This window comes from Podarcis filfolensis (genome assembly GCF_964270895.1).
Source record: "Podarcis filfolensis genome assembly, chromosome: 2".
In the NCBI taxonomy this organism is placed as follows: domain Eukaryota; kingdom Metazoa; phylum Chordata; class Lepidosauria; order Squamata; family Lacertidae; genus Podarcis; species Podarcis filfolensis.
In genome coordinates this window covers 50,073,517-50,145,605 of record NC_139605.1, presented here as the reverse complement: position 1 = coordinate 50,145,605, position 72,089 = coordinate 50,073,517, and the positions used below count along the sequence as shown (strand labels likewise).

Here is a 72,089-nt window from a genome sequence, read left to right as displayed (position 1 = left end):
ACAGCCCACTGCCTATTGAAAGGGCTTGAAGGTTGAGCCAAAATCAGAGTCTGGGAACCATTTCAAGTGCAACATTCTGCATTCACTGGATGGCTTTTGGAATAATTCCCTTGGATGCACACACGCGGCAATGTTACACCAGAAAGAGTCTTTCATGTGACTTGTTCAGAGGCAGTACCATGAGTTGGGTCCAGCAAGAATCCAAAATCCCATTCATGGGACCAGCTACTCTTGAACAAGAATAAATGACACTTTCCAATGAAATGTATGCAGAGCTTTTTATTCATGGGAGTAAGTGGGGAAAGTGGCCCATAGCTGCAAATAGATACATCGGAATTAGTCCTGGAGCAGATTGGAGGACTGTACCAAAGAGTGAGAAAGGGTTTATATAGCAGCAAACCAAGAATGCTGAACAGCAGTAGACACTGGGATGAAATTAGGCTGACAAAAACACTGGCTAGATATCCAGCCCTACTGACAATATACAATACAAATATCACTTAAGGCATTTTGGGTGTCTATCATACTGCTGAGATTAGATATGAGCCACCATGGTATCATAGAAAGCATGAGAAACTGTGGAGATCTAGTGGTGCTTCTGATGTCTCTTCATTAGCTTATGGATTTTTGACAGGTGTCTGCAATACCTGATACTTTAAGATCAAGATATGAGCACAGTGTTTGCAGGAGTCAAAACTTGTTTTTGCTGATGTCGGAGAAATCTCCATAGGACCCATGATGAATGTTAAAAGCAGCAAACAAGACCCCCCCCAAAAAAAAACCTGCACAGGGAGAAAATTGCTGGGCATGTGCCCAGCTGTACATGCATCGACTCTGAGAAAGAAAAACATATGTACCTGTGGAAGAGACTTCAGTGACAATACCCACAAACCTTCTACACATGGGTGCAGGTGTATCAACCCTAGAGAAAAAGCACATGCGCAGAACATCCCAGTGACCTGAAAAGCACCATCCACTTCTCATGAACCACCCACACTAAACATTGCTAAGTAGCATGAAATCACACCATTCCTGCAGGGGATACAGTGCAATATTGATTATTGTGGGAATAGAGAAAGAATCCCATTTCAAACAAATGCTGGTTCTTTGGAAAATCCAGTAGTTCCTGTGTAGATAGATCCAGAGATTCAGCATGGAAGCATCGATCGCAGCAGTTATTCTTTCTGAACATGCATCAGCTGCCAAAATGAACGTTAATGGGGGAAATTAGCCTTGGCAGTGTCACTGGCTCATCTCATAAAATGGTCCTAATCAAATGAAACACTCAAATGATTGTGGCATGTCCCTTGGCAATCCTATGAGACCTGCTTTTTTTTTTTTAAGGCACAGCAGATGAAACGCCACACTCTGGATCCAGAAAGGTGGTAAAAAAAGATTTTTCTCTAACAGGATAGGGGCCTGTAAACAACCATCATCATTTCAGACTAACCTGATCTCGTTTTTTGACAGAATTACAACCCTGGTAGATGAAGGGAACGCAGTGGATGTAGCCTACCTTGATTTCAGCAAGGCATTTGACAAGGTGCCCCATGATATTCTTGTAAAGAAGCTGGTAAAATGTGGTCTTGACTATGCTACCACTCAGTGGATTTGTAACTGGCTGACTGACCGAACCCAAAGGGTGCTCATCAATGGTTCCTCTTCATCCTGGAGAAGAGTGACTAGTGGGGTGCCACAGGGTTCTGTCTTGGGCCCAGTCTTATTCAACATCTTTATCAACGACTTGGATGATGGACTCAAGGGCATCCTGATCAAATTTGCAGATGACACCAAACTGGGAGGGGTGGCTAACACCCCAGAGGACAGGATCACACTTCAAAACGACCTTGACAGATTAGAGAACTGGGCCAAAACAAACAAGATGAATTTTAACAGGGAGAAATGTAAAGTATTGTACTTGGGCAAAAAAAAATGAGAGGCACAAATACAAGATGGGTGACACCTGGCTTGAGAGCAGTACATGTGAAAAGGATCTAGGAGTCTTGGTTGACCACAAACTTGACATGAGCCAACAGTGTGACGCGGCAGCTAAAAAAGCCAATGCAATTCTGGGCTGCATCAATAGGAGTATAGCATCTAGATCAAGGGAAGTAATAGTGCCACTGTATTCTGCTCTGGTCAGACCTCACCTGGAGTACTGTGTCCAGTTCTGGGCACCACAGTTCAAGAAGGACACTGACAAACTGGAACGTGTCCAGAGGAGGGCAACCAAAATGGTCAAAGGCCTGGAAACGATGCCTTATGAGGAACGGCTAAGGGAGCTGGGCATGTTTAGCCTGGAGAAGAGGAGGTTAAGGGGTGATATGATAGCCATGTTCAAATATATAAAAGGATGTCACATAGAGGAGGGAGAAAGGTTGTTTTCTGCTGCTCCAGAGAAGCGGACACGGAGCAATAGATCCAAACTACAAGAAAGAAGATTCCACCTAAACATTAGGAAGAATTTCCTGACAGTAAGAGCTGTTCGACAGTGGAATTTGCTGCCAAGAAGTGTGGTGGAGTCTCCTTCTTTGGAGGTCTTTAAGCAAATGCTTGACAACCATATGTCAGGAGTGCTCTGATGGTGTTTCCTGCTTGGCAGGGGGTTGGACTCGATGGCCCTTGTGGTCTCTTCCAACTCTATGATTCTATGATTCTATGATTCTATGATTTTATTATTTATACCCTGCCCATCTGGCTGGGTTTCCCCCAGCCACTCTGGGAGGCTTACAGAATAAAGAAAACATAATAAAGTATCAAACATTAAAAACTTCCTGATACAGAGCTTCCTTCAGATGTCTTCTAGAAGTTGTATAGTTCTTTATCTCCTTGTCATCTGAAGGGAGGGCGTTCCACAGGGAGGGTGACACTACTGAGAAGGCCCTCTGCCTGCTTCCCTGTAACTTAGCTTCTCGCAGTGAGGGAACAAGCAGAGGACCCTCGGTGGAGGACCCCAGTGTCTGGGCTGAATGATGGGGGTGGAGATGCTTCTTCGGGTATATTGGACCAAAGCCATTTATGGCTTTAAAGGTCAGCACCAACACTTTGAATTGTGCTCAGAAATGCTCTGGGAGCCAATGAAGATCATATAGGACTGGTGTTATATGATCCTGGTGGCCACTCCCAGTCACCAGTCTAGCTGCTGCATTCGGGATTAGTTGTAGTTTGCGAGTCACCTGCAAAGTTAGCCCCATATAGAACTCATTGCAGTAGTTCAAGCGGGAGATAACCAGAGCATGCACAACTGGTGAGACAGTCTGTGGGCAGGTAGGGTCTCAGCTGGCATACCAGGTGGAGCTGGTAGACCACTGCCCCGGGCACAGAATTGACCTGTGCCTCCATGGACAGCTGTGAGTCCAAAATGACTCCCAGGCTGCGCACCTGCTCCTTCAGGGCCACAGTTGCCCCATTCAGGACCAGGAAGTCCTCCACACCTGCCCACCCCTGGTACCCCAGAAACAGTACTTGTGCCTTGTCAGGATTCAGCCTCAATCTATTTGCCACCATCCATCCTCCAACTGCCTCCAGACACTCACACAGGACCTCCACTGCCTTCACTGGTTCCGATTTGATGGAGAGGTAGAGCTGGGTCTCATCTGCATACTAGTGAACACCCATTCTGAACCCCCTGATGATCTCTTCCAGTGACTTCATATAAATGTTGAAAAGCATTGGGGAGAGGACAGAGCCCTGAGGGTCTGAACACAAGTGAGAGCCCAGGGGTCTGAACACTCATCCCCCAACATTACTTTCTGGACACAGCCCAGGAGGAAGGAGCGGAACCACTGTATGACAGTGCCCCCAGCTCCCAACTCCTCTAGATGGTTCAGAAAAGGCTTCCTCAACCTCAGCCCTCCAGATGTTTTGAGACTACATCATCCCTGACCACTGGTCCTGCTAGCTAGGGATCATGGGAGTTGTAGGCCAAAAACATCTGGAGGACCAAGGTTGAGGAAGCCTGGTCCAGACGGATGTCATGATCAATGGTGTCAAATCCAGCAGGACCAGTTACAGCTTTCACCTTTCTCCCTAGCCTGCCGAAGATAATCAACCAGCATGACCAAGGTAGTTTCAGTCCCATGCTGAGGCCTGAATCCTGATTGGAAGGGATCCAAATGATCTGCATCCTCCAGGCATGCCTGGAGTTGTTCAGCAGCCACCCACTCAATCACCTTGCCCAAGATTGGAAGATTTGAGACTGGGTGATAGTTGGCTATATTGGCCAACTATCAGGTCCAAAGATGTTTTTTTAAGAAGCAGTTTAATAACCGCTCCTTTAAGCAGGTTTGGGGAGATTCCCTCAGAGAAGGAGGCATTCACCACCCCACAGAGCCCATCACCAGATCTTCCTGGCTTCCTTTTATGAGCCAGGATGGGCAAGGATCAAGGAGACAGGTGGTCAGTTTCACTCGTCCAAGCAGCCTGCCCACATCCTTGGAGGTAACAGATTGAAATTGATCCCACGCAACTTGACTAGGCAGGACTCTAGCACTCTCCCACCCCAGCCCTGCTCCCACGATGGAGTCTACCTCTTTCTGAATCTGAGTGACTTTATCTGCAAAAAAAATTCCAAAATCATTGCAGGAGATCTTGGGGTCCTCAACAGGCCCCAATGGTGACGGTGGTTCCATTAGATTGCGAACCATCTGAAAGAGTCTCCTGCTGTTATTTTCTGCAGATGCAATAGAGGCAGTGAAGAAGTTCCTCTTTGCCATCGCTTTCGCTATTTGGTAGGTTCGACATTGAGGTCTAACCCGTGGTTGGTCTGATTCAGAATAAATTTTCGTCTACTGGTGCTCTAGCCATCTCAGTGATTGTTTCATCAAAGGTTGTTTGATGTAAATGTACTGAGGTGAAGCACGGCCTTTCTTGACACCTTTATGTTTGACAGAAAGATATCACTGTTCCACTTTTTCAAATACCAATAAGGTGCTGCAGTTATTAAACAATCTCTGACATGTTTCACCCATCTTCCTCAGGAGAATTGGTAAGACACATCCTACATCTCTTTCTGATAAGACCCATCTAGAGGAGTTGTCTTTCCAAGCTTTGACTGTGTCAGCTCCTCTGTACATATTTTATCTGAAGAAGTAAATTTTAATGAAGAACATCAGCAAAATAAGCCCATCATTGTTTATGAAGTCATTGCTGCACTTGATTGCCTTTCTAGATTTTGGTATAACTTGGAAAAGTCCAACAAGCTCCCTCCTTTCCTGTTCTAAAACAGCTATTTATTTTTTATTCCAAAAGGCATTTTAACAGTGATTTCTGCTGCGTTTTCCATTATTTTGTTTTCCTTAGTGCTGCGGTATTTTATATTTTACACATTTTTGTATGTGTTTTTGAATTGGTCCTGGTAACTCACTAGTAGCTGGTGGAGTCTTTCAGGACTGGCAGATGAGTTATGCACTAACTAACTGCAGCTTTCAGGCTGTCTTCAAGGGCAGCCCCACATAGTGATCATTGCAGTAGTCCAGATGGAAGCTCATTAGAGCAAGTACCTTCAGCCTTTCCAGACTCAGAACCCACTTTTAACTCACACATGCATTTGGGGACCCATTTCTTGATCTTTTTACCAAATATTTGCATGGTGGTAGTGTTAATGTTGCAACCCAGCTTGGATCAGGCTGTGACCCACTAATGGGTCCCAATCCCCCAGTTGAAGACCAGTGCATCAGTAGGGCCAGGCTATCCTGGTGTAGGAACATCTGTAACTGGTGGACCAGCCTACGCTGAGCATAAGCACTCCTAGGCACAGATAGTGATAGGCAAATGCGCGAATTTTGATTTAGCGGTTTCCCCTTTTTTCCATTCTGAAGTTCAGTATTCCACATTTCCATGTAACTTTGTGTTGTTGGTTTTTAAAGTCCTCATCAAATTCCACTAGCATTTTAGTGCAATGTCTCCTAATTTACAGCTTTTAGTGTGCAGTTTTGCCTAATATAGCCATATCTGAACCCAAGTCCCCCTAATCTGAAGCATTTTTGTATGTTATTTTCACTAATATATCAATTTCTATGGACACTTTACCCCAATGTATGCATTTTTGTACTCCTTACTTGGCTGCAGAATTGCACTACAGGAGAAGTGTTCAAAACATGACTGTGACTAACCTTACTTCTCCATTATTTGTGAACTCTTCCATTTAAAAGGTTCTTGAAGTAAGATTGCAGTGCTAATATGAAATTACCTGTTACAAACCTCTGAAAACGTCATCAACAGCAAAATTGAGGTGACACTCCCATCTGCAAATTTAAGCCATCAATTGGCTAACAAAAGAGATCCCTCAGAAAATAATACAGTACTAGAAGTTAGTAAAAAAAAGCCTGAGTATTGAGAGTACCACTTCTGGAAAATGCCACCTAAATTAGAAACTAATTATATTGTTTTCTTAAGGTCTAAAATTCTTTGTTCAACCATCTTAGCATCAATGCAGATACTATTGTAGAATAAGGTTACCAGACATCCCTGTTTCCCGTGAACAGTCCCTGGATTTACAAATCAGTCCCCTGACAAAATCCATCTATTTAGTAGGAAGTTGAAAAGTGTCCCTGGATTCATTGAAAAAAATCTGGTAACCTTATTGTAGAACCTGGCTTATGCCCAAGGAAGAATTGCTCATAGGAGTGGTCTACTCATGTGAGCAGTGTAAAGTCTGCCTCGTGTAAGATTGCAGTGGCTGTTTCCATGATTAGAAGTAATTTTTCTAATCAAGGAAATGGCCACTGCAATCTTTTGTGAGTCCCCACTTCTGATGTTATTTGAAATATGAAGGGAAAGACAAGGAACATCTTTAGAAGGGCCTCCTACAGCTCCAAATTGTCACCGTATTCCAAAACCATTTTTTGACAGTAGTAGCAGTCAGGAAACGCAGTCAGTTCCAGTTTTGTAACCATAATGTGGGCTGCATCGCTACAATTTCTCTTACTCAGTTGGCTACACAGTGGGTAAAATAGGGGCTTGACTAAGATAGTCGCCTCCATTCTCATGAAAGATGAGGCATTGCTGGGATTTCCTGTTTGAAGACCCATCAGGCACCAAAGATGTCATTAAAACTGACAGAATAAATACACACCAGGGAATCAGAATGACTGGTAGCATCTGCTACACTAGAGCAGAGCAATTCAATGCCCATTTACTCCTGGAAGGGTTCCTATGTTTTGTTAGAGAGAACAGGGCCTCTCTAAATGTAGATTCCTCCATTAACAGCTGTGATATATCTGAAACAAATGTAGAATTTGGAGTGTGGTGCATATTTTGAATGTATTCGGGTCATATTATACATACAGGTGGAATCCACAAACATATTAAAAAATGTTCTGAAAACGCTTTTTCTTTTTAAGCTTTTTTTAAAAAAATAAATAAATTGAATTTTCCATAAGGCTCACCATCGCCATCTAGTGTCACATTGTATATTGCACTTAAAATACACTTGAAACATTTCATTTGCAGCTGCATAGCTGAGTCCGCAGTGGAGCATGAGCCCACACATGCCTGCCACGAAACATAGAGCATAATATGTGACATGCCAGTGTGTACTTACAGCTGCCAGGAGTGAAGCCTCAACGCCTTCCACATGCGCTGGATTAGGAGGATTTTGGGTATCACATGGCAAGACAGAATCTCAAACAAAGATGTGCTCTCCCAAATTCCCAGCATTTTCACACTCCTGTCTCAGCGAAGTCTATGCCGGCTTGTTCGTGTCCACAGAATGGAAGATGGCAGGATCCCCGAGGACGTGCTCTACAAGGAGCTGGCTTCAGGCACTAGGCCTGTTGGCAGACCAACTCTACCTTACAAAGATGTCTGCAAACATGGCATGAGGGCTGGCAACATTAACGTCGCTGTGTGGGAATCCTTTGGAGGTGACCACAGTGCCTGGAGACAGTCAGGTTGTGCATCCATAGCAGTGATCAGAGGAGGAATGACCGCTGGGAGGAGTGCAGAGAAAAGAAGAAACTGGACTGCATTAGTCTCTACAGCCACAGCAGGTGCTGCAATCTCCCAACAGTTTGACCTCACCCCCAAAGGCGCACTCCTCCATTGCCTCTAGAGACAGATGAATGCCAGCCATGCCCTAAGTCTACACTTTATGAAGTACGTGATGCATTTATATTCATTACCCATGATCTTTACAGTTCAAAAGCATGAAGATGGGCATATGCACATGCATGAATTCATTCAAATATTTAAATACATACATGCCAATCACATCACATACTACTCAGTGGGAACCAAGATAGGATCGCATACCACAACATGGCTAGGACTGCTGGAGTTTACTAACCCATGAGGTGGAGGAGAGGAATGAGAAAGGAATGAGGGACGCGGTGGCACTGTGGTCTAAACCACTGAGCCTCTTGGGCTTGCCGATCGTAAGGTTGGCAGTTTGAACCCCCGCGACAGAGTGAGCTCCCGTTGCTCTGTCCCAGCTCCTGTCAACCTAGCAGTTCAAAAGCACACCAGTGCAAGTAGATAAATAGGTACCACTGTGGCAGGAAGGTAAACGGTGTTTCTGTGTGCTCTGACTTGTCATGGTGTTCCATTGTGGCAGAAGAGGTTTACTTGACCCGGAAAGCTGTCTGTGGACAAATGCCAGCTCCCTCGGCCTGAAAATGAGATGAGCACCACAACCCCATAGTCACCTTTTACTGGACCATCCAGGGGTCCTTTACCTTTACCTGATGATGATTTGATATATTTATTCATTGCTTTCTACACCAAAGTGTCTCAAAGGAGCCTGCGAAATAAGACTAGAAATGACAAGAAACATCACAACCAAATACAAGGAACAGCAATAAAACAAGGACCTAAAATAGGCATCCATACAGAAATATAAGAAGGATGGTTCGAACCCATCTCACTAAAAGGATGAGCAATAAAAACAAAACACCAACCACAAACCTAACTAATTACCCTACAAATTAAGTGTCAAAGATCTAGGTAAATAGAAAAGATTTTAAAGAAAGAACACAAGGCTTTCCTTTGTCCTTGATGTGAGGGAGATGGCCTTCTCTTGGTGTCACCATTGGGAGAGATACATCTGGTGAGGACCATGAGAGAGAGCCTTCTATGCAGTGGAGCTCCAGTTATAGAATGATCCCTCCTGCCAACTCTGCTTATATTCTGGTGCTTGGTTAAGACCCTCCTATTTGCCCAGACCTTTTTGAGTTGCTAGCATTTGTTTCCGTTGTTGTAAGGAGCTGGGATGGCACCATAAGATGTTTTCATGATTGATCTTCAGTTGATTTTAGGTATGTTTCATCTGCTACGCCTGTTTCTTAGGCTGCGTTTGTTTTTTTAACTAATTTGCAACCAGCCTGAGGTTCCAAGATGAATGGTGGTATAAAAGTATACTGAGTCAATAAATAAATATTTTGTGACTGCAAACTGAATGTCTTTTCGAGCTTCGAATAAAAAAATAATGACTTGGGTCTGCACATTCAGGAGGATAAATAGTGCTATCTTGGGCAATATTTCTCTGAAGCAAATGCTGCTATATCAACCGGGGTTTGCTCCCAGGTATGCTAAGTGTGCACAGGATTGCAGTTTTTGTTCCAGAGCTTCAGTGCATACCTGCTGTTCATGCTTTTCAGTCTGATGGTAGTGGTCAGTAGCTCCAGAAAGCTACAGTGGACAGGTCAAATCCTAAAGCTCTAACTCAGCCTTTCCTCATGCATGAAACCTTGGTGAAGGCTTCACTAAATCATTCGGTAGAGCCAGGTGGTCTCTTTTTCTTCCAGGTATTATTATTTCCCCCTGAGACTCCATGAACCCACATGTTCCTGCTGATTCACACAGCTTGAATCACAAGAGCACATTCAGACTTGAAGAAGACCCCTTTCCGAGAAGGAGCTGCGGGATGTGACCCAGAGCCAGTTGCTCTCTTAGAACATGCTTCCGTTGACTGCCTACCTAATACTTCATGTCTAGAGCTGCTGTTTTGAGTCACACACTGCCACATGATGCCTCTGGATGGCAGCCATTCACACGCTGTACACCCAAACATACTTCCTCATTCATTTCATATCACAGCACAGCCATAGCACCATATGGAGTGGGTGGGTGTGCGCGCATGCCCACACACAGCAGACTTAGTAATATTTTTGTACGGTTTTGCTCAGGGTCCAACATTTCCTGATCTGTTCTCCGCTCTTGAGAGCTCTGATAACGACCATCTGCTTTTCTTTTGACGCCACCCAGAAGGGAGGTTCTGAAAGTTCTGAAAACCTTTGGAATCTGTTTCTAAATTCTCCTGTTATCTGCCACTTGCTGAGTCAGCTCTGAGTCATATCTGCCAGGGTTAAGTAATGTCAATATAATCCTGCCTCCGGCTTGTTCCATTTAGAATTCCCTGTTTGCTCAGTGGTTTTGAATTCCCTTTAAAAAAAAAATTTGAAAACTTAAACACATACACACACCATAATGTATGTTTATTCCTGTGACATCACATTACCGGGAAGAGAAAGGAGGGGGGAAATAATGTAAATGTTCAATAGCAAATGGCTGTTGGTTTTCTTCTCCTGTTACTCATCACCCCATGCAGGCACAGGATGAACAAAGCATTTTAAATATTGCATGTTGACCAGCTTGCATGGCAGAAGGATGGTACCCCAGGAGAGACAATTGCGGGCCACATGCAGCAGAATCTTATGCATGTTCGTTAGGAACATTGTCCCATTGAGCTTCATGTAGCTTACTCCCAGGTAAGATAAATCACATCCTAGGATGCCAGCTATCCTCCTTGAGCTCCCTCCTCAGCTACAAGAAGTAGCATAAATGGTCTTAAAGGATGGTATAACCAGATATTACAGTCTTCCTGGCTGTAGCATCTTCTTCAGTCTCCTTCCCTTCCTGCTTTCTTAACTTTGAAAATTAGAAAATATAGAGCTGTCGCAACCACGTGACCAAGCCTAGCAACTGCCATGTTTTACTTTTAATGTTTTTGGTTTTGAAGCAGTCCCTATATTTTGGTAAGCATTCTTTATTTTAGAATGCCATTTTTAATATTTTTTATCATTAATAAAGAAAAGTTATAAATAAAAAGGGTGTCTAGCTGAACTTTTAACAGCTTATCAGTTTATTTTATTTTAATTCATATAGTGCTTACAACGTGGATAGTGTCTGAGGCGCTGAGTGCTTGGTAACATTGCCTCAAATTAAAGATGTATTCCACCAATTTTTACCTCACACAAATGGCATCAAAGTGGAAATTGAAAAAGAAACATACTTTAAAGCTAATAGAAGGAATATCATTTCTGTAGTTAGTGCCCGAACAGACTGTAGAACATTGGGGGGGGGGAACCAACTTACACTTGCCTTTTGCCACCCTAGATCACTGCAGACAGTACAGTGGTACCTCTGGTTATGTACTTACTTCGTTACGGAGGTCCGTTCTTAACCTGAAACTGTTCTTAACCTGAAGCACCACTTTAGCTAATGGGCCTCCTGCTGCTGCCGCTGCGCGATTTCTGTTCTTATCCTGAAGCAAAGTTCTTAACCCGAGGTACTACAGTGGTACCTCGGGTTAAGTACTTAATTCGTTCCGGAGGTTCGTACTTAACCTGAAACTGTTCTTAACCTGAAGCACCACTTTAGCTAATGGGGACTCCTGCTGCCGCCGCGCTGCCAGAACATGATTTCTGTTCTCATCCTGAAGCAAAGTTCTTAACCCAAGGTAATATTTCTGGGTTAGTGGAGTCTGTAACCTGAAGTGTATGTAACCCAAGGTACTATTGTATTTCTGGGTTAGCGGAGTCTGTAACCTGAAGCGTATGTAACCCGAGGTACCTACCACTGTACTTTAAAAAAAGCAGAGTTTCCCTATACAGTGGTACCCTGGGATGCAAACGGGATCTGCGTGCGTCTGCGTGTCTGCGGTTCATGTTTCGCCGCTTCCGCGCATGCATGTGACGTTATTTTGAGCTTCTGCGCATGTGCGAGCGGCGAAACCCGGAAGTAACGCACCCCGTTACTTCCGGGTTGCCGTGGAGCACAACCCGAAAGCACTCAACCTGAAGCACATTCAACTCAAGGTATGACTGTAATTCCTTCCTTTCTTCCTTTCCTCTTGGGAATTATAGGGGTAGAACTACCTAAACAGTACAGAAAGCTATTTATGTATGCAGCCACAAGTGTAAGAATGTTACTTGCCCAGACATGGAAAGAAGAAGAGGTCCTGATGAGAGAAGAATGGATATAAAAACTTTTGGAATATGCAGAAATGACGGAACTTACCGGAACTATAAGAAATCAAGATAACTTTTTAAAATAAAAGAATGGGCATGGTTTATTGACTATTTACAAACAAATTGTAAACAGATAAAGACATGGGCAGGATTATTGTAATAACCTGCAGTTTTAAAAAGAATAGAGAATTAAAATTAATAAATAAAAGCCTAAGTTAAATCAATTTAGAAAATGCAGGAAGTGATAAAACAAATTTAAGGAACCACTGACAGAGGAGGAAGGAAGTCGAATTATTTGAAATGTTATAAGTTTTGTAAAATCATTGAAATGTATACAAATGAAAACTATAAATAAAATTATATATTAAAAAAGCAGAGCAACTGAATTGAGCTTGGCGCCCCCTCTCAGCTCTGTGCCCCAGGGCCCTAGCTTTCCCACCCTTTAGACTGGCCCTTCCCAGGTAAGTGTGGTGAGGACTGCAGCCTGACAATGAAGTCAGTAGGACTTACAACTGAGTAGAAATGGTTAGGATTGTGCTGTTGAGTGTGTTTAGGAAAGCAGCCTTAACCTCTAGTAGCAACATTAACTTCTATTGCATTACACAAATCTTAGAGAGTCAAGAGTAGCCCTGAGGGGAGCTTCTGGGCCTGCAAACATTATTGTACTCCAACACCCATTAGCCCTGGGCAGCATGGTCAGGAATGATGGGAGTTGTAGCCCAACAAAATCTGGAAGTAAAATCTAGGTTACCTGAAAATCATGGGTGACAAAACCCAAAGCATGAAACTTACAAAATTTATAAAAAGCAATGCATGCAATTTATATTTTAGAGTTACGTTTTGTACATTTTATAGTATGTTTTGTGCTGCTGGTGATTATTGATCATTTTCTCATCTGGAAGGTGAGTGTTAGTGTTTTAAGGTAAAATGAATAACCTTTGGTGGGAATGTCCAACAATGTTTGAACATGTGTGATGATTACTGCTAGGAATTTGTCCACATTAGACCATAAAGGTAAAAGTAAAGGGACCCCTGACCATTAGGTCCAGTCGTGGCCGACTCTGGGGTTGCGGCGCTCATCTCGCTTTATTGGCCGAGGGAGCCAGCGTACAGCATGACTAAGCCACTTCTTGCGAACCAGAGCAGCGCACGGAAACGCTGTTTACCTTCCCGCCGGAGCAGTACCTATTTATCTACTTGCACTCTGACGTGCTTTCGAACTGCTAGGTTGGCAGGAGCAGGGACTGAGCAACGGGAGCTCACCCCGTTGCAGGGATTCGAACTGCCGACCTTCTGATCGGCAAGTCCTAGGCTCTGTGGTTTAAGCCACAGCGCCACCCGCGTCCCACATTAGACCATAGATAAGAATATAAGAAGTGCCGGCTGGATCAGGCAATGGTCCATCTAGTCCAGCATTCTGTTCTCAGAGGGAAGAACTAGGACTTGAGTGCAGCAACTGCTTTTCAGAAGCATTTCTGTCTCAAACATGCATGCCATTTCCTAATGAAGATTGCCAGTGACAGAAACAGAGGGCATCTTCTCCTTTCTTGCCATTTCTTCTCCCTCACATTGTTATTTTTTATTGTACTATTGTACATTCATTGTTTTACCTTTTGGGGGGATCGTTGCCAAAAACTGGTTGGACAACAACAACAACCAACCAATCATCCAGTTTATGGTACCTGTGGTATATTCATTTTTTCACCAGCTCATATGCATAAAATCTACTTTATCCTACTACAACTACCACTACTATGACTGTTGTTACTTCAGCCTACTATTACTCTTGGGGAATGAAAACCAGTGAATGCCCATGTTTAGTGATGCCAGGTAGAGACGCCTGAAGTGGTGACTCACCTTTAGTTAAGGGTGTTGCTAGTGACCAATTGTGTGAATGCCCTGATAAATCACAGGGAAGAAATTAGATGACAGCTCACCTCTCCCTAGAAAACTAATGAAATTCTAGCTGATCTGTGAGATGATGTATTCCAGCCACATGCCAGGACATTCACCAAAGCAGTTGACACAATGAACAGAGCAAAAACTGATTTCACCACTGCAGCTGTTTCTCTGCACCACACTGAGAGAAAGTATTTTTGGAGGAAATTATTCCAGCATATATAGATGGTGTGTCAAAATAATCTGATATCATGACCATAAAAGGTGTTAGGTTGCCATCTGCATACACTGGGAATAAGCACACCAAACTGCATACATAACTGCTGCAGTAATGATTTCCCGAAGAGAAAAACAAAATAGATGGGAACTGCACTTCCAGAGGCCACACAAGGCTGTTTTATTGTGTCACTAGCAAAATGGTTAGTTTGTCTGGCTCACATCCCAGAATATATGAACCAAGGGTCAAATTGAGGCTCTAAAGATGACCAAAACCATTTGATTCCAAAACATAGACAACAGGGTCAGTCGGTGTTGCAGGAAGCGCCGACATCTGCCCAGATGTTTGCTTTGGGGAATCCTGGTCCTGACTCTGAGGCAACACAAAAGATCCGCAAGGAATGTTGATGGGGATTCTGTAACATAATTAAGAGACCACAAATGAAAACTCTTGCAGAAAAATGTAAATAGAGGAAAGACCAATAGAAGGAAATTGGACTTTAAAAGGAGAGCGGGGAAAATTCCTTCAAGCAAAGTTAGGCAACATTTCCGCCCATAGATATTAACAGGCTGGCTCATCAAGGTAGATCTGTGAAAGTCGTTTTATAGAAAATGAGACATGGCCATCAGAAGTAAATTTAAAACAGCTTGCCTTTTCCTGTTAATTCTCTTAACAATGCATGCTGTCTACTTTTTGTCTACTTAACTATGTTTCATACGTCAACTCTGTTAAAGTGCGCTAAGTAGACCTGTACTCACTTGTCACGGCCTGAATGGGGTTTTTCCCCCTATGTCTTGGAAATTTCATGAGCTGTTTAAAGAAGGAATGGTTTAAAAAAGCAATTCTCTCATTAAATATAGGGTCCAGTGCAGTGCTGCTATAGAGTTATCCACAACATTTCCCATTCTCTGATAAATCTGCATGGCTCACCTCTCTGTAAACTGTCTTTCATGCTTTACCACAATGTTATCCTCCTGTGTGTGACTTTGTAATTTTGTAATTTTGAATTTAACACATGGAGAAAACAATAAATGCTGATGGTACAAAGTCATGTCAAGAGCATGGTTATTTTGTTAGAACATAGGAAGATGCCTTGAACAGAGTCAGGCCATTGGTCCATCTATTGTCTAAACCAGGGTTTCCCAAATTTGGGTCTCCAGCTGTTTTTGGACTACAGTCCCCATCATCCCTGACCACTGGTCCTTCTAGCTAGGGAAGATGGGAATTGTAATAAAAAAACAGCTGGAGACCCAAGTTTGGGAAACCCTGGTCTAAACTGACTGGTACTTCTTTTCCAGGATTCCAGACACGAAATGTCTCCCAGCTATACCTGGAGATGCTCTACAATTAGAACAACAAGCTTGGGCTACTCTGGCCACCCAAAGGACTTCAGAGTAGATGGACATTCTCACCAGCTGTCATTGCTAGGGATGTGTCTCCTCAAGAATTTGCCATAGGATGACCATATTTTCAGCTTGATGGCAACAGATAATAGTCAGGTACCCTATAACGAAGATGAAATAGCAGGAACTGCCGTTCTCTCCCCCCCCCTTTTTCACCTTTCCCCTCCCTGCTTTGGCTGGGAATAATGTTATCAAGCAAAGAAATGGCAGTTTTGGATAAAAGCTGAAAAGAGTCTGAGACACAGCTGTCAACTTTTCCCTTTTCTTGCGAGGAATCCTATTTGGAAAAAGGGAATTTCCCTTTAAAAATGGGAAACGTTGACAGCTATGGTCTGAGAGCAGACGTCTGATGTCAGAACAGTGGGTGTTGGTGGTGTGTCAGTGTGTTAAAGTGATACCTCCACTTATGCTCAACCTGTATACAGTGGTACCTCGGGTTACATACGCTTCAGGTTACATACACTTCAGGTTACAGACTCCGCTAACCCAGAAATAGTGCTCCAGGTTAAGAACTTTGCTTCAGGTTGAGAACAGAAATCGTTATCTGGTAGCGCAGCGGCAGCGGGAGGCCCCATTAGCTAAAGTGGTGCTTCAGGTTAAGAACAGTTTCAGGTTAAGTACAGACCTCCGGAACAAATTAAGTACTTAACCCGAGGTATCACTGTATTTGAAAATAAACTCAAAAAAAACCATGTCACTTACTTCCATAAAAAACTGAACCCTGGCCAGGCTGAACACCTGAAATTTCTCACTGCTTAGAGAATTGCAGGAGGGATGTATAAGTCGAGTCCTGTTGGGGTGAGGGGGGGATGCTCTCAGTACATAAGTGATGACAAGTTTCAGTTAAAGCCTAGGCCCTAGAGATGGACATACTAAAAAAGAAAAAAAAAAGAAAAGAGAAAGTGTGTTTGCTTTTCTGTGGCCATCTTATTTGCAGGTAAGACTGTTTAGGTTTGTTTCAAAGACATTTGCCTACCCTTAATTGCTTCAGTAGAACACTGTGTCCATGAGACACAGAGAAGTCTTATTTATAAAGAGGCAGTGAAGTGCTGCCATGGCTTTTTGCGGTATGTACTGGGAGACAGCAAAACATTTACTTGTTTCCAGTGTACCATGCATACATTTATTTACAAAAAGCCCGTTATAAGCTGGTTTTGTAAACAGACAAAATCAGCCGGGGTTATTAATGGATTGTTACACACTCCACCGGCCTGCTGTAAATTAAGCCCCTACTTCCTTTTTCCTGTACAAGTGGGCTAGGCTAGTCTGCCTTTGCCTTTGCTTCTTCAGGGCTATTCATGACTACTAGCCATAATGGTTGAACTCTCTCTGCATAGTCAAAGGCTGTGTCCTTCTAGATTCCAGCTGCTGGAAACCACAGGAAGGGAAGGTGCAATTGTGCTTGCGTCCTGTTTGTGGGCTATGTGGTGGGTCTGACTATATTTTTTTGGGGGGGGAAATGAACAAATTCCTATGCCCCACAATTAACCCAGAGATGCATTTTAAATAAAAGTACACATTCTACTCATGTAAAAACACCAGGCAGGCCCCACAAATAACCCAGACATGCATTTTAAATAAAAGCACACATTCTACTCATGTAAAAACACACTGATTCCTGGACCGTCTGTGGGCCAGATTGAGAAGGCGATTGGGCTGCATCTGCCCCCCGGCCCTTAGGTTGCCTACCCCTGGTCTATTTGTTTCACTAATAGGGCTTAAGTTCTCTCAACGGCAGCTCAAAATTTAAGACACCAATGATGTGATCCTAAAATGAGGCAGTGGTGAAATCCAAAATGAGTTCTACTGCCTCATCCAAAACCCCACCAGGCTCAAAATAGCAGAATGGAAGTGAAGGTAGAGGGACACTTTTGTATTTGTCCATCTGTTTTCTGGTGATTTTTTTTAAAGAGATTTAGAATTCCTCAGAAGTGTGTTTAAACCCACCCAGCCCTCACCTCCAGTTTGTGGGCATGTTGTGGGACCAGAGGGGTTTGGGGTCCTTTGGATTCAAGCCACGGACCAGAATGCCCACAGCACACACCCTTTTTGTCCCTATGAATATCAGACCTTCAATGTCTGCAGGGCCAAGGCTTCAGAGGAGCTGGCAGACGTGGATAAGAGGCTCAGGCATCGACTCTCCCTCTCTGGTACTGAAAAACTAAATGGTCTAGTGGACTAAATTGGTATGAGGCCACTTCCTATGTTCCTAGGTCAAAACGTATGTCAAAGCTATCAAAATATCAAAACAAAAAAAATTAAATGCTACACCATACTCTCAAAGTGTTCTGTTTTAACAGTGTTAACCGTCATGGCTCCATGACGTTGTTCTGAATGTCATGAATTCCACCCTTCCAGTCAGTGAGCAGGATTCAGTCTCAACCTCTGAGGCTTGAAACCAGTGAGTGACCTTACCTCCCTGATTGGTCCAAGGACCGCTTCTCACCCTGCCCCAGCCATTCTCCAAAAGGTCATAAGTTTATGTAGTTACATAGTTACGTAGTTTACATAGTTATGTAGGACCCTCCTCCCCTTGCTGCCATTCGAGAAACCCTCTGACACTCAAGCCACAGAGCCCCAACTTGTGCTCCACAGAGCTAAATTACACACACTTTAGAAACACAAACTGTAGTTGTTGGTTGAGGCAGTAGTAGTGTGTGTGCTATGTATGCGGAAGGTCCAAGGTTCAGGGCTGTGAATCTCTCTTGTCTGAAACCTTGGAAATCCACTGCCAATCAGTGTTGACAATATGAAGCTAGATGGACCAATGGCCTGACTCAGTATAAACAAGGCAGTTTCCTATGTTCCATCACTAGGTAAATAATGTTTCTGAAGTAAAATCAGCTACTCTCCTAATAATCAACAACACCAAAGCAACAGGACCTTTCCTCTTTTTGCCTTGCTGTAAGGAATAATCTGCATATCTGCATATCAACAACCTCAGATATGCAGATGACGCAACCTTGATGGCAGAAAGTGAGGAGGAGTTAAAGAACCTTTTAATAAGGGTGAAAGAGGAGAGCGCAAAATATGGTCTGAAGCTCAACATCAAAAAAACGAAGATAATGGCCACTGGTCCCATCACCTCCTGGCAAATAGAAGGGGAAGAAATGGAGGCAGTGAGAGATTTTACTTTCTTGGGCTCCATGATCACTGCAGATGGTGACAGCGGTCACAAAATTAAAAGACGCCTGCTCCTTGGAGAAAGGCGATGGCAAACCTAGACAGCATCTTAAAAAGCAGAGACATCACCTTACCAACAAAGGTCCGTATAGTTAAAACCATGGTTTTCCCAGTAGTGATGTATGGAAGTGAGAGCTGGACCATAAAGAAGGCTGATCGCCGAAGAATTGATGCTTTTGAATTATGGTGCTGGAGGAGACTCTTGAGAGTCCCATGGACTGCAAGAAGATCAAACGTATCCATTCTTAAGGAAATCAGCCCTGAGTGCTCACTGGAAGGACAGATCGTGAAGCTGAGGCTCCAATACTTTGGCCACCTCATGAGAAGAGAAGACTCCCTGGAAAAGACCCTGATGTTGGGAAAGATGGAGGGCACAAGAAGAAGGAGACGACAGAGGATGAGATGGTTGGACAGTGTTCTCGAAGCTACAAACATGAGTCTGACCAAACTGCGGGAGGCAGTGGAAGACAAGAGTGCCTGGCGTGCTCTGGTCCATGGGGTCACGAAGAGTTGGACACAACTAAACGACTAAACAACAACAACAAGAAATAATCTACTGAATTTCACAGATGTGCTAGATTTGGGATTACTGGACACAGTACTTTTAAGTATTTTGTTTAATGAGAAATAATAATGGACAATGAAGAATTGGTTGAAGCTTTCCCAAATGTTCCCTTAGCTTTGTGCCTTTATCTAACTCTGCCCATTTCAAATTGTGAAGGGAGAAAGAACGTTCTCCAAATTATCCGTCATTAAAAATGAATTATGGTCAACAATGCTGTAGTCAAGACTCTTTGCCATTATCTGTTCTCTCTCTGGAATAAATTACTTTTGATACTCTCATAACCTAATCTGCTTCCAAGAACAGCGGGGGGGGGGGGGGAAGAGAAGACAATATGACAACTTTCACAATAACCTGAATACAGTTAGTCATTAATGGGTAAACATTTTATTTCACTTTGTATTCGATATTTATATTAGTTGTTGAAACATGAAAAAAGGGTCCTAATTCAGAAGGACTGCAGGAGTGCTACACATTGCAGATTATTTCAACATACTACTGAAAAGGGTTTCTTGAGGCTGGAGAGTTGGCATTTTGATTGTAGACATATAAAACCTTAACATGCTGCTTCTGATGTCAAATAAAGATGGTAGTTAAGTTCTGAAGGGTATGGCAGACCCTGAGGATTTTTTTAGAGTTTGGGCTTTCACGCTACGTGAAAGCGTGGGCTTTCATGCTACGGTATATATGAATAAGCAAACACTAAGGGGCCTCGTGTCATCTATGAATTTCTGTGGAGAAACTGTAAGACCTTTCTCTCGTGATCTCATGGATCCATTGTACCCTTTTTTTACGTCAGCCTGCTCCATGAGACTCCACCTTCATTAGGATATTATAAGTAACCCCCTTTCTGAGGTTACTTATATCTTTTATCACTGCATATCCAATTCAAATCTATTTACTGGTTGTCCTATATATTCTATTTAGGTTACGTTTTTATGTCAATCCTGCTAATGATATAAGCTGTTTACATACATTCCTTCTTTTTGCCAGATTCCAGTGCCACTTCCACAACAGGAACACCTGCAGCACCCCTGTAGTGAGATTATATGGGTTTCGCTACATACCTGTTCTGCATACATACCTGTTCTGCAAAAAGGGCATGCAGTTGACTTGAACTTCCTCTTCTCTACCTTTTCCCAAAGTGTGCTCCAGCCATTTTATGGATTCATAACTGCACATAACTGTAGACATTATTTAATTGTCTTTAACTTATGGAGCTGTTCCTTTTTTGTATTTTCCGTTTTATCGTCTTTCATTTTATTGCACACTGCTTCGGCAACTTTTTGCAGTGACACTACAAATGAAAGTCATGGCAGCACAAAGTCCGACGTGTGAGAATTGTACAACAGTGATCTTACTGCTGTAGTAGAATAAATGTGTAAACAGCCCCACTTTTGCTGTTCTCGGTGGGCTTCTATCGAAATCTATATTACAGGAGAAATTGAACAAATGCTTATATGTATGAGCAATGCAATTCATTTGGCATTGTTAATGAGGGGATGCAATGTTTAAATTAGAGAGTTAAAAATATTGATTTGACCAAATAGTGTCACAGTTATTCAGACAGGATTTTTTTTTAATACAGACTGCAGACAGCAAGAACCATCTTAAACAGAGCAACCCACATAGTTTTTCTCTGCCACATCAGGTGATTACTGCCATGACCTTTTTTGTGTCACCGAAAAACAGGAGAATGATACTGTTGAATCCAGAAACATTGTTCTTACATGCATATTCATTTGCTTGATCCATTAATCAACTAAAACCTCATACAAATAATCAACTGAAATGTCCAGCTGGAACCTTTTCAAATTAGGAAGCCGTGTGAACTGGAATAACCAATCGCCTCCTTTGAGGCTGTTTTTCACTCTGAGCAATAGGTTAACAGGGAAGCTCTCAGGCAGCTCCATCCCTTCTTCCCATGGGCGTAAGTATTGCCTGAACCAAATTTAGGGCCTGCAGATGTTTGGAACTGTCTCTGCAAAGTGTTTATATCAATGCTAGATTTGAGCCAATTGGGATTCACCAAGAGTCTAGAGATGGGTAACTGAAGAGGGAATATAAACTTCCTGAGACAGAGATCAGCTGCGACAGCAAAGTGCTCAGCTTTCTCTAACATGTTTCTACTCTTATGTAGTTGTGTTGAAACTTAAAGGTAGCTTCATCTCCATCTCCATCCAGACTTTAACTGTCTCATCTCACCCTGTATGCTACAATTACAGTTGTTCCTTTAGGATGCGAGATGTGCAATTCCTGTGTCCACTATGCTCCCCCCCCTTTCTTTGCCAGCCTCTCCAGCGTTCCTGCTCCTGCTCCTGTTTATGTTCCATCTCTTTGGTAACATCAAATTGATGTAACTGACAAAATACCATTTTTGTCTGTATGCATTGATCTGATCTTGCTGTCTATGTGGTCTTTATAAAACAACAACAACAAGAGCTCTTTGCAAAGGCACTGCATTGCACTCTGTAATTATCGTTTTCTTTAAAGGAACCAAAGTACCTTTCATAGAAGTAGGTCAGAGTAATATCTTGCTTATCTAACATGCCATGTTGATTTCTGAGCAGGCAAAGCAGCACTTCCAGTGGCAATAGCCCAAGTTGCCCTTGGCAAGGTCCACTTTGGTGTGATGAACAAAACGGCCAGTCTTCATGCAGACTTTGGCATCTAATGATAGAAAAAGCTAGGGGATAATGAGAAACTTTATGGACTGCCACATAGAACTGTTTTGTTGTTTTTTTTATTTGCTTTTTTAATAAACCCCTAATAATTTTGAGTCTTTGAAGACTGGAGGTATATTTTGTAATGGGAATGAAGCATAATGATCTAAAAGCATTCGCACAGTGTGGGATAGTGCATCATAGTTTATTCAGCCGCACTGCAAAGTTCAGATACTACAGCCATGGACAATAGCAAGGGTCATAATATTAAAAGAGCCAAAGTTGACTTAATACATGCAGTTTCTGCATAACCGTACTATATTTACTACCACAGAGATTAGAAAATTTAACAAATATGTTCTGACTTTTCAACTAAGCATCCCCTCAGTGCTTGTTTGACTGGTACATCTTCAGATTAAACCCAGAAGCCATTTGAACAGGAAAAGGCTATTGTGCTGGAGATTGTATGCAGCCACATACTACATCGGCCATAGATTTGTCTAATTCCGCTTTAAAGTCGTTTAAGTTCATGGGAGTTACCAGATCAGGAAGAAACCAATTCCACATGTGAAATTTTAGAGATGGGGGAGAAATTTGGTGTAGTTCACATTTAAAGGATAACCAACCTAATTTGCGCTCCCTGAAACAGCCTTTCCCAACCTTGGGTCCCCAGATGTTGTTGGGCTACCACTCCCATCATCGTAAGCAGCAGGGGCTGCAGTCAGGGATGATGGGAGTGGTAGTCCAACAACATCTGGGGACCCAAGGTTGGGAAAAGCTGCCTTGAAGCAATATGTGAACTGAAATGGCCATTCTTCAAAATTCAAACTTCTCCAAATTTTGAAGTGCAGTTCTTCACTCAAGTAATGTGTGCAAAAATGCAAATACAGTGGTACCTCAGAACTCGAATGGCTCTGTTCTCAAATGCTTCAGCTCCTGAATGCCGAAAACCCGGAAGTAAGTGCTCTGGTTTTCGAATGTTCCTCAGAACATGAATGTCCAGCGCGGCTTGTGCTGTGCAAAATCCTAGTTGTCGGCCAATTGGAAGCCACGCCTTAGAACTCAAACGTTTCAGAAGTCAAACGGTCTTGCAGAACAGATTACGTTCGAGTTCTGAGGTACCACTGTACTGGGGTATATTAGTGAAAATAGCATACAAAAATGCATTATATTAAGAAAAATTGCTTGCAAACATGTCTGTTGAGAGAAATTTGCACTGAAAGGCTGATGAATTTTCATGAATGCTCTTTGTTTCATGCAAACTGATATAGAAATGTGAAGTGAACTTATGGTTGGAAAACGGAGAAATGGAGAGAAACCAAAACTGATAGATTCATCCATCTCTAGTCATTATGTACTGTGTGTAGAAGAATGCTTGAGAAAGTTACATGAACCAGATACACACTGATCTCTCCCTTCCTACCTCTGAGTAAACATGTGTAGGACTGTGCTGCTAATGTTTTTAAATCTCACTATGAGTGTGCCAGCCCAATGACACAGAGTCTCTATAATAAATTTTAAAAAATTAAAAAATTGTCCAGTAGCAGCTTAGAGAACAACTAAGTTTGTTCTGGGTATAAGCTTTTGTGTGCATGGATACTTCTTCAGATACACACTGCATCAGACCAACATGGCTACCTACCTGAACAGAGACTCTCTATAAGAGCACCCACTTCCAAGAATGTGAGAAACTGCATAGAGGTTCTGTTTTCAAATTCTTCTGATGAAATTTACCCTAAGAGCTCTAGGGAATGGTCATTCACTTGCACACTCACTTATGACAAACACACACATTCATGTAACACCAATGACCTGCTCTGCTCCAGAGGAAGAACTGAGGGGAGAGCGACTGTCTGCAGGCAATGGCTTCCACCTGCCTTGCCCCACCCCTGGGAGCCTTTCCCAGACCATGACTTTGAGAACAGCAGAGGAGAGTTCAGGGATAGTTTCTTGTTTTGTTTTGTTTAAAATAATTTTATAAGTTGTGTGTCCTTGTTTCTTAATCTAATCCTTTTACATCGTTTTGTATTTGTATTTGTGGCATTTTATGTATTGTGATTTGCTGCTATTTTTATCGATTATAGATAAGTAATACTTTATTGTAATTGAAAAGTGTAAACTGTTTAATTATTACTTGTTGATGTTTAATTTTAGTGTTTACTATTGGGTTCTAATGCATTATTGCATATTGCTTTATTTGGTATAAGTTGTTTATTTTAAAGTTATTGTGACTTTTTGTAAAGGATCTGATTGTTAGTGTCAGGGACTCAGGAGCAGGAGCACTGGGGAGAGAGGAAATGGAGAGCGAAGGGGAAGAATCCGAGGGCAGCGGAGGGGAGTATGACAGTGGCCCGAGAGATTCCATGAGCTTCTCCAGCGAATCAGAAGATTCCCAGAAGGGGGCGCCGATGGTCAGGGCAAGGGGGGTCCCAGGGGGGACGCACCAGAAACAAGGAGCCAGAGGGGAACCCCAAAGCAGCAGTGGGGGATCGGGACCAGTTTCCCCACCAGAGCGTAGTGGGGGGGAAGAGTCACATGTGTCAGGGCCAGCGTCTCCTCCAGCGGGGAGAGAGAGTGAGTCAGGGCTGACCACACCTCCAACGGAGGGGAGGTCAGTTGCAGCCAGCCCCCCCAGAGGGGGAAGCAGTGACAGCAGCAGCAGTGAAACGGTCAGGAGAAAAGTTACCGGCTGGGCGCGCGCGCCAAGTTCAAATGTACAGGCGCGGGGAACAGCAGGAGACCCGGATGGGGAACCAGCTCCTAAAGCCCGCCGGAGGGAGGGAGAAGGCTCAGGGGAATCAGCGGGAGAAGAGGCTAGAAAGGGCGGAACCCCGGCGGGCAGGCGGACCCAGAGGAGAAAGGAGCAGCGGAGAAGGTGGAGCAAGGCTAGAATCTTAAATTGGTGTCAAGGGGGAGGAGACTCAGACGGAGCATCAGCGGTCTGACAGTTGAGACGTAGAGCTGCACGCTGCGGCTCTGGAAGTGAAACTGAACTTCAATAAAGACTTTTGTACTTAACAACGAAGCAGCGTTGGTCCTTTGTGAGCTGGGACCTTGGGCAGCTCTGACAGTTAGTATTAATGTTTGATGTATTATTATTAATTTTGTGTGTGTTGGAAGTCGCCCAGAGTGGCTGGGGCAACCCAGCCAGATGGGCAGGGTATAAATAAAATAATAATGGTAATGATGATAAACAAATGTCTGTAGTCTCCTGCGCAGTTAGCAGTGGAATATGCTAATCTTGGAGGGGGGGGATATGTTAGGAATTAAAACACACTTTCTCTAAATTCTGGAAAAGACAGCTTGGGGGGGAAATATTGCAGGAAATTAAGCACCCCTTCCCCCAACAGAGCAAATGTCACCTCACCTATGGTGGCTGCTGTGCTACAATTCAAAGAGAAATGGGTGGCCTCCATTTGCTCAAGAATAATGGCTCTCATGAGCAAGTCAATGCTGTTGTTCGAGCTGTAAAAAAGTTACTGAGGCTTTCTCACCTTTGCGACATATTCCTCAATTGTTCGCCCTTCTAAACAAATCACTGCCGTTGTTGCAAAGGCTGGGTGGAACATCCCTGCTATGCACCTGAATGCACCTGTCGCTGTCTATCATAACAGCTCGCTGATTTCCACAAAGTGTTCACGTAATGGCAAGTGGCAGACTAGTGGGTATTGTGCAAATCAGCAAGGTGAGGGTTAAAATACAGGCCCTGGCCCTGTGAGTTGGCTTTTAGTTGGTAGTGCAAATTGCACATGCTTGACCTCTTCTAGGCTGTTCTCTGCTGGTTGACGGCACACCCCATTTGGTCATGCTCTGCAAACAAAGCACAACAGCAATGCAAACAAAGCGAGGAGCAGAGCGGGATCCTCATTCCTCCAGTAGTGACTGTAAGCAGTTGTCATTTCCTTTTTGTGCACTGGTATGCAAGCCAAAGTTCAAGCCGTTTACGTGGGATTCTTCGGAGCCCGCCATCTCCTGAAATGGAGCTTTTGCAAGTACAAGCACAAAATCATCAATTTTCTTTAGACTTAGTGTGTTTTCCTGCTGCGAGATTGTGAAGCTGGCAGGACATCATTGTCTGCAAGGAATGGCTTCCATTTGGGCTCGAAGCCAGCTGAGACAGGAATCCAAAGTGCTTTGCTGCTTGGCAAGTATTGGGGCAGCAAATCTTAATTGTTTCCTTCTCTCTCTCTCCCCCTTTCTTGGGAGGGGAGGGCAGCATGTACAAATTTGTTCTAGGGGAAAGAATGGCAATCCAGAGAAAACAAATCACCGCATAATCCATCCTCACTGCACTTTCCCCATTTGTCATTCACAAGTTTAACTATTGTTTGTGTTACAGCAGCTCCTACAGGCAGGCACCCACCATGTTAGGTATGGGGTGGATATACAGGGAAGGATGCTGGCTGCGTTTTTTCAAGAAATTTATAGTAGACAGAGAATGGAACGGGATGGGGAATCAGGGAATAAAAGCAAAGTTAGGAAGCAGAATCAGTCTTCATTTATCAGGCTATGACCGTTTGCTGTCCTGAATAGGGTTCAATTTTGTTTTAAAGATTTTTCTCTTATGCAGAGTCCCAAAGCGCGGATTATTCTAACTTCAGTTCATTCAGGTATATTGTTTCTGTCCAAAGCAATCACAATAGTATCTTTTCAACAGCCTCTATATATTTGGGGCTGCTACCTTTTCCTTTCAAATAGCTCAGCTACCTCCAGACCTTCGTCCCCCACCCCACCCCATTTCCCTGTTGCTGGCGGTTCTCACCCCACCCACTAGATCAGCACTACGATCCAGGAATATCCCATGTTGCATTACACAGGAGGAAGGTAATGAGTGGACTAAATCAGGTTCAGCACATTCCTCACTACTGCGCATTCAGGTCAGTTGATAAAATGCCAGCCAGATAGAAAGCCTACCTCCATCCCTCTTAAACCTCACAGAACAAAAGGCATGAGATGTGTGCGTGCCCATACATGTGTGTAAGGCTTGCATTGCACATTCCCACTGGGGATGATCCCCACATTGCCATCTTGGATCTGCAGGAAGTCAGGAGGCAGGGGAGGAGAGCAAAGGAGAAGCTAGGTTTTTAAATGACAGCTTTAAACAACAGCAGAGGTTGGGGGCAGGGGGGAAAGCAGTACTGGAAGGATATGAAGGACCTGTGAGGATATGTAGGGTTTGAAGGCACTTTGAGGATATGGGGTGCTTGGAGCTGTGAGAGGATGGAGTAGTTTGGGGTTGTAAAAGTGTTGGGGGTTGGCCAGGGGTTGAGAAATCCATGGGGTTGGTGAGCACTGCTCCTTGTACATACATACTAAGCAGGTGTGTGTGTGTGTGTGTGTGTGTGTGTGAGAGAGAGAGAGAGAGAGAGAGAGAGAGAGAGAGAGAGAGAGATTTAACTGGTTTGCTATCTGGTCTCTGGTCTTTCCCCAAAAGCTTCTTGGGAACCATACACTGGTGATGGTGCCGAGAATTATGCTGAAAATTGTGAGCCGTCCAAGTAGAACTCCATTTCCCAGGATCCCTTGGGGAGAGTAAAGGGTTGTTAAACCAGTCTTAAGTCTGCAGAGTGGATACACCCTAAGTTCAAATGGTTAAGACAAATCCATTTCCAAGAAATCAGACCCCTGGAACCATGCCTGCTGTTTCTAGTAACATAGCAAATATTTGGTTGCTATTGTGATGAAAACCAAATTCCAATGGTTACGAGGTTTGCTCACTGCTAAGGATGAGTTGGACCATGTGCTCTTGGAATCTGATATTCTACAGCAGGAGTGAGAGGAGCCAGTGGCTCTCTGGATGTTGCTGAACTACAGCCCCCGTCATCCTTGGCCATTGGCCACACTGACCGAGGCTGATGGGAGTTGGAGTCTGTAGGGCCACAGGTTCTGCATCCCTCCACCACGTGAAAAGGACTCCTCAACTGCTATTGACATGCCAGCACATTGCTGAAAGACAGTTCAGCAACACATTCCAAGACAGACCTCCTCAGGGGAAGGACAGGAGACATGTGCCCTGTTCAAACAAAGCCACCCAAATATGATGCTGCTGCTAGAGATTGCATGAGCAAGAGGAAGTAAGCTTTCAAATGAGGTTAACTGTGCTGTCAGGACAGCTGATGCTTCTGTCTGGAATTTCTAGAGGAAGAAAGTATTAGTGCTGGGGTTACGGAGCAGGTTAAGCGGCAGCACCAGCTGTCATTCTGTGCCGACGGTTTATTGGATATGCCTATCAGCAAGGAAAGTGCTAAGATCTGGAAGACAAGGAAAAATTTAAGCAATTTAAGTAATTGGAGGAAGTCTCTGGAATGTAAACACCGCAGTAACAGGTCGTGCTTTGCAAACATTTTTTGTGTTGCACAAAATACGCTCCTCAAGAAAGAGGGAAACATGTCCTCATTGTGAACGCAGTGAAGATGACACTCCTTGACCCCAATTCAGTCACGTTTCATTGATTGGGGGGTGCAAAATGTGGATGGGGGTACACATTCGGATGTTCACCCTAGTGCACACCCCCATCCCCATTTTGTCCAAAGAACTAGCCGTGTGTGTGTGACTACGGTGAGATTGGGACAAAAATCTTATGCTGACAGACAATTAAACTGTTATTGTGTCATTTGATGTCAGGGACTGGGCAGAAGAGGAATGGTGGAGACCCCCTTCCCAGCCTGACCCCTCCAGAGAAGAAGAAGACAGTGCAGAATTACAACAAGGGTGTGAGGAAAGTCACAGCTCAGAGGCAGATGAGGGCGAAAGCTGGGAAATAATGGGAGAAGAGGAGGAGGAAGAACCAGGAAGGCAACAGCTGATGGACATAGTGTCCTTAGAAAGCATTCCAGAACCCCCTTCTCGCAGAACCCGGTGAGCACTGAAAGTAGTAGAGCAAAGGGCTCAGAATCAAAGGGCCCTCGGTGCCACCCGTAGGGGAGAAGGTGACGAATGAGGACATTGGAGAAAAGGGGATAGAGGGTCACTTGGAGCAACACCATTATTCCAAGAGGCTACATTCCCAAACGTCTTTCTGTAAATATTGAATAAAAGCAGATGGTAAGGACTTTTCCTGGTCTTATCCATTCCTGGCAACCTGTTGTAAGGGTTGGTTTCTCTGCCGCCTGACATTTGACAAGGCAGGGAGCACTGATAGCACCTGATTCCTTATATCCCTACCCTATCACTGAGGCCTTCAAGTGAGTCACTGTTAGTAATCCCTCATGGCCCAGATGCACAGCTCATAGCCAACAGGAGCTGTGTTTTCCATATTGTAGGCCCAATTCTGTGGAACTCTCTCCCAGACAAGCCCCCTCCCCATTGAACTTGCAGCCTTCTTCATTCAGCAGGCATTTTAAGCAAGTTTTCTAATTTTATAGTTAATTTTAACAAAAACCATAAAAGGAGCTTGCTGAATCAGGCCAATTGCCCTTCTAGTCTAGCATCCTGTTCTCACAGTGGCCAACCAGATGCCTGTGGAAACCCTTGAAGCAGAACCTGAGCATAACGGCACTCTCCCCATTTGTGATTCCCAGAACCTGCCATTCAGGTGCATACACCCTCTGATGTTGGGATAGAACATAACCATTGTGTCTAGTAGCTGCTGATAGCCTTATCCATCCTAAATTTATCTGCATTATAGCTTTTCTACCTTTATTGTAGCGGAAGGTCAACAGTTCAAATCCCTGCAACGGGGTGAGTTCTTGTTGCTCGGTCCCAGCTCCTGCCAACCTAGCAGTTTGAAAGCACGTCAAAGTGCAAGTAGATAAATAGGTACCACTCCAGCAGGAAGGTAAACGGTGTTTTCGTGCGCTGCTCTGCTTTCACCAGAAGCGGCTTAGTCGTGCTGGCCACATGACCTGGAAAAACTGTCTGCGGACAAACGTTGGCTCCCTCGGCCAGTAAAGCGAGATGAGCGCCGCAACTCCAGATTCGTTCGCGACTGGACTTAACTGTCAGGGGTCCTTTACCTTTACCTTTTTATCTTTATTGTATACAACTCAGAGAATAAATAGGTTCAGTTCTTGTTCAGCTTGAGTAGTGGGATGACTTTATTCACCCTTTATGATATCACTGTGCAGCCAAATATGACGGCTACATTGTCATTGTCACCAAAGAATGAATGGAATAGAAGTTCCATTGAACCAATAAGAATCTTATTGACTTATCTGGAAGGCATTGGATCAGATTCAGGAAATGAATTAATACGTTACGGCAGCAAGAATATTGGTAGCTCAAGAGTGAGAAAAGGCAGAAACAACATAGATTACTAACTGGGAAATTTAATGTAGTTTAGGTTAACATAGTCAACGAAGAACAAGGAAAGAAGATGCGAAGGTAAATTGCTTGGGGAAAGTTTTGCTTCTATGGTAAAAGCTCTGGGAACATTGAGCTGGATGAAATGAATGGATAATTAATTAATAATGGGAAGGACTATAAAGTAATGAAAAATAGAAAGCCTGGCCTGATGTGGAATCATCACTAAGAAGTCAGTGTGAGAAAATGGTTGTACGCATTCTATTGGGAATGATTCCCAGCAACCAGAATTCAGAGTCTCCAAGAGTGGAAGTCGTATATAGCCATAGTGTCTGGTTGCCACTGATAGCTAGTAGTCATTGAAGCCCATTCCTGTCCCAAACGCCATAAACATTTCCCATAGAAATCAGTGGGTGCTATGTTTCTCTATGGAAGGATAGTGTGTTACACATGGACTTGAAATCTGATTTGATAAAGGGTGACTTAAATAAATGATAAAGTAATAAGACTGTGAAAGACCTTGGCCAAGACAAGAGGAAGACAATGGGCTGCTGTGATTTCTCCATTTTATTTATGAGAGGGTGATAGGCCTGGCTGTTATACTTTTATCTAGCAGAATACCCTGGCTCAATAGCTTATGGATATATTAAAACATCACAAGCAAAACAGCGCATTGTGTTCAGTCCACCAGAGTTGACTAGGAGCTTCCTATTGTAGACCACTTTCAACTCTTGAGGGGTGTGTGTGTAGTAAACAGCTTTGAATCAGAACTGGGATGGGCCTATTAGTTGGTACAGGAATTTGGTTCCAATCTGAACTGAAACCAGATGTGAATGGAGGATGCTTCTTCCCACAAATGACTTCCAAGCAACTTCATGCTGCAGGAAAAGATCACAAACAATTTCATGAAAGCAGGGAAATGTGTTGATTGTTACATGACTTGGTAACTAGTAGAGCTTAAATGACTTCTCCTGCCCTCTCCCTGCAGGGGTGGATTTGTTGCTGCATTTCAAGTTGATTTTACTAGGCGTCTGCAGGACATTATTTGTTGTAGTTGGAACATGCATATCCTTTGCTTATTTTCCTTTGGATACAATGATTGCTTCTTCTTTAGACTCTTCCTTAGTTTTATTAAACCCTTGTTATTTTCCTGTGGTGAAGGAGGCAGAATGGTAAACTACTGAAACTCAGGCACAGTTAACGTATACTGCCGCTGCTTCCCTGTGGTCAGGTCCCATGGCGTAGGGGTAAATCCCCATGCTACTGCTCCACCTCCCTGGGTGAAAACGTAGCATGTGACCCACCCAACACCAGTAGTTACCAATTGTTGCCTAACAATGTGACAGCAACAATCAAGCCCAGACTGTATACATCAAGACATCATTGTAATTCCCTGAAGGAGTTTTGAAAAAGGGTGACAAAATAGAAAAGGGGGAGGTTGCAGTGCAAGTCACTTGCCATTCATCTCTTAGCAGAGAGGGGATAGAGGTTGTGTCCCTTTAGGAGCTCTGAGGGAAGCAGAAGTCCCATGGGTATGGCTTCTCCCATTATAGAAATCATTGCTATTAAAGTGACTGATGGACGGCTCTTTTGAGAATATGTACCGTATTTTTTGCACCATAACACTCACTTTTTTCCTCCTAGAAAGTAAGGGGAAATGTCTGTGCGTGTTATGGAGGGAATGCCTATGGGTGGCGGGGGGGGGGATCTGCTGCAGTCGTGAGCAGAGGATCCATGGTTCCCCTTCCTTCCCTCCTCCGTGGCTCGCTTTGAAACAGCAAAGCGGGAGAAGAGCCGCTGAGTGGGGAGGAGAGAGGGACAGAGAGCCTGCTTCTTTAAAGGAGCAAAGCGGGAGAGGAGAGGAGCCTGTCCGGTTGGTTCCTTTAAAGCAAGCAGGCTCTCTGTCCCTCTCTCCTCCCCACTCAGCTCGCTACATAGCAGCAAAGTTTTTCAGCTCGCTAAGCTGGGGATGAGCGGGGATGTAATGGTTTTAGGGGTTGCTCGTGCGTAAGTTACCTCCACTCTAGGCTAGGTTGCCTGGTTAAACCTTTTCTGTCTGGACAGCCATTCACTTCGTGGCTGTTCAGCCGCTAGCAGAATCCGTCAGTGGGCGTTTCTTGAACTTCTTCCAGCAAAGAAGTTCTTTGACGCCAAGTCTACACCTACTTTCCCTGCGCGGAAGTCTTCTGCGCAGGGTGGGTGTGGGCAGCGGAGGACCCGCGCTCTCCCCGCTGGTCTCCGGCGAGGAGTCCTGGAGCCCCCTCGCCGATTCCCCCATCTGCCCCCCTTTATCCCTGGTGTTACGCTGATTTCCTTCCCCAGCTGATGAGCTGCCTCTCTCCCTGCTGGGCCCTTCTCCAGCATCGCTTGGGAGCCTTGCCTCCACCTCTGGCTCCGATGTCAGTTCCCTGACAGGGGAGGAGGGAGAAAAGCAGAGCCTGCTTGCTTTAAAGGAGCAAAGTGGGAGAGGAGAGGAGCCTTCTCCCCTTATACCCCTCTTCTGCATTATTAGCAGCATCCTTCTCCACCCACCCCACACGTGCTCCTTCTCCCCTTAAACCCCTCTTCTGCATTATTAGCAGCATCCTTCTCCACACACCCCACGCGTGCTCCTTGTCCCTTGAGTGCTTTTCCTTCCCTCCCCACTTAAAACGTGGTTACAAAGCACGGATCCACATGGATCCTCAGGATTTTTGCACTGGGTCACCCCAAATTCACCATCAGATCACATTACATGTCCATGGCTACAGCCTGCACCAAAAAAATCACGCACCCACTGTGGCCTGGGGCCACAGTGGTGCAAAAACGTGGTTACAAAGCATGGATCCACATGGATCCTCAGGATTTTTGCATTGGTCTACTACAAACTCACTGTCAGATCACATGTCTATGGCCAAAGCATGAACCACAAAAATAATACATCCACTGTTTCGTTTACATTTTTTTTTTTCTTGTTTTCCTCCTCTAAAAACTACGTGCATGTTATGGTCGGGTGCGTGTTATAGAGCGAAAAATACGGTAATTTTGGGCCAGTGGGCACAGTTAGAAACTTGATAAAGTCATGTAGGTTCCCATTGCAAAAAGGCTGTCATGGGGTGGTGCAACCCCAAATGGCTGCAACCTATTTTTAAAAAGCAGAAAAAGAGATAAGACCACAAAATGGTACCCATCAATGAGAAAAAAGGCACTTATATTAGCCACCACTGCAATCACTCATACTTTGCAACACTTCTCTGTACAGAATTGATGAGTGCTGTCCAATCCTGGCATCCAACAAAATGAAGGCATGTTTAAGACTCCAAACGAGTGTAAACAGCAGGACGAGCAAACAATCTCTGAAACATTTTCCAGGTGCCAAAGGAAGTACTGGCAGTCACGCTGGTGCTCGTGGGCGCTGGGTTGGTGACCCCATATCTATGTCAAGATTGGCACCTGCAAGTACCACATTAGCCATCCCTGTTGTAACCACTCAATATGAAAGAGCAGTGAAACCAAAGGAAGCTGTGGAAATTCCACATCGCATCATGTGGGGGTTTTTGGGCAATGCTAAAAATGTACAGCTAAACTTTGATAAAAATAGCGCCAAAGAACATGTCGGCATAGATCCCCAATTTTATTTCTCATGGTGATATCAAACAAGTGTAGGAGACTGTGAATGAATTGCTAATATTGTATTCATCCAGACAGAGCTGACAAGCAGAATTTTGCAAGTGCATTGAAAGAGAGAGAGAGAGATCCTGACAACTAGTATTCAAATAATTTCAAAGAAATCAATTTGATTGGAGGATTATTCTTAACATCTTGTTTGGGCTACATTTTCTTGATTGGTGCCTAAAATGAGTGAACATAAGCACATCACTCCCTTAAAAGTTTGTCCCTTCAGACTCTCAGCTGCTGTTTTCAGACTTGACCTGAGCCTGCCCTCAGCTGTGTCATTTTCCTCTGACCCTGCTAGGTCTGGATGATGCATAGCCAGCTGTTACTTGCTGCTGTTCTGCACAACTTTTGGACTTTAGGGGCAGGGACGTACGCGGACATCTTGTCCAGCCAGTAGGGGGTTAATTCCTACACTCTCCCCTCTGTTCCTGTTTCAAAGAAATGAGGTTGCCTCCAGAGGGACATGGGGACTTCATGTGTCATGAGACAAAGGTTCTTGAGAGCAGAAGCAGTAAGGCCTACAAGGCCTACACAGTCATTCAAGCCTGCTAACTGCTAACTGTTAACAGCAAACTGCTAAGTTACTGTGACTCGTGACTCATCTTGGGCGATGACTCATTCTCCCTATAAAAAGTAGCCAGCCTATCTGTGGGCCTCAGTCAGGGAGCTGTATGGATTGTGTAGTAGTAGTAGTAGTAGTAGTAGTAGTAGTAATAATAATAATAATAATAATAATAATAATAATAATAATAATAATTTATTTATACCCCGCCCATCTGGCTGAGTCTCCCCAGCCACTCTAGGCAGCTCCCAATCAAGTATTAAAAACAAGTATGGAGTAGTCTGTGGAATAGAGCTGTTGTGCTGTTATGTAAAGCTAAGGCAGACAGAGTGGCTCCAGGACTCTAGTAAATCACTAAGTAAGACTGTGCCTCTGTGAAGAATCATACAGCTGCTATGAGCACTCTGTGTATGCTCTTCAACTATGCTGTTTATGAACAAATTTATTTTCTCAAGTAAAAGTTTTATTCTGTTTATAAAGAAGACTCTGCGTTGATTAATTTACTGTTGTGCAGCACCATGGTCCTTAGTTTGAACTAGGTCTCTGAAGCAAGTGAGAAGCCTGATAACTCCTAACAGAAGCCTAACAGAGTTGGCCTCTGTCCTGCTACTAGCACTGCAAAACTCTGGAGGTGGTAGTTTAGAAGTGAGCTATCACAAAAGCCACCAAGATGTATAACTGTATGGAAATTTTCCATTTGCTGGTGTGATAACCATAGGAATAGCTTTGACAGTGTCAGTTCAACAGAGACCTTTAAAAAGTAATAGGAGTAACAGAGAGATACTTTGGAACAGAAGCTGTGTGTTTTTACTGTGATAATTTCATAGCCCGAGATCAAGGCCGGCATTCTGGTTCCAGTGGTAAACACCATGTATCATCATATGATTATGGGCTTATACCTGTTGTGCAGAAGGCTTCTGTGTGATGGCTGCCTCCTGCACCCTGCTTGTAGCGCACTATAATCTAGATTTATTTTGTTTTTGTTTTTCTGGAGGTTGTGTAATGTCTACAGCAAGCCGCTTAAGGACAAATAGTTTGATGGTCTTTGGGCTTTTTCAGACACCTTGTGATTTCTGTATTCTTTCTCACCCACCCCCTTTCCTTCTGGCTACTGGGTGCTTATTAATAAAGACTTTAAGCATATAAAATAGATTTTTGAGTCCAGTAATTCTATGATCAGTTTTAACAAGGCAGGGTGACTCTCTTGAGATACTCTTGTATTTGGAATATGTTAGGTGAATCTGTCATTATTGGTTTCTCATTTTTCCACTCTTAAGTTTATTTCTCCACATTTCCATATCAGTTTGGGAGGGGCAGGGATTAAAGCTATTATGAAAATTCATCAGCATTCCAGTGTGAATATCTTTCAATGTACACATTTTTTGCGTGGAATTTTGCCTAATAATTTTGTATGCATCACTTGGCTGGAGAAAACTGCATTGCAAAATGTGGAGAATTGTGGCTGTGAAGTGTGGCTGAGTTTCTGTTCACATGCTGTTTTGGAAAACTATGGATGAAGTATGTTCAGCTTTAAATGCAAATTGAGATGAATTTCTCCCTTATTCTGGATGTGGAAATATCCCACTGTCTCATATGAATGACAAGATCTGGTCCAGCATGTATCCGTAGACTGCTGCCTCTGTACAGATTCTACCCTGCTTCACAAAGGACCTATATGTTCCAAAATCAGTCCTGAAGACTGTCTCAAGTAATTGCTGGATTTTAATTTTTTTTTAATGTGGTAGCAACCACTATCCTTCCCCCCCCCCATCAGCTCTCAACACTTCCTGAAATCTGCTTTCAACCTCACAAAGATTAATTTAATTCTGTCTGTGTAACATCTCCTGCACTTAATTGCCATGGTTCCCTCTCTGAGTTCTCTGATTCAGACCAAGAGTGGGAGGCACTTGAAGATGAGGATTTGGCATGGGAGTAGGACAAGATGGGGGGGTACTCAGCAGAGACTTCTTGATCAAGTTCTCCCCCCCAACAGCCCCCAGATCAACATCACCAGATCAACATCACCAGATCAACTGAGGATGTGGGAGACCCAGAGACTGCCTCTTTCCCACCTGTGGTGGATAAGGAGGGGTCAGGAGTATAACCTGCTCTGACAGAGGGTGAGGGTTCAGAGGGGCAGGTGGGCCCAGCACTGTCTCCCAGGAGAGGCAATGCATCAAGATAAGAGAAGAGATTCAACCTCCTAGGTGGGGTGCCTGCCTGCAACCCAGGAATCCCCATAGGGATGGAGACACTTGTGAGTAGTCTGGCCTTCTCCGACTCTGCTTAAAAGTTTGGTGCGTAGGTGGTGAAACTTGTTGGAACAACTTCACAGCTCCCTTGCAGTCTTGGAAGTCACTAATCTAGGACTCCTGAACCTTAGCCCTTGCTCCTGGCCAGACTTATTTCTGTTACCCTTTGCCTTGTAAAAGCACCTGGATTAAATTATTCTATTTTCTAGCTTCTGAGTGTGTACAATTAGAATGCTATGATAAAAATTCTTTACTTGCAAGCAATTGAACCTGTTACTGGTTTGGGGCAGGAGCCAGGACATTAATTATAACACAGTTACATTTCAAAGTGTAGATTTTTGGACTCCAACATCATGTTCAACCCAACGCATACACACTATATACAGATAGATAGATTGATAGTTAGTTAGCTAGATAGATAGATGACAGATAGATGATAAATAGATAGATAGATAGATAGATAGATAGATAGATAGATAGATTTTGCTTAAAATCCATCGTGAAAAAAGTTCTGGAGAACTTAAAACTTTCTTAATATTTGGTGACAATTTCATGGTCCAAGTAAAGGTATGTGGATTCTTCCTGAGTGATTCAGATATAACTAGAGAAGTAGCCTTTTGTGCATCAGGAAGTTCTTATGGGTATTTAGTTGGAATCTCCTTTCTTGTAACTTGGACTGAGCATGTGTTCAGAGGCACCCTATTCACAGAGCCTCTGCTTTGCACTTGGCTCTGTTGGTGTTCAGGAAAAATGCACTTCAAAGTAACCTTTAGATCTCACTCAACATGGGAAAGTCAGGGATAGAGCAGGTGCACATAGTGTGCGTGGGAACACTTGGCCCTTGTGTGTTTGGGTTAAATAGCCAAAGAGAAGGAAGTGCAGGCAGTGCGAGTCCCAAAGCAACATAGTGCATCACTCTGAAATCTTAAAATCAGTTACCCAACCTAAATAAAACTTCTATGGTCTCTTTCAAGTTCCAGCTCCGTTTCCTGTCTTCCCTGAAGCCATGCCCTCCTGGTGTAGCTTCCAGTCTGGCAAGCAGTTATGGCTTTTCAGCAGCCAATTGCTCATTGCCCACCTTCCCAATGAGCAAACTGTGTCCAGCTTAACATAAACAGTAAAGTCACATTATCGAGGCACTTTGGATCCATCAAAAGAAAGGCCAAAGGTGGGTTTCAAAGCTTTGTTCTTTTTTGTCCCACCCTAATCCTTCTTGCTTATTGATCTGAACATATTAAGGTTATTGTTCTTTCTCTTTACTGCTTCTGTGGCCTTTTCACAGAGCAAGTTTCAAACACCTTCTTGGCCTTCCTCCATCCTAACTTTCAGCTGCTCTTTCATGTAACTTCAGGGTCCCACCCTCTGCTTCAATGAGTTTGTGCAGAAGATTCTTCTATTGATTTGGACCTACTTTAACCATTATGACTGGCAAAGAAAATAAAATGTTGTTTTCATTTTCTGAACCAAGATGTTGCTTTATTTTTTGAATGTTTCTGTGCCTCCAATTTTTCAGTTGTGATAACACAACTCTCAAACAGGCTTATTAACCTCTTCCACCTAAGAACCAACCCAAATCCAAATGCCATCAACCCCTGCGTTCTTTTTCACCTAATGCACTCTGCTTTTCTTGAAATGCCTCTGCCAGCTCAAATGATACAGCCCATACACGTGACATATACAGTAATGAAACATGCAGACGTACACAGCTCTATCATCCTTCGTAATGAAAAGAGCAGCAAATGCAAGCCATTCCCATTCCCCTTAGTGTTGTAAAGGACAAATTTGTTACTGGAGTGGGGGGACGGAATTAGGACTTAGCCTTTGTTGAGTTTGAAAGGGAAGTGGAAAGCCTGGTCCATCTGGCCTGTCCTTAAACTGAAGTGCACCTGTTGAGATAAGCGCAACTCCAGTGATCACTCAGCTCTTGGACCGGAGACAGAACGTCCTTTCTATAAGCTTTCAAAAGTCTATTCGCAAAACATTCCACAGACTCAGGTTACGCTGACTGTCAACCACAACCCAAGGCACATGAAATTGCAGCATGAAAAGAAGCCCTGAAAGAGACTCTTGTTCTTTTTCGACTACCTTTTTTGACTACTCATAATGCTCAGCCATTTGGAGTCCACTGCCTCTAAGCACTGAAAGAATGATGAAAGAACTCCTTCCAGCTCAGTATTGGCTAGTTCTCACACTGAGCTCCAACCCTTATGGATTCCAAGATGCAAAGTGCTCATGCAGCCTCAATATGTCTAGATAAGACTATTGAAAATGAGTCTATTAAAGTCAGGGCTCTTTACAATGTTCATGGAGGGGACAGTTTAGGGAACATTCTGCACACCTACATCCCACTCAAGTGAGAGGAATTTAAAAAAAACAGCAGAGCACAAGTAGAGCATTGATTTCAGGAATACCTCGATGCACCTAACATTTGACTGTACCAGACATTTGGAAGAGCCAATTGTCCTGGGGTCCCTGTCTCACACATGCCATCTTTTAGACTCCCAGAATTCTTACAAACCGCATGGATTATCAGAGTAGGTATGGTTGGAAAGGGATACCTGATGTACATGTGTGTATCAACGGAGCAATAACACTTTGCATAATTCCTACATTTTGGAACTGGTATGGACAAATCCATCTGTGTCCATGGTGTGCTCAAAATAACAAGATTTGGGCTCTGCTTCTCAGGTAATAGTGGGAAAGAACTATTGGTTTTTTGGAGGTTAAACATTTCCCTATTAATCACCTTTTCCATACTCCCTGCCCCCTTTCCATTTGACAACCTGGTTTTCATTTCTTTAACTGCTAGGGAGTGAGAGTATCACTATGGTGGGACATGTTTTTTTTTACTTTTTTGTTTTCTTTACATTCTCAGGACCAACTCCTTGATTACTTACCTAATAGCTCATGTTAATTTATGGAATTAATCTAGTATGATGTGTGGGGGAAGCCGTGAGGGAAGGCCCCAGCTTGGCAGCTCCCTCCCACTCATAGCAGCAGGCAGCCTCGGAGATGGCTGAGACAATGGCTTCCACCCCCTTCCATCCTGTCAGATCTGCTGCTAATGCCATCTCTTTCGCAAGCACAGGAGCTAGGGGAATGGTGGTAAAAGTGACAGAGTATGCTCTTGTCAGGGAACTGCCATCGGAACTAGAGGAGGAGGCGAGGCTCCACAACGATGCTGGAGAGGGGCCAAGCAGGGAGAGAGGCAGGTCTCCGGTTGGGGAAGAAAATCAGCGCAACACCAGGGATAGAGGGGGGCCAATGGGGGAAGCAGAGAGCAGGCTCCGGGACTCTTCACTGGACACCAGCGGGGAGAGCACAGGTCCTCCGCTACCCACGCCCTCCCTGCGCAGAAGACTTCCGCGCAGGGAGAGTAGGAGGAGACTGGGCGTCAAACAACTTTTATGTTGGAAAAGGTTTAAGAAACGCCCACTGACGGATTCTGCCAGCGACTGAACAGCCACGGAGTGGATGGCTGTCCAGCGAGAAATGGTTTAACCAGCCAACCTAGCCCAGAGCGGCGGCAACTTACGCACAAGCAACCCCTAAAACCATTACAGGTCTTTTCTATTTCCCTTTCCATTCATGGTACTGATGGCAGCCGTGGAGTTGATTGGTTGAAGACACGAGGGGTGGAAAGGTAACAAATGACCCACCCTCTGCCTGTGTGGCAACCCTGTAGCTACCAAGGTTGCCTGTCCCTGTAATGTTGACTTCTGTTTTACTCATTGTATCCTGCAGCTTTTATCTTACTGGTTAAGAAAGACAGAAGTATACAGTTACCACCAACTTCTTTGGAAACAATAAACATGGCTCAATTTTATGGAAGGGGCTCTCTCTGGATTTCTGACAGTGACTACTAGACCTTCCCCTAATTGAAAGGAGCCTTGTGCTTTTGAAACAATAGATTAACTTTTTTTGTTCCTGCTATTCTGAGATTTCCGTGTAACCATGGCTAGTGGTGTAGCAATACCATTTGGTTGTTTTTGGTTCTAACACATGAATTCATTTAAAAATCATAATGCAGCATTGTACATTGGTGGTCAAGGGGCAGGTGGGTGGGTGGGAATCGTGAAGCACTCGATGACAGGAATTCCAAAGAGACTCTGTTCAAGCATTGCTTTATTGAGACAGGAACAGAAGTTGGTGTTATCCCAGGCTGAGGTGCTTTATAATAACCCCAAAAGGAAACATAAGATGCTCATTTTTAAAATATAAGTCTACAGCACTCTGAAAATAAATATTGCAGTGACAAGGAAAAGGCAACCCTGGCTGCCTCCTCCTTTTGTCACTTGAACTGTCACTGTTGTTGCCATAGTGACACCCCCCCTTTCTCTCCTTCTCTCATGTAAACTGAGTTTAGGCGATGAGTCAGTCAGTAGGAATGCTATACTGTCCTGCCCTGGTGTGAGCTAACATAATTGAGAGGAAGATTGGGTGAGCTGCTCAGTATTAACCATGGGAAATCTGTCTGAGCTGTTGCCTCCATAATCACCACCTCATCTTGACAAAGATATCCATTTGAATGAATTTACACATAACCAAAAAATGAGGGGAAACAGACTTCTCTCATATCAGAAGTGGAACTTCCACTATGTCTCCTCCATGTGGTGAAATATGTAAGGTGTCTCTGCATAGAGAATTAGGCTTCAAGGAGACACCTTACAGCAACCTGGTGCCCTCCAGATATCTTGAATTATTACTCCCATCATCAGCTAGCATGGTCAATAGTCAGGGACTATTGGAAGCCTATTGAAAAGACTGGTTTTCAATGAGACCAGAGCTGTACCTGAGCCCCCAGAAGAGCCTCCTATGCCACCAGGGCCTATAGGACCAGAGCCAGGACCGTCATGGGCCCCTGAGCCTGAAGAACCAAATGTCTCTCCCAGTACCTTACTGCTCCAATGGCATAGGGGGGAGGAGTGCCCATCTTCAGGTCTTTAAAATACCTAGAAGACATACTCTGGAGGTTAAGGCTCAAAAGGCCTCAAACTACTCTCAACCTCTGCCAGAGCATGTTGCTCACTTGTAGCTATCCGTGGTCCTGGAATGCCCAACCTGCCTTTCTGGACTCTGACACTAGGCTTGGCACTTATCAAAGGAACAATTTTCAGCTTTTTATTTTAATTGTAAGGGGTCAGTTGCTAATTTCCTTGGACTATAAAGCTACGACAATAGAATGGATCGGTTTATACTTTTTTCCCTGGGTGATCTCTCCCAAAATAACTGCTTTCATTACCGTAATTTGTTAATTCACGGAAGCCTTCTTAATATCTGCCAATTCCCATTTTGCTTTTCCCTATTTCATTTCAGGAGTTGGCGGGGGTGGGAGATGGGGAACAATACCATATGTTAGTCAAACAAAAGTTGCACTAACATTGATCCTTCGCATGCATGCCATATCTGACCTTTACCTAAACCACAAAGTAAGCCTTTTCTGTTACCTTGCAATGAACATTCACATGTGCTGTGATACCAAGATGAATGAAAAAGTCATTTACAGTACAGCAGAAGAAATGGAGTCAGAAATTAGACATTCCTAAAATAGATGCTTCTGAATCCTAAAGAATGAGGTGGGAATGAATGGATTAACTAGGTATTCCAGACACATTACCCTGCTTCACATATTAATCACATGAAGGGGACTCCCTGCATAGATGGAAGAGTGGGGAGTGTGGCTATTAGGCCTGCCCCTGATATCACATGACTCTGAAGCTCTACTCCCAAATACCCATACCAGAAATGGAGCAGATATTTGAGGTGGAGTGACCCAATACCATAGTCTCTACCTTGCTGGTGAACTGGAATGCAACTCCCAGTTGGATTTTGCATTATGAAATTCTAATGCGCCAAAGGTTGGCACAAAAAGAATTTATTTTACGTTTAAAATGAATATTTTATGGAGGGAGTATTGAAAAGGGCACGCACAAAATATGTATCATTTAAATGTGGACTTTGCATGTGTTCTTTCAAAAAATCTGTAGGAAATAGGATGGATAGTAAAATGTCGGTGAAACTGAAATGGGATTGAATGAGGCTGCTCAGTCCATTCCTAGCTCATGCATCATGCATGGAGGTTTTCATCAGGGAAACAGATAGATCTCTATGTACAAAGGCTTTTCCTATACAAAGATGTGCCAAACCTGGGTGGTGGGTTGGAGAGAGTCCAACAACAGTGACAGTGGAGCTAGTAGTGTGGCCCCACAGCTCTTTCCGTGCGAGGAGCCTGCTTCACACAGATAGCATATGAAGGGGGCTTCAGTTTCTATACTGAGCTAAATTTACATATGGCTGTGCAAGTCCTAAGCACTTGAGATCTGACTGCTGATCATTTCCTCTCCTCCATGTAAAGTGCTGTGGTTTCCTTTATTCTCTTTGTTAAATGACTGGCTTTATGTTACACAAACAACTTTTCAAATTCTTCAATATATATGAATGATTTGTCCTGCATATGAGTGGAAATCCACTTCATGCATCTGGGGATAGAGCAATAATTTCCTGATTGAAATCTCAGCAAGCTGCTGGTCAGAATCGGATTGTGTTTCCTTGAAGGAAAGTAAATATTGTAAACATGCTCCCCAACTAGGTAGAATCTCTCCCTCCTCTCTTCCCACCCACCTCCGCTTCTGCTGTTTGAATGTAAGGAGAAAATAACCATATTCTGGAACTTGCTGGAAAAGGCTGCAAAGAGCAGCCTGACTGGAAGCAGCCAGCTTGATTGATATTATTCATACATTCAGTCATTCAGAGCATTTATACCCCACCTTTTAGTCAAAAGGTCTCTCAGAGCAGCTTACAAAAAATAGTACAGCGGTACCTCGGGTTAAGTATTTAATTCGTTCCGGAGGTCTGTTCTTAACCTGAAACTGTTCTTAACCTAAAGCACCACTTTAGCTAATGGGGCCTCCCGCTGCCACCGTTGCGCGATTTCTGTTATCACCCTGAAGCAAAGTTCTTAACCCGAGGTACTATTTCTGGGTTAGCGGAGTCTGTAACCTGAAGTGTAAGTAACCTGAAGCGTATGTAACCCGAGGTACCACTGTACTAAGACAGTGCCTTCCCTCAGGCTCACAATCTAAAAAGCTACACACAAGGAAAAAGGGAAGGGAAGGAAGAGGAAGAACCATGCTCATGTTCTTCAATTTAAAGTTCTTATAACAGAATTATATTGTTCTATCTATGCAGATTCTGGCCGTTAGAAGAACAACATTGATATTAATAGTGGTTCTGACTTCCTTGCACTCGAAAAGAGTAGTCCTTGTTTATAGACTAGAACTGCCTATGTTTGTACAATTACTTCCCCTCAGCTCACCATGAACATTTGTAAATTAACTTTGTTTCCTAAGGCACAAGTCTGTGCCCACAGTGGAACTCTGTCACCCCAAGACTGCTTGAGCCTCCAGGGACAAAGGTGCTCATATTGACATTTAGAAGCCTTTGCAACTTGGGATTAGGGCACCCGAAGGACTATTTACCAGCTTAAACTTTAAGATCTTAAACAAGACTCTTCTTTGGTTGTCCCTGAGTGTTACTAAGGAAATGGCTTCTTTAGTGATGGCTTCCTAACTGTGGAAAGCTTTCCCCAGGAAGACCTGCTTGTTGCCTACTTTGATGTCATTTCAGTGTTAGGCAAAGACCTTTTTATTTCATAGAATCATAGAACTGTAGAGTTGGAAAGGACCAAGAGGGTCATTTAGTCCAACCCCCTGCAATGCAGGAATCTTTTGCCCATTGTGGGACTCAAACCCATGATCCTGAGATTCAGAGTCTCATGCTCTACCAACTGAGATATCCCACCTTTTGACACAAAGCTTGTTTTATCTCTGCTAGTTGCTTTTATCTCTTTTAAACCTTGTTGTTTTTCAACTTTTTTGTGTTTTTAACTGTTGTTCTTGTTATTATGATTCTTTCTAAGCCACCCTGGCAACTTGCTGAAGAGTGAGGTATAAATTCCTATAACAAACAAACAAACAAACCCATCCTATAAATAGCTTCCCTGAAGCTCCTTACAAATCAGGAAAGTAGGGAGTCCCAGGTCTATTCCAACTCTACTGCCATGTGGAATTAGAGACAGTTTGTCATAGTGGTTGGAGTTTTAAACTAGGACCTGGGAGACCAGGGTTCAAATCCCCACTCAGCTATAAAGCTCATTGGCTGACCATAGATCAGTCTCTGCCTAATCCACTTCACAGGGTTGTGAAGATAAAATGAGGAGGTGTACCTCAAGTTCCTTGCGGGGGGAAAGGTGCAATATAAATGTAATAAATACATTTTATTGTGTTTCTGGACTGTATCAAAATATAACATGATGAGAATCCATCAATCTATATTAGATCAGAAGATCACTTGATGTAAATCCATCAAGTAACCGTAAACAGCAGAGAGGTTGGGCAAGTCCAAACCCAAGTCACCCAAATGATGAGTCCTAAATGAAAAACCACAGATAATGATCTTAAGAACATAGAAGCCTGCCTTATACCAAGTCAGATCATTAGTCAATCCATCTCAGTCCATATATCTCAGTATTATTGACATTGGAAGGCAGCAGCTCTCCAGGCAGACGATATTTCCAGTCGTACCTAGAGACACCAAGGTTTGAACCTGGAGTCCCAACCTAGTACCTCGGGTTACAGACGCTTCAGGTTGTGTTTTTTTGGGTTGTGGACCGCCAAAACCCGGAAGTACCGGAGCGGGTTACTTTCGGGTTTCAGCGGTCACACATGCGCAGAAGCGCCGAATTGCAACTCGCGCATGCTCAGACACGAGTTGCGAATGCTGCGGGTTGCGAACATGCATCCCACACGGATCACGGTTGCAACCCGAGCGTCCACTGTAATTGTCACAGTGTAGAAACGATTTAACAGTTTCTACAGTCACCATTCTGGACAGAAGTAGTGAAACATCCTACAGCTCAGCTTTTCTCCATTGATTCAAGGCTCAAGGAAGAAAAGGATTGTTAACCAATGCCTTCTGACTCCTGACAAACCTCCTGAATAAGCAGTCAAGTGGCCTCTGTCTAAGCCTTGTCACCGGAGGCCTTACAGCTCTGTTCCAACAGTGTTGTTTGCAGGAAGGGTGCGTTTGTTTTGTTCATTCTGGGAGGAGACCTTGTGTACACTGTGTCAGGGAAGGAATGTGCAGAGAGCGTGTGTGTGTTTGTGTGTGTGATATATGCACAGCTGGAAAGTAAACAGGAGGGAGGGGGACAGGATGGAGGAAGGGGAGTGTGGTGATGAGATGGAATAGGTGGAATGTTAACAAGGCACATCTCTCAAGAGATCCGTAGGCAAGGCCCCAAGTCAGTAGTGCTGACTGAGAAGTGTCCCCCCCCCCCTTGACATTAATCCTGAGCAGTTTCCAGCTTAAACACACACACACACACACACACACACACACACACACACACACACTGGCTGAAACAGGGTTGCATTATATGGAGATCTACCCTGTGTAATAAGGCATTGTGTCACAACAGGTTGGTATCCTGCAACACTTGACCCTTGGGCCTCATTTCATGTGAGTGGCAAGTAGGGGGAAATAGCAATAGCAATCACAAAAACAATAACAATTTATTATTTATACCTCGCCCATCTGGCTGGGTTTCCTCAGCCACTCTGGGCGGCTCCCAACAGAATATTAAAAACACAATAAAACATCAAACATTAAAAAATTATCTAAACAGGGTTACCTTCAGCTGCCTTCTAAAAGTCAGATAGTTGTTTATTTCCTTGACATCTGATGGGAGGGCGTTCCCCAGGGCGGGCACCACTACCGAGAAGGCCCTGTGCCTGGTTCCCTGTAACTTCGCTTCTCGCAGCAAGGGAACTGCCAGAAGACCCTCGGCGCTGGATCTCAGCGTCCGGGCTGAATGGTGGGGGTGGAGACACTCCTTCAAGTATACTCCTTCAAGTATAATGGCCAAGGCCATTTAGGGCTTTAAAAGTCAGTACCAACACTCAGAAAAGTACTGGGAGCCAGAGTAGGCCTTTCAGGACCAGTGTTATATGGTTGTGGCGGCCACTCCCAGTCACCAGTTTAGCTGCCGCATTCTGGATTAGTTGTAGTTTCCAGGTCACCTTCAAAGGCAGCCCCACGTAGAGCGCAGTGAGGGGAAGGGGGTGGCAGAGAAGGCGAGGGTGGCAGGAATAAAGGGAATTCCTCACCCCACCTACTCTTGAATTCTGCCCTACCCACTGTCAGCATGCAGCCCCTGAAAGATTACCCCTCTGCAGGGACGGGTTCTCCTTGTGTGTGGGATCTCCATCCTTCTCTTTCCTAGCCACTGCCTTTATTCCATTTTTTAAATGGTACTGTCACATCATCTCTTAGCAGGCATTGATTTGGACATCTGGTGAAGCCGGGAAGAATCTGAAACCCTCTTTCAGATGGCCCTGCTGTGTTTGCTTTAAATGTCCTTACAATGTTCCTGTTAATTAAATTGCCGGAAACGTTTATAACCCAAACATATATTTCGAAGAATCCCTTGGCTTTAGTCATTTGGTACTTCTCTGAAGAGCCCAACTGAATCACTATGAGCGCAATCCTCACTCGTTTCCTAGTAACACTTTTTCCAGTCCGCTCTTGGCATTTGTGCCTTATTCTCCAGCCCTGCCTGCTGGCCTCATGGCTCTTCCAGAGTTATTGCTGGAATGTAATTACCACACAGATCCAAATGTTCATGCTTGGCAAAGGTATCACCTAGCTGTCAATGCCTTTAGTGCCCCCTCCATTTTAGTCTGTTATCTCCTAAACAGTGGTAGCCACAAGGTTGCTTTTCCAAAGGCTGTCAAGATGCATATTCAACGGATAAAATTTTACAATAGGGTCTATGCAAAACAATTGTGCATAATCATGGCTGTAATGGGGGGAAAGACGAGAATGTCGGATGCCAGAGTTTCAGCATCAGGCACCCAGTGCTTGAATATTACAGTGGTACCTCGGGTTAAGTACTCAATTCGTTCCGGAGATCAGTTCTTAACCTGAAACTGTTCTTAACCTGAATGGGGCCTCCTGCTGCCGCCACGCCGCCGGAGCACGATTTCTGTTCTCATCCTGAAGCAAAGTTCTTAACCCAAGGTACTATTTCTGGGTTAGCAGAGTCTGTAACCTGAAGCGTATGTAACCTGAAGCGTCTGTAACCCGAGGTACCACTGTATACTGCTGAGAGCACAGAAAGGAGAAACATACAAAAGGAAGCTGGGGTTTGTATGCCAGGATTTCTGGGATAATCAAGTTACAAAGAATAATTACTGTATGCCATCGTGACAGGAGCTCACCTTGCTGAAAGCCAGCAGGGTGTGATGAATTTGTCAACTTTCAAATTCCAAAAATGAGGGGTGCTAAAAAGTTGCAACACAACTTGGGAATTCAAAAGATATTTTGGTTAAATTAATATAATGTGTAAAATTGCATAGAAATAATTAAGAATGATTGCCAGGTAGAATCATAGAATCACAGAATCGTAGAATTGGAAGAGACCATGAGGGTCATCTAGTCCAACCCCCTGCAATGCAGGAATCTTTTTGCGCAAGGTGGTGCTTGAACCCACAACCTTGAGATGAAGAGTCTCAAGCTCTACTGACTCAGCTATCCCACTTGCAGTTATATTGTATATTAATATTATTTTTATTATTTATATATTATTCTTATTTAGTATTTAGTATTTACCTGACGTTTTCAAAAGGTAAAAATCTATTTTAAAAAAAGGTTTTCTGAAAACAGTCTTCAGAGTGGTTGTAGCAACCCAGCCAGATAGATGGGGTATAAATGATGTTGTTGTTGTCATTGTCATTGTTACTATTACTATTACTATTACTATTAATCAAATGTAGACGTACCGAGCTAATTGTTGTCCAGTCACAAAAATAATAGCAGATTTGAATTCCTCATACCCAAAAGCATATTTTTAAGACTGAAGAAATTTGCAAAAATTAAGTTTCACTCCTAAAATGACATACCATAAATTGACTACAGTATTTCTTGGTGGAAGATATGCTAGAACACCTGCAAATTTCATTCCCACATATGTGGCCGGGGAGAATGAGAAGATAGCGTTCATTGTGTATTAAACCCCAGGAAAAGGTTTTTGATAGAGATTGTCCAGTTTCCTTTTTTCAGCAGTAGGAAGAAAATTTGTTACTTGCTGGTTGATAGAGATAAATACATTATCCATAAGGTCAAAACAAAATTCCTTCCAGTAGCACCTTAGAGACCAAGTATGTTTGTTATTGGTATGAGCTTTTGTGTGCATGCGCACTTCTTCAGATACATCCATAAGGTGTGGGTGTTTCCTTTAACAACTCCATGGCAAACATTTTACCACATAAAATGGCATTCAGTGTGCTGTGGATCAGCTATATTAAAATGTATCTCTGTTTGACTGATTGCACCAATGGTTTTAACAAATAAATTTGATTTCACTCGCTCCAGCTGTGTACACGCCATACATTTAAAGCATATTGTCCCCTCCAAAGAATCTTTGGAACTATGGTTTGTTAGGAGTGCTGAGAACTGTAGCTCTGAGAGGGGTTCCCAGGATTCCTTGCAGGGGTGCTTTAAATGTATGGTGTACATGCAAGCTCAGTCACTTTCATAGCTGTCATGTGTCCCTTATTTGAAGGGACAGTCCCATATTCCAGCGCCATGTCCCGCTGCTGTCCCTTATTGATGGATGTCCCTTAAATGTCCCTTAAATTATGTCCCTTAAATTTCAAAGGAAGCAGCTCCTCTCCCTCCCTCCCTTCCGGCCAGGGAGGAGGGAGGCTCCAACTGTGTTGCTTGGCTGTGTTGCTCACCCAATAAGAAGTCTAAGAATGACTGGGGGGTGGAGCTTGCATGCCTTGTGTGTGGCTAGTTAATGCAAGCTGAGGGGGCTTTTGAATGCTGGACGCCATTTTGTTGCACGTGCTGCTGCAAACTTTGCAGTGCAAAGCCAGGCCGGGGAGCCATCTTAAGTTGAGGCTGCATAGGCCTTGTGGTGCATGTGATTCAGATTCTATTCAGTTGAACCTCTGGTTACAAAGTTGGTTGGACAGTGTTCTCGAAGCTACCAGCATGAGTTTGACCAGACTGCAGGAGGACAGGAAGACTGGAGTGCCTGGAACAGGTGAGGCTGCTGGTCCCTTATTTTCAAGGCTGCTGGTCCCTTATTTTCAAATCTGTAAGTTGACAGCTATGCACTTTGTTCTGCCTGACCCTGTTTTCAGACGCTAGCCACTGTCGCTGAACAATACTGAGGCAATCCCACAGGAGGAAGCTAAATATGCTTCTGAGCTTTTCAAAGGAACAGAGCACGTAACTGTTAAATATATTATCTCCCAGTGTGTATTGTTCTTTTTGGCTTTCATTTCCTGTTCTTGAGGGGATTAGGAGTTTAAGCCCATGAATCATTGCAGAACCTATTAATGCTGCCAGCCCATCTCAGCAACGAATATAAAGAAACAGATAATAATACCAGCTTCATTCAACCAGCACAACACAAACAAGACTTCACCAGTCTCTCATAGGTGCTTCCACTCCAGGGGTGTGGATAAGACATACAGCTGCCACTTGGTTAAAAAACAGAAAAACAGAGACAAGAGTAAAGACAGCCGCATTTCCCCAGTGATAAGCACATAATTCTTGAGGAGCTAAGGGGTTACTGAGATTGGCAGTCTGCGATACTTTAGGTAATTTCCCAGGTAATCACAAAAGCATCTGAGTCTCACACCTGAACTTGTTCCTCAGGTGTTCACTCTTGCCGTATATGAATTCTCACTGTCCATCTCAACTAAAGCCCAGCTTTTTGAGGGGTGCAGTAGACTGTATCTGTAGGCCCTGTGTGTGTACAGTTTATCACCTGCTTGAAGGAACTGTTCATTATTATTATTTTGTTATTTATATGCAGTCCATCTGACTGGGTTGCCTGAGCCTCTCTCTGGAGCTACCTATATGAAATTGGGTAGTATTAATCCCCTCTTGGTGGGCTACCATGCTTCCAAATTCCTTACACCTAGGTGGACAAACAAAAAAGTTGTGGCCGTTTCTCTTTCCCAATGCAAGTGAATGGGAGTACAAGATCTGGATCTGGCTCCAGATCGACTCAAACTGAATCAGGGCCAAAACCAGATCACTGAATCAGGCCTTGCATTGGATCAGAGGGTCCTTGCAAAGGCCTGCTATTTGGGCTGTGTGACGCGGGTGGCGCTGTGGGTTAAACCACAGAGCCTAGGGCTTGCCAATCAGAAGGTCAGCAGTTTGAATCCCCGCGACGGGGTGAGCTCCCGTTGCTCGGTCCCTGCTCCTGCCAACCCAGCAGTTCGAAAGCACGTCAAAGTGCAAGTAGATAAATAGGTACCGCTCCGGCGGGAAGGAAAACAGTGTTTCTGTGCGCTGCTCTGGTTCGCTAGAAGTGGCTTAATCATGCTGGCCACATGACCCGGAAGCTGTACGCTGGCTTCCTCGGCCAATAAAGCGAGATGAGCGCCGAAACCCCAGAGTTGGTCACAACTGGATCTAATGGTCAGGGGTCCCTTTACCTTTTAATCCCCTCTTGGTGGGCTACCATGCCTCCAAATTCCTTGCACCTAGGTGGACAAACAAAAAAGTTGTGGCCATTTCTGTTTCCCAATGCAAGTGAATGGGAGTACAATACAAGATTTGAATTTCTGGATCTGGCTCCAGATCGACTCAAACTGAATCAGGGCCAAAACCAGATCGCTGAATCAGGCCTTGCATTGGATCAGAGGGTCCTTGCACAGGCTTGCTATTTGGGCTGTGCTACATACAGCAAAATTACTTAAGTCACCATCACTGATCTCCAGGAGCACCTCTTATGTTAGGAGTGTGTATCTGGCTAGATTTTTTGAAAGGGAAGCGAGTGTTCCATGTCATAGGTATTGATTGCCCCACAGAAAAACAAATGCTATGGTGACAGCAAAACAATTGCTGTCTCTCACTATTGTCATTAAAAAGGGACTTGGAAAGCGACAAGGTGTTGTGGGACATCTTTTGACTGATCATGTGGAAAGGAACACCCTGGTCTCGATTCTCTCACCACAGAGTGTTGCCATGTGTGTAAGAGTAGAAGCACCAACGTCCTCTCGGCAGACTTTTCCTGTATTTGAAATCGTCTCAGAATATTCAAAGAGTAGAGAGCAAATTGTCTGCAATTTGTCGTACTTTCCTACAAAGTGCTTCTGCTCTGATGACTGAACGATGTCTCCAGCACAGATTGCCTCGCTGTTAGGATCTTCACTGAGAAAAGGTAGATCAGCGTAGGGGATAATTTCATTAGCAATTTCTCACGGGCAATCATCACATCTTCTTGGTTTCAGGGAAGGCACTAAGTCGTGGCAAAAGAAGATAATAAATCTGGGACGCTTCAGTGACTGTTATGGATTGTTATTATGGGAACTGCAGCTGAAAGGCCTTTGGCAATGCCTTCTATCTCAGCACAAAGATAAAATACTATCTTTTGATAGGGAACAAGGGTCTGCTTGTATTGCAGGTTACTTCCTTTCCTTTGATTGCTGTGTTGATTCTTATTGTGTTTGTCCTGGGCTGTGTGTTCTACCCCCTGCTTACAAATCTTGAGACTAGGCTGGGTCCAGGCAATCATTTTGAAGGCAGAAAGTGGTTTTGAGGCTGAGAGACATCGGTTTCCATGCATGCAGCAGTACATGTAATTCTTTTCTCCCACTGTTTCTTCTGGTCAATGAGGTTTTGCAGGATTATTATTATTAATAATAATTATAAAAAATCTGGCCACACACAAAAGAAGAAAACTGCAAAAGTGAATTTTGTCACAAGTAGTGATGTCTCTGTCAAACCCCCTTTAGGTGTCCGAAAAACAACAACAATGTATCTTCTGAGTCCACATCCTTAAGGGAAACTTAAGCTACCTTTAGGGCAAGTGTGGTGAAAACTTTTTTGCTCCAGTTATTGGTGAATTACAACTCCACCCTGTTCTATTATTGGACATGCTAGCTGGGTCTGATGGGGTTTTTAATTTAGTAACATCTGGAAAGGGTAGTATTCAACTACATTTTACTTAAGAGTAGATCCACTGAAATTAATGAACATGACTAAGTTAGGTGGATTAGTTTCCATGATTCTGCTCTGAGTAAAATTTAGTTGAATACCACCCAGAGGTTCCCCACACCTGCTTTAGGGATTTGGGCATGTAATATGTAAATCATAGAATCATAGAATCATAGAGTTGGAAGAGACCATAAGGGCCATCGAGTCCAACCCCCTGCCAAGCAGGAAACACCATCAGAGCACTCCTGACATATGGTTGTCAAGCCTCTGCTTAAAGACCTCCAAAGAAGGAGACTCCACCACACTCCTTGGCAGCAAATTCCACTGTCAAACAGCTCTTACTGTCAGGAAGTTCTTCCTAATGTTTAGGTGGAATCTTCTTTCTTGTAGTTTGGATCCATTGCTCCGTGTCCGCTTCTCTGGAGCAGCAGAAAACAACCTTTCTCCCTCCTCTATGTGACATCCTTTTATATATTTGAACATGGCTATCATATCACCCCTTAACCTCCTCTTCTCCAGGCTAAACATGCCCAGCTCCCTTAGCCGTTCCTCATAAGGCATCGTTTCCAGGCCTTTGACCATTTTGGTTGCCCTCCTCTGGACACGTTCCAGTTTGTCAGTGTCCTTCTTGAACTGTGGTGCCCAGAACTGGACACAGTACTCCAGGTGAGGTCTGAACAGAGCAGAATACAGTGGCACTATTACTTCCCTTGATCTAGATGCTATACTCCTATTGATGCAGCCCAGAATTGCATTGGCTTTTTTAGCTGCCGCGTCACACTGTTGGCTCATGTCAAGTTTGTGGTCAACCAAGACTCCTAGATCCTTTTCACATGTACTGCTCTCAAGCCAGGTGTCACCCATCTTGTATTTGTGCCTCTCATTTTTTTTGCCCAAGTGCAATACTTTACATTTCTCCCTGTTAAAATTCATCTTGTTTGTTTTGGCCCAGTTCTCTAATCTGTCAGGTCGTTTTGAAGTGTGATCCTGTCCTCTGGGGTGTTAGCCACCCCTCCCAGTTTGGTGTCATCTGCAAATTTGATCAGGATGCTCTTGAGTCCATCATCCAAGTCATTGATAAAGATGTTGAATAAGACCGGGCCCAAGAAATGTTGCTGTTGATGTTTGTTATTCAGGGTTTGGCAGTTTGAATAACCTCCCCTCAAAGCCCAATCGATTCTCCATTTCTGATTAATCTCAGAGTGGAAACTCAGAGACAACAGAAGTATCCTGGGACTGTCACCCTGTGAAGTCAGAAATTGTTGTCATACTGACATGTGCCTGTTTTTGTGTATTTTTGAAGATATGTTTACTGAGACATTTCAAGGGGGCTAAAAGGAGGTATGGGTGGTCACACTGACAGCTGTGAATGCCGCACTGGCCATCCCTGTTGTATCAGAAAAATAAAACAAGTTTTTAAAAAAGATGGCCATCATATCGCTTCTTAATCTTCTTTTCCTGAGACATATGAACTCCTTATACCTTTCTGCAAAGGACTTTGTCTCTATGTCCTTCAACACCTTTGCTGCTCTCAAGGTCTATCAACAGCTGTCAGCCATGGGACCTAAATGGAATATCCATGTGCGAACCAGATCCTTAAGAAACGCATCTGAGAAAGACATTGTCATCCCACGCTTTGCTCATGGGCATCTAAAGCACCAATGGGGAACCTGTGGCCCTCCAGATGTTCTCAGTCAGGGACGATGGGAGTTGGAATTGAACAACAGGTTTCCACACATATTCTTAAGGGTGCTACAGTTAGAAATGGAGCTTTGGGTGGATTCAATTGACTGGATCGGATCTGCTGGGCCAGATTCCCCTAGCACAACAGGGCTTTTCCCAACCTCTCCCCAAAGTTGGACCAGAAGGGGGAAGAGAGGGAAGACCATTTTGTTGGGGAAGCAGAAATGCTTGCACTGATGGAACATTTGTTTTTGTGCGACGTTGAATTCTTCCCAACACATTGGATGATTTGACTTCAAGTCTTATAATGGATGTTACAGGTGTAACAATGGGAGGCCAGCTGGAAGGCCTTTGTAAAATAAAGGGTAAAAAAGCTTTCCTAAATTATAGTTCTATATTTTCCAGCTGAGATATACCTTTGATGAAGCATATAAGTATCTTACATGCAAGGACCTGTTATTATGTGCGAGGCAAACATTAGGAAAGCAGATGCAAGCAGGGGGTGGAGGAGGTGGAGAGGTCTGGCTGTGTTAATGAAAGACTTGAATATGAATGGAACTGCTCAGTCAGTCACCAAAGGTTTCATGCCCCCAAGGAACCACAATTAATATTGTACTTCATAGCACCTATGTCTGCCTACACCCAACACCATAAATGAGGCTTATTTAAAAGTAGTGGCTGGAAATATTGCAGAAGTTTAGAGCTGACTGGGGCCAAAGTGGGTTTAAAAAAAACAACATAACAACTTTTGATACTTCCCAAAACACTGGAAAGGTGCGCTTGAAAGTTCGTTGTTGGTTCTGTGTGCAAGTGCATTGGTAATATTTTCCCACCCAAATCTGTACTGTGATCAAAATTGCTGAACAGAATTGTACTGGTAGTGTGCAGCTTGACCATAAATCAGTGATATAGTTACCTTGGTTTGTGACAGGGCTGCAGATGACATGGAGATTTGCCTGCCTGGTGTGGAGACTGTGGATGTCACATGTCATTTAGATAGCCTGCTAAACAGGGCTGGGCAGGAGCCATTGGTTGTGGTGTGTTTTGCCACCAATGACACAGGGAAATGTAGTGATGCAGTGGGTTGGCGTCTGTCTGCCTCACGAAACAATGGAAGAGTGCGCCTTCAGGGACCAAGTCAAACAGTTGGAGACTTACAGTGCCTGCTGTGGCTGTAGAGACCAATACAGGAAAGACATGTCTTGCTGTAGTTGGGGTAAATGAAGGTATCTGGTTGTGCTGATGCAGGTGTGGTTGCCTCACTCTGGCCAAGGATAAGGTCAGCCCTGCTTCTCCAGCCCACTCCCAGTCACTAGCTAAAGGAATCCTTGCTGCTCCTGGATTTTATGAAAAAGAAAAAAGAGAGAAGATGACAGCATACCCCCAAATTATCAAATGTTCTTTCTCAGCAGTTGGACATAGTCATTAAACAGCACTGAGTATAAGATGCAGACTTGCTTTGTTTCCCCTAGCCAAATCCCAGGGGCAGGTCCCCATACCCTCTAACATTTCTCCGATGAAAATAGGGACATTCTAAGGAAAAGTGGGACATTCTGAGATCCAATCAGAAACTAAGGCAGCTTCTCTAAATCAGGGACATCCCTAGGAAATAGGGACACTCGGAGGGTCTGAATCCCTCTCTGTTGCCCTTCCACTATTACCACTGCTCCCCATCCTATCCCTATCAGCCAGCAAATTCCAGCCACGGTGCTTCATTTCCACTGTCCCTCATTCTCACCCTGTGCCAACTGCATGCTAAATTATTTGGAAATATTTGTTTCAGGTGCTGGATAAAAGCAACAATGTTTTTATCAGACATTTACAATTAAAACACACAGACAATGCTCGCAACGCAAACACCCATTTTTAGCCAACTTGAAGCTTGTTTTGTAAGCATTGGGTTCACAACGGCTAAAAATGGATGTTTGCATTGTGAGCATTATCCTCACTCTCAAAACAAAACAATAAACCTTTCAAAAATGCAGTTCTACACTATTTACATTTTCAAGGTCTCTCCCACTCCCCCACCCCCCAAAAACCCACCATGTATACATGCAACCTAATCCATTTTTCCCTAGGTGCCAAAGAAATCCATGGATTCTTTTTTTTTTATAAGCTGGAAAAAGTCTTCTCCCCATCATCTGAACCTCCTTTGCCTTTGTTATAGAATCATGAAAGCAATGACTCACACAGCAGCCCTCTTTAGCATAAACAGCAGCTCATGTTTATCTTTTTGTAGCTCACCATAATCAAGATTTTATCGCTTTGCTGGGGATGGCTTCATTTTATTATTATTGTTATTTAGGCTAGCTGTCATCTCTGTTGCAGGGGAGAGCTTGTTTGTTCATACTTGCAGTTTTAAAGGAATTCCCCCCTCTATATATTCAAAAAACACAACAAAGCCAGGGGGGTCATTGTGGCATTGATTCTCCCAGCACAGACTGGAGTGAGAAAGAGCTGACAGAAGCGCAGGGCGGGAGATCCTTCCCTCCCTCCTTCACCCCTTTTTAATTCAAGAAATAAGGTCTCGCTTATATGAATGAGGGGCTGAGCTTCATTCACAGGTTGAGTGAATAACAGATAAGACAGACAATGGCAAGTGGCTTCCTAGCTGCAGTGCAGCTTGGAAATCCCGAAAGGGGGACTTAATTCCTCACGATGACTCATCAGTATATGACAGATGCAAAGACTGTGCTGTTAAAATATTAAGGAATTAGGCAGTCTGGATCTTTTATTTTTGAAGAGTCTGCGCGCTGCAAACAAAGGCAGAGAGATCTCCTTTGACAAACGTGAGCCTGTGAATGGTGGTCAAGAAGGCTGGACATAAAGGTCCCTGGTTCAATAGGATGCATAAAACAACATGTGCTTGACTTTGAGCATTCCCATCATGGCCTGTGAAATGTGTTGCATACTAAGCAGGCTGGGGAGCCCTGCTGATGTCAGCGAGCTGCAAGCAAGCATGAACCCAGATGCTTTGCTCAAAGCGTGTGGGGAGGTCATTTCTGTTGCTCTGTATGACTACTGAGCTTTGGGCAATTGCATCTTCTTGGTACAGAAGAGCAAGGATATATAATTGGATGCATTTAAAATTTTATTTAGAACATTTATATCCCGCCTTTATTCCATCATGCAGCTCGAGTTGGTGAACATGCAGCTCCCAGGCAAGACCTGGACCTGCTTAGCTTCAGTCAGGTGGCTGCATCACATGCTCTCACACCATGTCCTACTGCTCTGATCACATCTAGAAGCATAAGAAGCTATCTTAGTGGTCCAGCTGGCTCAGTATTGTCTACATTGGCCAGCAGCAGTACTGCAGGGCTTCAGACTGGGGTCTCTCCCGGTCCTACCTGGAGATGCCAAGGACTTGACCTGAGACCTTCTGCATACCAAGCAAATTCTGTACAACTCATCTTGATTTGCACGCTATGGGCTGCTCTGATTAGCAGGATAACTCCAGAAATGTTCAGAATGACTGGGGCCTAGCTGTGAAGGATGAATCAGAGCACAAACAAAACAAATCAAATCAAATCTGGTAGGAACCAATGCGCGCACTGAATACAAGCCTCTCTTAAGACCCTGCTTTGGAAAGCACACCAATATGACCCAGACCACTTCAGGCACAGACTGCTTTTGCATCTGTTTACAAATGCACAGACTTGAGGACAGGTGGAAATTCGTAGCATTAACTCCCTCAACAGATGCTCCAGAGTTTGCTGCTCCCCATCAGACTTCTCCACCTGTGCCGTAAGATTTCTCACAAAGAGCAACTTTGTCCTTTTCTCAGATCCAACTCAGCCCATCCTTTTTCTAAGCTTGCCATTCTAAACTTTTGTGTCATTGGAACTAATTATTGGAGATCCAGTTTTCTAAAGAACAGTTTGATGACATCATCTCCCACAAGAAGAGAGCTCTTGCTAAATGGCTCTTTCCTCCCAAAAGCGACTGCAATAATTCGTTCCTGTGACAAGAAATCACCTGTACTTGGCCAACTATTTTGCTGAACAAATCCAGACTGGTTTGGCAGGTTTGACCTCAAAAGCAGCCTTTCTGCTATCCAGACCACAGCCTTGCAACCATAGAATCACTGTGTTGAAAGGAACATTGAGGTCTCCCAGTACAACTTCAATTCCATAAAAACATGTGTGTGGCATAGGTCTCTGCAACAGGGTTCAGATGGAGGAAAGGTTTGCTGCCACATGCTTCTACCTACACATATTCTGACAGTTGTATCTCTCTCTTACATGTACCCCATGAAGTTGCTGTGTGAGGTTTGGAGAAGTACTGGAAGGACTAGCAGGACCTAGGGCAGGGATGAGAGCTCCTTGGCCATCCCTGTGTTGTGTTGTGTTGTGTTGTTGTGTTGTGTTGTGTTGTGTTGTGTTGTGTTGTGTTGTGTTGATTAAATGGTTTCTATACCACCTTCACAAAAAATAATGACAATAAAATAAGGCAGTAGAAAAAATAATACATACTAAGCAAGAATGTTAAAAACATTTTTTATAAAATACATGTTGTTGTTGTTTAGTCATTTAGTCGTGTCTGACTCTTCGTGACCCCATGGACAAGAGCACGCCAGGCACTCCTGTCTTCCACTGCCTCCCGCAGTTTGGTCAAAATAAAATACATAAAGAGCATAATTTGAAATACAGTTATACCTCGGGTTAAAGTCGCTTCAGGTTTAGCATTTTCAGGTTGCACTCTGCGGCGACCCGGAAGTAATGGAACGCATTACTTCCAGGTATCGCCGCTCACGCATGCACAGACGCTCAAAATGATGTCATGCGCAGAAGCGGTGAATCGTGACCCGCGCACACACGGGTTGCATTCTGCTCTGGATGCGAACGGGGCTCTAGAAAGGATCCCATTCACATCCAGAGGTACCATTGTATCAGAACTTAAAAATGTCTTAACCCATCATCCTCCAAAAGCCTGACCAAAATAAAGTGAATTTTTACCTAGCATGTAAATGAATCTCAAATTGTTAAAGTACAACTCCCATTTTCCCTGGCTATTGGCCGTGCTTGCTGATAGGTGTTGGGAGTCCAACAACATCTGGAGGGCCAAGCATTTCCCACCCCTGGGCTGGGAAACTTAAGTCAGCCTGAACTGAATCTCGTTAGCTCTTTCTGAGAGATGCATCCGTGCAAAACCCTGGAGTAGGTCAAATACTTCAGATAATGTAAACCAGCAGAAAAGGGTCAACTGCAAATGTAGTTTATAGAATCCTGCACTGAATTAGGCATGCTTAGACGCACTGAAATCAGTTGACTGACATGTACCTGACATGGTGCTGGATTACAGTCACATGCGCTACAGCATTTCAACAAGGATTTATGACATTTGGTGGTTATTTTAAAGCTTTCCATCCTCACACACTTCAATGGAGGTTGTTTTCAAAGAACACCTGAAAATCTGTTTGATCAGTACCATTTGTATTAACGTATGGTTCATGAGGCACTGCCTGCCTCAAAAGGGCAGAGCAAAAATGCACTACCTCAATCAATAGTGTAACACACTGCGTAGAGGGTGGCCCATCTCTTGCCCTCTTATGTAATGGAATGAGATCTCTCCCCTGGAAGCAACATTCCTAGCTTGCTTGAGATGCCATGGGTCTAATTCTTATAAACTCTCAATGCCAGGGAGAGCTGCAGATGTCCACAACAAATGTGTCAGATGCTGGAGAGTTTTGTGCAGTCTCATCTTTGACGTTTTCAGTGCTCGCTTTCCCTTTTTCATCTTTCCCGAAACTAATATTTTTGTTGTTAAACTTTTATTTTGCCACGTACTTAAAATAGTTTTATATATTTTTAATATATCACGCCGAAAAAGAAAAAGCACCTGAGAGTCAAAGCGTAATATTCCAAAAGGTGGTGATTTATCCAAAAAGTAAATAACATCCATAGCAAATAATGTGATATTAATATGGTTGATATGTCACTGACCCTGATCTAGGGCTGTGGACTGTCATATGGACGCAGTACAGTGGTACCTCGGTTTTCGAATGTCTCCGTTGACAAACATTTTGGTTTTCAAATGCCATAAACCACGAAGTGAATGCTTCGGTTTTCGAACACACCTCAGAAGTCGAACATGCCACGTGGCTTCTGCTGAGTGCAAGATCCTAAGGCGTAGCTGTCAGCTGTTGAGTTTTTGGTTTTCAAACGTTTCAGAACTCTGTGACTGTTTTCGTTTCACTAGAAAGTGCACCCTCTTTTCCTTTGTGGTGGCCACATTTAGATATACGCCTAAACATGAAGGAGGAGCAAGTGGATAGTACCCACTCTAGTGTGGTGTAGTAGTTAAGAGTGGTGGACTTATAATCTGGTGAACCGGGTTCACTTCCCCGCTCCTCCACATGCAGCTGCTGGGTGACCTTGGGCTAGTCACACTTCTCTGAAGTCTCTCAGCCCCACTCACCTCACAGAGTGTTTGTTGTGGGGGAGGAAGGGAAAGGAGATTGTTAGCCGCTTTGAGATTCCTTAGGGTAGTGATAAAGCGGGATATCAAATCCAAACTCTTCTACTCTTCTTCTGTGTATGTTCAGTGAAAGAGAGGAGACATGCACAAACTGATGCTGGAGAGGCTCCCTTCCCATGGTGAGTGGCTCTTTTAAGAGGGACTCCAATCACATTGACTCCATCAGACATCATGCCAAACACATGTAAGGGTTAGAGGTGCCATCCCCTCCCTTTACAATATAATTTCACTTAAATCAACCTCTAAATTCTATCTTGAACATCAAATTATTATTATTATTTAATTGAAAGAAACTTGTTGGCAAGCAGATGTTACTGATTTCTTTTAACAAAGCAAAAGGGAGGGAAAGGAGGGGCATTGCAGATATTTGGGCCACCATTAAATCAGGTTCTTTGAGGAACAGTTGAAAGAATTGGCTATGTTTAGTCTGAAGAAGAGGCGATTGAGACATGAGAGCTGTCTTCAAATATTTGAAGGGCTGTCATGCAGAAGGTGAAATAGAGATCTTCTCTGCTGCTTCAGAAGGCAGGACTAGATGCTGGCTAAACCTTAGGAGAAGAGACGCGGGTGGCGCTGTGGTCTAAACCACAGAGCCTAGGGCTTGCCGATCGGAAGGTCGGCGGTTCGAATCCCCATGACAGGGTGAGCTCCCATTGCTCGGTCCCAGCTGCTGCCAACCTAGCAGTTCGAAAGCGCATAAAAGTGCAAGTACAGTGGTACCTTGGGTTAAGTACTTAATTCTTTCCGGAGGTCCATTATTAACCTGAAACTGTTCTTAACCTGAAGCACCACTTTAGCTATTGGGGCCTCCTGCTGCTGCCGCGCTGCCGGAGCACGATTTCTGTTCTCATTCTGAAGCAAAGTTCTTAACCCGAGGTACTGTTTCTGGGTTAGCAGAGTCTGTAACCTGAAACGTATGTAACCTGAAGCATATGTAACCCGAGGTACCACTGTAGATAAATAGGTACCGCTTTGGCGGGAAGGTAAACTGTGTTTCTGTGTGCTGCTCTGGTTTTGCCAGAAGCGGCTTAGTCATGCTGGCCACATGACCTGGAAAAACTGTCTGCGGACAAACGCTGGCTCCCTCAGCCAGTAAAGCGAGATGAGCACCTCAACCCCAGAGTCATCTGCAACTGGACTTAACTGTCAGGGGTCCTTTACCTTTATCTTTTTAAACCTTAGGAGAATGGGATGAGTTATGAAGCTGCCTCAGAGGGTGGTGGACCCCACATCCCAGAAGGCATTTAAGCAAAGGCTGGACAACCACCATTCTGGGATGCAGTGGTAGTGACATCTTGCACTGAGCAAGGGGTTAACCAGTTAACCCTTGAAAATCCTTTCCCACTCTACAGTCCTATGATTCATTCGGTAGGTTCTGCACTGCTGTTGTTCATTCACTCTGAGGGCAAAGCAGTGTTACGCTTCTGTACCAAAAATCCGTCTCCACCCTGCACCCCCCATTATATTGCACACCCATCATTTTGTGACTATTTCCTAGTGAGGAGGATGAAGTCATGTGGCAGAGGAGAGCACATAAAGACACAAAGAAAAAGGGGGAAGATTTCTGGTTTCTTCCTTTATCTTTCCAGTAAAGCTGCAGGAAGTTTAAGTGGCGGTGATTCATTCATTTAACCAAGGGAAACCCATATTTGGTGCCTCAAACCCAAAGTCAGAAGACGTAACCATCATGTAGGTCTACCACATGCCCCCAGAATGAAGATCTCCTCTGACAACACACCTCTTAATGAGCCCTCATTTGAGATCCAAATTTACTTCTGCTTTCCACAAACCAGTGATTATATCAATTTTCTTGCTCTAAGTTACAGGCTTTAGAAATGCCCAACATGGAGCTGAAGTTGTTGCAAGCAGGTGGGCAGGATTATGAGTACATAAGGGTGTCTGCCACTGTTTTTAGAGGTTGGTAGAACATTCTTAACCCCTGAATTCTCAGGTTTTAAACAACTGAAACAAGAATTGAACACTTTCCACTTGGCATCTGTGGGGGAGGCTCCATTTCAAGTAACTCGTGGCCCTCCAGATGCTGTTAGGCTACAACTCCCATCATCCCTGACCATTGGCCATGCTGGTTGGAGCTGATGGAAGTTGGAGTCCAACAACATCTGAAGGACCATAGATTTCCCCATCCCTGCTCTATAAGACTACTACAGTGGTACCTCAGGTTAAGAACTTAATTCATTCTGGAGGTCTGTTCTTAACCTGAAACTGTTCTTAACCTGAATGGGGCCTCCCACTGCCGCCATGCTGCCGCTGTGCGATTTCTGTTCTCATCCTGAGGTAAAGTTCTTAACCCGAGGTAATATTTCTGGGTTAGCGGAGTCTGTAACCTGAAGCATATGTAACCTGAAGCGTATGTAACCCGAGGTACCACTGTACTCCCTCATCCACATTTCTGTTTGCCCCATGATTTTTATTCACAAGATGGAGAGGTTCTTTTTTTTGTCCCACCACTTTCCCCAGGAAAACCCACTGTTTACCACTCAGTCAGAACAAACATCAGTTGGCAGACAACAAAGAAACCTCTTTGACCTTTGGTTAAAGATCACAGGACAAAGGGGAGGGGGAATCACGGGGGAGGGGATAGCCTTTCGGGCTATTATTACTATTAATCATTTCCTTTCTATACCACTTTTTAAAGAAAGAAAATCTCCATGTGATTTGCAACCTAAATTAAAACATCAAATGAACCAATCCAGAATAAAACATTACTGAAGAAAGTGAAAAATAAAGTATACATTCAGAGCAACATAATTAACAGGGAACTAACATATTACCTTAAAGATTTCAACAACAACAGCAACAACAAACTTTACAAAGGAGGTCAGCTACAGTATGTGCATTGAATGCAGCAAAGTTAACAAAAATAATTTTATCTGAAACATTTCAAAAGGAAACATTACTAAAGGAAGTCAAATATAAAATGCGCATTTGGAACAGCATAGTTAGCAAGGGGATAAAATCTGTGGTTTGTGTCCTCTGTCTAGACCATGCAGCTGTGCAATTATATGCAACCATCCATACATTCCCTCACTGCCATCCTATGAAGAAGAGATGTACAATATATTGTACAATAATTTCATCATCCTTTCCACTTTGCTTTAGAAGACTGCAATTTGCTACTTAATAGCACACTGCCAATTCCCTTCACTTTGTCTTCAATCTGTGCTAATATTCTCCCTGCAAACCTAGTGGAAACCAGCAGCAAAGTACTAGTATTCTATAAGAATTGCTGAAATATTGGAAAACAACAAACTCTCTGTCTCTGTCTCTCTCTATAATATTAACATGTCACCTTGCAAATTATATGGTCCATATATGAAGTAAATGAAAAACGATTTTATTATTTAGTTTAATTAATTAATTCACAGGCTGTTGAATTAATTAGGGGAGTTTACAAAGCCAGAAACCTCTATAAAACTACAAGACTAGAATACAAATAAAATGAAAAAGTGTATTGTCCATAAAATATCCACCATCAAAAGAAAACACTAAGCAGTGCATTTTAACAATTAACAGTCCAGAAATGCCTGAACTAACAAGCAAGTTTTGGATAGGAGCGGGTCTAAAACACGTCACAGCTGACACCTCTCAGAGGAGGACATTTTGGTTCATTACAATCAAAATCTTTTGAGACTTTCCTGCAAGTTACAAGTTGCAGCAGAGAGAATAGAAGAGCAGAAGCAACTTAATGATGCCCATAACTTTCAATTTTCAGGGAAACCCACATTGCATAACCTGGGAAAATTACTATATGGTCAGAGGAGATATAATTTTAGAAGCCAGTATCTTGTGTAGGTGGATATAAAAGAGGGTTTCCTCCAGTACAACAACCTGTTTAACATCACTTGTGTCGGCCTGAGTTAAGGCTTGTTCTGTAATTAGCCATGAAAATGTTATCTCTTTAATCTTTTAACCGATGGAGCTGCAATTATTTGCAATGAAATGACGCCAGTTCCAGAAGAATGGGTTCTGTTCATCCTCTGTCTCTTCTCTCCGGAATGTAATACCTTGGGTTTGCCTGTGAACATATCTGCAGTGTACTCCTGGAAAGATAACATTGTTGCCTCTGTGCAGAGAGCCCCATAAAATCCCTTGATGTTACTGCAATGTATTAGGCATGTACATGGCCCCCAAGATTTACTCTGCATCTGTGCATTTTTAAAAAATCTGCTTTGGAGCTGCTCTGCTCTCTCTCTGCTTTGATCTCTGTTTCTGGTTCCACGTCACTCTGTATAAACAAAGCTCTGTGTTTCCCCATTCATTATAATGGGGAATTTAAACAGCTATAATTTTTCCTCTTTTGGCCAAAGTGGATGAAATGTAGGAGCTCTTCCAGAGAGGATTAAGCCCACTGAACTGTCCAGGGGCTTTGTGTGGCAGAAGGAAAGAGGTACCACTTTCCTCTGTAATAGGGTTACCATATTTCAAGCAGAGAAAAATCCTGACAGAAAAGTTGTTGAGCTTTTTTGGCAAAATCGCAAAAAAAAAGTACAGTGGTACCTCAGGTAAAGTATAGAATTCATTCCGGAGGTCCGTTCTTAACCTGAAACTGTTCTTAACCTGAAGCACCACTTTAGCTAATGGGGCCTCCTGCTGCCGCTGCACTGCCGGAGCACGATTTCTGTTCTTATCCTGTAGCAAAGATCTTAACCTGAAGCACTATTTCTGGGTTAGCGGAGTCTGTAACCTGAAGCGTATGTAACCTGAAGCGTCTGTAACCCAAGGTACCACTGTAAATGTCAAAAAAGGCACTGCCGACATGGGCTGTCATGCACCGATTTTCCCAGACATTTTCCTGATTTCCGCCCAGACACTGCTGCGGACTGCAGTATTCCAGATATGTCCTGGAAGTAACCCTACTCTGTAATCCCACATAAGAGAAGTGGCTATCCCTGTGACCTTAAAACAATTAAGTGGCTGGGTGGTGTACATTGTTTCTTGTACGTATTTTAAAAACTTTGCTGCTTTGCACTTTCTTTCTGGAGCTAGTTTGTGTCCTTTGACAGGCCTTTACAGCCCTCCAATAAACTGTATAATCTGAGGCTGTCTAGAATGTTGTGACATAGCATGCAACCATTATGACTAGCAACCATTGATAGCCTTTGCCTCAATTAATCTGTTTAATCCCTTTTAAGGCTGTCCCAGTTGATGGATATCACTACACCTTGTGGCAGCAAATTCAACTATGTACAGTAGCTCCAGTCCCTGATCATTTTGATTGCCTTTTTCTGCAACTTTTCCAGCTCTAAAGCATCCTTCCTGAGATGCAGCAACCGTGGATTTGTATACCTGAAGGAGCGTGTCCACCCCCATCGTTCTGCCCGGACACTGGCGGTTCCCTCACTGCAAGAAGCCTAGTTACAGGGAACCAGGCAGAGGGCCTTCTCAGTAGTGGCACCCGCCCTGTGGAACGTGGAACGCCCTCCCACTAGATGTCAAAGAGAAGAACAACTACCAGACTTTTAGAAGACATCTGAAGGCAGCCCTGTTTAGGGAAGCTTTTAATGTTTAACAGACCACTGTATTTTAATGCTTTGTTGGAAGCTGCCCAGAGTGGCTGGGGAAACCCAGCCATATGGGAGAGGTATAAATAATAATAATAAATAATAATAATAATAATAATAATAATAATAATAATAATAATACATTACGGTACCAACAGTTTTATTACTTGATCCATTTCCTGGTGATTCCTAATGTAGAATTAACTTTCTTCTCTTTTACAACTGACATACACTGGGTTAGGAACTTCCCTGAGTTATCTACAATGACCCTGCGATCTCTTTCTTGGTCAATCACGGTCAACTCAGACCCCATCAGTGTCTATGTGATGTTAGGATTTTGACCTACATGTGGCTGCATGCACATTTATTCTTATTCATGCTAAATACTTCTGAATAATTTCTGATGTCATATAGCACCCAGCCAATCTCCCCATGTTTGTCATATTGGACTTCCACCACATGCAAAGACATGCAACTTCCATAGATCTATCACTGCATTTATGATGGTTTGCTTCTACTTTAAACATAGCTCAGAGCAGACTGTGACATGGAATATCAGCTACCATTGTGCTGATAAGTCACTCCTCTGTTATCTAGCTAGCACTGGGACTGCGCCACCCATTTTGGGCATGGATTGATCACCTTGGTAGAAGGAGAGCCATTATCTAAAGCGATTAGTGTGCTCTTATCCTTAGAGTCTCACTCAATTAATCATGCATTGGCTGTGACTTACAACTATTTGCCGCTCCTAGCTGTCACGGTGTCAGTAAATGTTGGCATACAAGGGCGTGCTCAATTCAACTTCCTGGGCTGGTGGCAATTTCTGAGGGTAACTTTTTCTTTTTTTAACTCCAGCAGAAGACTGAGAAAAAATGAATGGAGCCTTAATAAATAATAGTGGGAAGTGGAAAGAGGATGTTTGAGTACTACAAGCCTGTTGATGTAATAAACAAAATAGTTGAAATGAAAAAGGTTCTCATAAGTTGTGGGAAAACCAACCTTTCATTCTAATAACTGTAAAGAGAGTTAGTTGCCTGTAGGGCTGAATGAAGCCCGCCAACATCCCACTCAGAAGCAAAGTCCCTAGACCCCCCAGGTGGGGAAACTATGGTCCTTTAAATGTTCTCATCATCCCTGCCAGATGGCTATGGGAGTTGGGGCTGATGGGAGTTGGAGTCCAATAGCATCTGGTGGGTTACAGAGTCTCCACTTCTACCCACCTTAGAGCAAAGCTTCCCACTGAAAGGTAACCAGAGCTAAGAAAATATTAACTTGTCATAGGGCCTCACCAGATGAGAGGCTCTGAAAGGACCATATCCTGTGCTGAGAATACTAAGTTGGTGATGCTGGCTCTCAAGCATTGGGTCCCTTAAAGTGTCTGTGCCTGGTCCTAGTAATTGTCTGATTCTTTCAGTTACAGCAATGTACTGGATCCACAGCAGGTGTTGATCTCTAGACAACTTGCCCAATGAAGATGTTTCTTCCTTCTTGTTCTTTCATCAGCGCAGGACCTCTCCTCATTCTTATTATGGGTGGTATCCAACTAACACACCTCATCAACACAAGGATTTACACTTGCCCAGTGGCACTTCCCCCAAGTCATTCATGTATCACTAAACTATGATTTAGTGTTGCATCCAAACATGACCACTGTCACAGATCACATCAGTAACCATCAAAGTTTATGTGCCTCTTCACTTAACAACAATTATGACTGGTAAATGAACTGGGAAATTTCAGAAATGCAGTGAGTTGGTTATATTAGATAATCCTAAGCCTATTAATTTCAAAATTCAAAACTGAAATTGTCCTGTGGACAATTAGATGGGATATAAAGTTATTCCAGCACTGAAATGCAAGGTAACTTCTCCTGTGATCTTTTTACATCCAGGCATTTGAGTATTCCTAAAAACCACTTTCATCTTGTTGCATTCTCAGAGTGGGTCTCTTTATTATGTCTGCCGTGTACAAGGAACAATTCATTGCAGACTTTGCGGAGTCTTCTTTGTTAAAATGAAATATAGAGATGAGCCCAACAGGTTGGGAAGAATGTTGTTATTTTAGAAACCTGATATGAACAATGCTTTAAAAGTACCCAGTGTTGTGTGTGTGAATGTGCGCATGTGAACGGAGTCTGTGTTCAATAACTCTCTCCATATTGAAACATAGATGTCAGATGGATCTATGTGTCTAGTGGCGGTAATGGTGCAGGCAAATTATGCTATGCTTTATTTATACCACTTTTTGGCCCAAAACCCCTCCCCCCCAATTGTGAATATCATATTCACGCAACAAATGGTACAATAGAGATGCAAGAAAATACAACTAATCATCAAAACAACATAAGGAGGTATATGTTGTGTGCATTGTATATAACTGTTGCAGGTAGGTGTAGCTCAACTTGCTGAGAGAAGAGTTTGCATGCGGTTAGAAAAGGATAGAGCAGGGTTCCTCTGGATTCCTAAACCATCCTCTGTCTTTTTGATCTCTGCGCTGATCTAGCCTTTGAAATTAGGTTGTTTCTCCTTTCTTTCCACTTCCCTCTCCTCACTTCTCTGTTGAACCTCACACCATGAGGTCATCTTGGATCTACCTCTCCAGAGAACAAAGGGACAAGCCTGGCCGCCTTTTGTTTCTCCAACTCAGTTAGTTAGCTTAGAAGGTCGGATTTGAGTTGGGCTGCAACAGCTCCAGATCACTACAGGTCAGATTGAGTGGCCCAGAGCCATCTGAAGGGGGTGAAGCATCAGGCAGGAAGGAGAGACAGGTATGAGCAAAAGGAAGGAGAAACCATAAAAAGGAGGGCGTTCACGGGATATTAATTATCTAATTAAATTATTTGTTTTGCTGAAACCCAGTGTTAATAACTGTTGAGGTGATAAGCCATAAAAGTAAAGCTTTTGGTTGACAATTTTAGTCTAAGCACTCTCATGACAATCTTGCGATACTAAGGGCAGTAGAACTGGGTAATGTCTTTGATGGCACTTTGTGACTTCTCCCAGCCAAAAGTTATTAACCAAAGGCAGTCCAGCCACAAGCAAGGGTGCTTTTCAGTGGAAATAATTCAAGTATATGCATGTCTGAATCAGCCTAAGTTGGAGTATTTTTAATGCTTTAGAAGCAAGGAAGTGTGTGTGTATGTGTGTGTGATGGGATGTGCCCTCAGGAACACAAGAGCTAAGAAAAATACGTAATAATAAAATCCATCACTGAAAAGTTTGTCTTGCAGTGCACAGCCAAAAACACTTGCAAATGCTGAGCCTTGAATCTGTAGTCTATTGTACAGTCTAATTTAGAACAAAAGTGGGGGCCCCCTTTTTTTAAGAAACCTAGATTAGCTTGAATTTGTAATCACAGGATAATGTGTCACTTGCACTTTACTATGTGAGTAAGATGGGGAGGACAGGAGGAGGGGGGAGGCTGGCAAGTTCACCCCCCCCCCCGCCTTTGCATAGGTACATTAATGGTAATTACTGCATTTTCACGATCAAATTGCAGTCTCGCTTAGCAACTTCTTTTTTAAACCAGCACACTTCTGGCGCCTTGTATAAATGGGAATCCTAATGACAATGACTATCCCAATGGCAGCCACAATGTCATTCGCGGAAAAGTGATAGGCCACAGTGAAACTGCCTTATAGCCAAATGATCATATCTTGAATGGGTGCTCTTAGAAAATGAGCACCAAGCCCAACTGATATCCTTAGAGCAACAGGTCCTATCTATGCTATACATTTAAAGCACTATTACACCAGTTTTAGGCAATCATGGCTTCCCTCAGAGAATCCTGAGAGGTGTAGTATGTTAATGTACTAAGAGTTGCTAGGAGGCAGTGGCGTAGCGTGGGTTGTCAGCACCCGGGGCAAGGCAAGTAATTTGTGCCCCCTAACCCGTGGATTTTAGCACTGCGAGTGCGAGCGCCCCCCCCCCATGTTGCGCCCGGTGCGGCCGGCCCCCCCTGCACCCCCCACGCTACGTCACTGCTAGGAGGCCTCTATGCCCCTCACAGAAATACAATTTTCAGAGTTCCCTGGGAAGAGGGATTGGTTGTTAAACCACTCTGAGAATTTTAACTCTCAGCAGCCTTAACTAAACTTCCCAGGATTCTCTGGGGGAAGCAATGTCTGCTTAAAGTGGTATAATAGCATTTTAAATGTTTAGTGCCATACAGAGCGGTTGGGGCAACCCAGTCAGATGGATGGGGTATAAGTAATAAAGTTGTTGTTGTTGTTGAAAAATAGGTCCTGCTGCTTTGAGAGTAGTTCCCTAAGAGAGCTACAGTTCCCAGAATGGTTTAACAATCAACCCCTCTTCCCAACCGACAGTTCCCAGGATTCTTGTGGAGGGAAGCCATGACTGTTTGAAGCAGTGTAATACTGCTTTTCATGTATAGGGCATGTGGGGCCACAGGGGTCTAGTCTTCAAAACACGGTAGCTAATCTTTAAGTGTGCTTTCCCATGTATTGGACAAGTGTGAATTAATTTCCCCAGGCTTCGCCTCGCCCAACGGTCATCACTTGTATCTTATCAGCCTGTTTGGCCTTCCTTCAGTGCGATGTTGACTTCTACCCGGCTGCCACTGACACAGTGCAGGCTCGCTCCTTGCCAGTCGTGAATCTCCTGGCAGCTTCCCCAGGTGGGAACCTCTGGAATTTGTCGGAACCGATAAACCAGAGCAGACCCTCTCCATCATTTCCCTACAACGCTCTTGAAACCTCTAAATTTGAAACTAGTCTTCCTGGAAAGCCACACTGGGGGGGGGGGCATTTGGCAGGGTAAATGAGTCATAAGCTTTGGCATGCTGCTCCCACAGCCTCCAACCCAAAAGCAGCAGCAGCAGCACTTGACAGCCGCAGCCTAGGCCTCCTGTAATTGACAAAACAGTAGGAAGTCCTTTTTTCATTGTTTTCGAGGGGCTGCACTCATAGATATTTCCTAGAAAAGAAAGAAAGAAAAGCTGCCTGTGTTTGTGTTTCCATGTGAACCGGCACAAGGAAATCCACAGACACCAGATGCGGTTGAGAAATAGTAGGTGTTTCGTATGCCCGTGTCTGCATAATCTCTTGCTTTTGGTATGCAGTAAACATTCCACATGTTTAAGGGAACCTCCTACACAGCTGTAGTAAGGACATTCTTAAAACTGAGGTCCAGCTTTCTGCCAAAGCAACGGTCACGAAGTTCTTGGTATTTACTTGACTGCAGTTGACGCACACACACACACACACACACACAGAGAGAGAGAGAGAGAGAGAGAGAGAGAGAGAGAGAGAGAGACTGAATTGCATGTTTTTCCATAACTCCCACAGTGGGACTCTAATCTTAGCAATGAATGTGGGTGAAATGTTTTGCCAGCACTCCATATCTATCTATTCCTGCTCACTTTTCACCACTTGGGGGGGGGGGTAGATAAAACCTAAACTATCCAAGAGAAACAGGGGTAAGTAAAGGCGCTACTTGTACATTTTCATAGAATTCAAACCGCTGGAAATTGCTTGAAAGTAACTTGTCCAATTTTTTAAAATGGAATTAGATTTAATTTCACTTAACTTCCTCCCCAC

General features: G+C 43.7%; 1 long non-coding RNA gene across 1 annotated transcript; it reads left to right on the top strand.

Moving 5' to 3' along the window:
* The first annotated feature begins 26,084 nt into the window (after nucleotides 1-26,084).
* Nucleotides 26,085-66,482, top strand: LOC310757900. The gene is made up of 3 exons (XR_014545555.1): nucleotides 26,085-26,107; nucleotides 29,037-29,159; nucleotides 66,272-66,482. It is a non-coding gene; the product is annotated as an uncharacterized lncRNA (long non-coding RNA).
* The last annotated feature ends 5,607 nt before the right edge of the window (nucleotides 66,483-72,089 follow it).